Source organism: Schistocerca cancellata, chromosome 1 (assembly GCF_023864275.1).
Source record: "Schistocerca cancellata isolate TAMUIC-IGC-003103 chromosome 1, iqSchCanc2.1, whole genome shotgun sequence".
Taxonomy (NCBI): domain Eukaryota; kingdom Metazoa; phylum Arthropoda; class Insecta; order Orthoptera; family Acrididae; genus Schistocerca; species Schistocerca cancellata.
Genome location: NC_064626.1, coordinates 225119068 through 225191156, shown reverse-complemented (window position 1 = coordinate 225191156; position 72089 = coordinate 225119068).

Here is a 72089-nt window from a genome sequence, read left to right as displayed (position 1 = left end):
TGTCCCGTCTCCCACGTGCCGACAGGCAATACGCAGCTGTGACTCCTGCAGTGTTGGAACCTGCAGACAAAAATGGTTCAAATGGCTCTGAGCACTATGGGGCTCAACATCTTAGGTCATAAGTCCCCTAGAACTTAGAACTACTTAAACCTAACTAACCTAAGGACATCACACACACCCATGCCCGAGGCAGGATTCGAACCTGCGACCGTAGCAGCCTCGCGGTTCCGGACTGCAGCGCCAGAATCGCACGGCCACCGCGGCCGGCAACTTGCAGACACTCTCAATGAAAGATGAAGAATGGGCTCCGTGGGAAGCAGTACGTAGATGATGGGGAGGCTATTGGCGCAGCAATATGTTGGTTCCGACGTCGATAGTAGACTGTTACCATACGAGCATACGGGCCGTCCCAGCAAGATGGGCCGGCCGCGGTGGCCGTGCGGTTCTAGGCGCTGCAGTCCGGAACCGCGGGACTGCTACGGTCATAGGTTCGAATCCTGCCTCGGGCATAGATGTGTGTGATGTCCTTAGGTTAGTTAGGTTTAAGTAGTTCTAAGTTCTAGGGGACTTATGACCTAAGATGTTGAGTCCCATAGTGCTCAGAGCCATTTGAACCAGCAAGGTGGAGAAAATCGTCCGTTAGAATGGAGATAATGCTCAAAAATATCGTTTTGTAGCCAAAATGATGGGGAAGAACATCGTACATTGGTATCCTGAACAAAACGAACCTGCTTTCGGGGGAAAATGTGTTGCATTGCTACTTGAACACCCCGCGTGTTATTACTGCTGTATCTATATCTACATCCACACTCCGCAAATCACAGTGAAGTGCATGGTAGAGGGTATGTCCCATTGCACCAGTTTCTAGGGTGTCTTCCCGTTCCATTCACGTATTGAGCATGGGAAGACTAATTGTCTGAATTCCTCTACGTGTGCTAAATTAAATGTCGTGTGACTGCGGCCTCCCGTCGGGTAGACCGTTGCCGGGTGCAAGTCTTTCGATTTGACGCCACTTCGGCGACTTGCGCGTCGATGGGGATGAAATGATGATGAGTAAGACAACACAACACCCAGTCCCTGAGTGGAGAAAATCTCCGACCCAGCCTGGAATCGAACCCGGGCGCTTATGATTGACATTATGTCGCGCTCACCACTCGTCCACCGGGGGCGGACTCTACGTGTGCTGTAACTAATCTGCCCGCATCTCGTGGTCGTGCGGTAGCGTTCTCGCTTCCCACGCCCGGGTTCCCGGGTTCGATTCCCGGCGGGGTCAGGGATTTTCTCTGCCTCGTGATGGCTGGGTGTTGTGTGCTGTCCTTAGGTTAGTTAGGTTTAAGTAGTTCTAAGTTCTAGGGGACTTATGACCACAGCAGTTGAGTCCCATAGTGCTCAGAGCCATTTGAACCATTTTTTTTGTAACTAATCTAATCTTATCCTCATAATCAATAGCAATAAGTAGTGGGCTGTAGAATAATCCTAGAAACATCACTTAAAGTCCGCTTATGAAGTTTTATAGGCAAGCTTTCTCGGGGTGGTTTATGTCATCTTCAAGAGTCGGCTAATTCAGTTTTTTCAGAATCTCTGTGACACTGTCCCACAGGTCAAACAAACCTGTGACCATTAGTGCTACCCTTCTCTGTAAAAGTTCAATCTCCCCTATTATACTTACTTGGTACATGTTCCACACACTTGAGCAATATTCAAGAATGGACTGCACGAGTGATTTGTAAGCAATCTCGTTTGTAGACTAATTGCATTTTACAAACATTATATTAATAAACCGAACACTATCACTTGATCTACCGACGACTGAGCCTGTATGATCATTCTGTCATATCCCTACAATGTGTCACACCCAGGTATTTGTAGGAGTTAACAAATTCCAACTGTGATGGTTCGTTGGTTGACTTGGGGGTTACGGTCATTCCAACAGTGACTCGTTGATTTTATAGGAATAGGATACTTCGGTTACCCGTTTTGTGAAGAGCACAATTTTACATTTCTGAACATTTAAAACAAATAGCCAGTGTTTGCACCGCTATCAAGATCTTACTGAATATTTATACACTCCTGGAAATTGAAATAAGAACACCGTGAATTCATTGTCCCAGGAAGGGGAAACTTTATTGACACATTCCTGGGGTCAGATATATCACATGATCACACTGACAGAACCACAGGCACATAGACACAGGCAACAGAGCATGCACAATGTCGGCACTAGTACAGTGTATACCCACCTTTCGCAGCAATGCAGGCTGCTATTCTCCCATGGAGACGATCGTAGAGATGCTGGATGTAGTCCTGTGGAACGGCTTGCCATGCCATTTCCACCTGGCGCCTCAGTTGGACCAGCGTTCGTGCTGGACGTGCAGACCGCGTGAGACGACGCTTCATCCAGTCCCAAACATGCTCAATGGGGGACAGATCCGGAGATCTTGGTGGCCAGGGTAGTTGACTTACACCTTCTAGAGCACGTTGGGTGGCACGGGGTACATGCGGACGTGCATTGTCCTGTTGGAACAGCAAGTTCCCTTGCCGGTCTAGGAATGGTAGAACGATGGGTTCGATGACGGTTTGGATGTACCGTGCACTATTCAGTGTCCCCTCGACGATCACCAGTAGTGTACGGCCAGTGTAGGAGATCGCTCCCCACACCATGATGCCGGGTGTTGGCCCTGTGTGCCTCGGTCGTATGCAGTCCTGATTGTGGCGCTCACCTGCACGGCGCCAAACACGCATACGACCATCATTGGCACCAAGGCAGAAGCGACTCTCATCGCTGAAGACGACACGTCTCCATTCGTCCCTCCATTCACGCCTGTCGCGACACCACTGGAGGCGGGCTGCACGATGTTGGGGCGTGAGCGGAAGACGGCCTAACGGTGTGCGGGACCGTAGCCCAGCTTCATGGAGACGGTTGCGAATGGTCCTCGCCGATACCCCAGGAGCAACAGTGTCCCTAATTTGCTGGGAAGTGGCGGTGCGGTCCCCTACGGCACTGCGTAGGATCCTACGGTCTTGGCGTGCATCCGTGCGTCGCTGCGGTCCGGTCCCAGGTCGACGGGCACGTGCACCTTCCGCCGACCACTGGCGACAACATCGATGTACTGTGGAGACCTCACGTCCCACGTGTTGAGCAATTCGGCGGTACGTCCACCCGGCCTCCCGCATGCCCACTATACGCCCTCGCTCGAAGTCCGTCAACTGCACATACGGTTCACGTCCACGCTGTCGCGGCATGCTACCAGTGTTAAAGACTGCGATGGAGCTCCGTATGCCACGGCAAACTGGCTGACACTGACGGCGGCGGTGCACAAATGCTGCGCAGCTAGCGCCATTCGACGGCCAACACCGCGGTTCCTGGTGTGTCCGCTGCGCCGTGCGTGTGATCATTGCTTGTACAGCCCTCTCGCAGTGTCCGGAGCAAGTTTGGTGGGTCTGACACACCGGTGTCAATATGTTCTTTTTTCCATTTCCAGGAGTGTACTATTCATTCAGACAGTATTACTTCATTACAGACTAATGCGTCATCTGCAAAAAGTCTGAGGTTATTATTAATATTGTCCACAAGGTCATTAATATACACCATGAATAGCTAGTTACCCAACACACTTCCCTGTAGTAAGCCCGCAATTACCTTTACATCTGACGACGACTCTCCATGCAAGATAACATGCTGTGTCGCCTTACTGAATAATCCTGAATCCAGTCACAAATTCCAGTTGATGCTCCTTATGATCGTACTTTTGACAGTAATCGTAGATGGGAATTAAGAAATATTGCATCACCTGACCACCTTGATCCAAAGCTTTCTGTATGTCATGTGAGAATAGTGTGAGTTGGGTTTCGCATGATCGATGTTTTGAGAAATCATATTGGTTGCCATGGAGGAGGTCATTCTCTCCGCCATGCCTCATTATGTTTGATCTCAGAATATGCTATAAGATTCTACACCAAATCGATTTCATAGACACTGAATGGTAGCTTTGTGGATCACTCCATTACCTTTCTTGTAAACGGGTGGGACCTGGAATTTCCTCTAATTGCTGGGCAAGGGTTTTTGTTCGAGAGATCTATGACAGATTATGTCTAGAAGAGGCTAACTCAGCCGCAAATGCAGTATAGAAACTGATAGGCATTCCATTGGGCCTTGGAGCTGTGTTCAGTTTGTTTCTTGTCTTGTTTGTCAAGACCACAGACACCAACACATTTCTCTCATCTTTTCAATGGTATGAGGATTGAATTGGATCACTTCTCCTGTGTTTTTCTTTGATATGAACCTCTGAAAACAGAGTTAGGCATTTCAGCTTTTGCTGTACTACTCTCAGTTTGAGTTCCTGTCTCATTCGCGAGTGAATGGAGACAGTCACTGCCGTTACATAGGATAACAGAGATTAGGGCGCGTACAGAAAGAGACATATAGGTATAAAAGTGTTTCCTTTATTTATAAATATTTATCAGTATCGCACCGAACCCAAACACAACATTACAACATTTCAAAAATGGCTCTGAGCACTATGGGACTCAACTGCTGTGGTCATCAGTCCCCTAGAACTTAGAACTACTTAAACCTAACTAACCTAAGGACATCACACACATCCATGCCCGAGGCAGGATTCAAACCTGCGACCGTAACGATCGCGCGGTTCCAGACTGTAGCGCCTAGAACCGCTTGGCCACTCCGGCCGGCCATTACAACATTTAACAACTTAAAAAGAAGTATTACAATTAATGATTATAAATTGAACAACAGAAGGAAAAAAGATAGATGGAAAAGAGAGGTTCAAATGGCTCTGAGCACTATGGGACTCAACTGCTGTGGTCATAAGTCCCCTAGAACTTAGAACTACTTAAACCTATCTAACCTAAGGACAGCACACAACACCCAGCCATCACGAGGCAGATAAAATCCCTGACCCCGCCGGGAATCGAACCCAGGAACGCGGGCGTGGGAAGCGAGAACGCTACCGCACGACCACGAGATGCGGGCAGGAAAACAGAGCTTGACACTGAGAAAAGCAAGGTACTGTACAGGATGTATCATAATTAATAGCGAACTGGATACGGTTGAAAGTATACTCAAACGTTCTAACATACACGGTTCAGTCACATTAATGTGAATTCCGCCCATGTTCGTCGTAAACGTGCGATAACCACTCACAGACCACAGGTGGCAGAACTAAGAATCGAAGATATATAAAGCGAGTCGGGGAGATGCGCAAAACAGGGAGTCGTTGACGTAATGCGGGAACAGACGATTTATCTGACTTTCAATATGGCATGATCATTGGTTTTCGGGGCGAGTGTAGCAGCATTTCCGAAACGACTAAGTTTGTTAACCGATCTCTTGTAGCCGTGGTTAAAGTAGACTTTGCGTGGCAAAAGGGCGCTATCCAAAACCGGCGAAACCGTTCGCTCACAGCCGTGGTTAAAGTATACTGTGCGTGGTAAAAGGGCGCTATCCAAAACTGGCGCCGGGGCAACTTTGGTGCACCACAGGCCATAGCTGACAGAGGTGAATGATGGCTATGTAGATGTGTATGCTCGATTTGACATGCAGCTGCTGATCAAGTGACCGTCCAGATGAACCAAGGGGCTACCGATGGTGCTTCCTCAACAGCCTTTCAGCGAACGTTGCTGTGCAAGCAGAGAGAGATATTTTTGAAATTTCAGTAGCAGCGCCTGAACCAAGGACTATTTCTACCATTTCTTTTACACAAGCGTTAACGACGTTTCTGTTTTGTGTACAGATTTTTGGTTTTTACAATAAGTTAGGTTAAATATTTGTACTTTTTGCGAAACCCCTATCGATGGAGTCGTGAGGTTCACTTGTTTTTGTTTTTGTTTTGTACCAACAATCGACGAAAATAATTCTCATGTTTACTTACTCTTAATTTAAGGGGAACCATAGCAGCGCTACTGAGATTTTCACCACACACAACACACTCGGGGGTTGGGCATGTTTTGTTTCTACACCAGAAAAAAAAACGAAAGATAAATAATTATCACTATATTGCCTTTGAACTACTTGCTGTCCCTTTTGTTCAAGTAGGTTAGTTTCACTACTTGCACTCGAGGATGGACCACTCTGTACAATGAACATATCCTTATTTTAAAAAATAGTTTGATAACCCTGTAACAGAAAATACTGGTGTAGCAGTCACAATATTCGCACTGGTGCGGAGCAGAACTGTGAAAAAACCGAACTGAAATACTCAAACAATGGAAAGTCCAGGATGGAATAACAACAATATTGTTGAACTGAGGACGCGCGCGGTCTGAGGTGCCTTGTCGCGGTCTACGCGGCTCCCCCCATGGGAGGTTCGTGTCCCCCCTCGGACATGTGTGTGTGTGTGTGTGTGTGTGTGTGTGTGTGTCGTCCTTAGTTAGTTTAAGTTAGATTAAGTAGTGTGTAAGCATAGGGACCGATGACCTCAGCAGTTTGGTCCCATAAGACTTTACTACAAATTTCCATTTGAACTGATATTCTATTGTTGCCTGACAATGTGTAGGTCTTTTAATATCCACTGGGCCCGCAGCGTAGAAGATGTCTCTTACAGACATAACGTAATAAAATCCACATTGCTGCAATAGCGGTTTAATGATGTATTTATTCTGATGGATACATTTCGGATAGATTTCTGTCTTCATACCATGTCAGGGGTCGCTGTCACTCTCTATTGTATTACAACGTATTGTAGGCATAGGACTCTTATGCTGTAAGCTGTTTTGTGAATTGCTCCTGTTGTTAACGGTCATTTCTTGTAACGTTTATAATCTGATGTTTTATCGACAGATTTGACAGATTGACAGTTGCGACAGTTGGCCAGACTGCAACCATATATCACCTTTGGCCAACAGTCACACCTATCGATCTGTAAAATCTGACGATAAAATGTCAGCTTATAAAAACTTAAGGAAAGGACCATTAGCAATAGGTGTAAACCACAAAACAGCTTGTAGCGTAAGAGTCCTAAACCTACACCACGTTGTAATACAGTACAGAGTGACAGCGACCACTGATGATAACATGGACATAATTTGAAGACGGAAACAAACCGAACTGGTTCAAATGGTTCAAATGGCTCTGAGCACTATGGGACTCAACTGCTGTGGTCATAAGTCCCATAGAACGTAGAACTACTTAAACCTAACTAACCTAAGGACAGCACACAACACCCAGCCATCACGAGGCAGAGAAAATCCCTGACCCCGCCGGGAATCGAACCCGGGAACCCGGGCGTGGGAAGCGAGAAACCGAACTGGATCCATCACAATTAATACAGCAATAAACTACTAGAGCAGCATTCGGGATTTTATTGTGTACTGTGTCGGTGCTTTGGCGGCGATCGAAAAGAGCAATACAGTTTAAGAAGCTGCTACAAACTGGAACAAATATCAAAAAGAAGTAATGAAAATAATAAGAGTGAGACTTTTTTTTGCAAATTCCCGGAATTTTATGGAAAAAAACTTACACAAAAGATGCGATGTTTCAATAGTATCTAGCGGCACAGCCGGTGCAGTGGTACAGGCGAGAATGTAATTAACTTACGATTAGTAAAATATAACAACAATGGTTCAAATGGCTCTGAGCACTATGCGACTTAACATCTGAGGTCATCAGTCCCCTAGAACTTAGAAATACTTAAACCTAACTAACGTAAGGACATCACACACATCCATGCCCGAGGCAGGATTCGAACCTCCGTCCGTAACGGTGGCGCGGTTCCAGACTGAAGCGCCTAGAACCGCTCCGTCACAGCAGCCGGCTATAACAACAATAATGAGTAAATAAATTATAATTAATTTCTATGAAAATATAACAGTTACCAGCATGTATCAAGTGAATAATAAACAAGTACCTTCTTACTTCAATCCTAACGAAAAAAATTACATTTAATTTCTTTAAAAATATAAAAATTCGCATTATGTCTGCAATCGAAATCCTGTAATTTCTTACAATAATATGTCAATGTTCACTCACATTTCTCACTTTGCGGTGTCACAGCACTGCGTCGCGGCATACCGGGTGTGTAGCACAGCTTTCCATGATGCCGCAAGAATAAATGTCTCATAATTTTTTAATTGAATATGGAAATACGGGATGTTTCATGTGGACATTATGTGAACATGGGTATTCACAACAACGCAGACGTTTATTCGCGAACTAGTTACACTACCGAAAAAAAATTAGTACATCTGGAGCGACGACGTTGTTTTTGATATGATGATGGATTATGTCAAGAGGAGGATAGTAGATCTACTCATAATGGTTCCAACGTCGTCCGCCAACAGATATCGTGGTGGCTTAGGTACAAGAGCGCCATATGTGTCTATCCTTTAATAGGGAATGCTCACAGCCAGAAGTCTGGTACAGAGGTGTGAAGCAAGCAGGCAACCATGCCACAGAGACGCACTCATGCTTCCTACAGCCAAATGAGCGAGTTTAAAAGAGGTCAAATTGTGGCCTTCCGAGTGGCGGGATGGTCCTTTCGAAGAACTGTCACAGAAGTTAGACGTGCTGCGTCAGTTGTGCCAACGATGCTGGTAGCAGTGGTCACGTGAAGATTCTCACACCTGTAGACAGGCTTCTTGAAGTCCAGGCAACACAGTCGCCCGCCGGGATGGTCATATTGTTAAGGCAGCAGTGACAGATGGTGCAGCTACCAGAGCACAGATAAGAGGACTCGAGAGCCCCGACGTGGCAACACGGACTTTGGCTAACCGGCTATTAGCAGTGGGATTACGGGCACACACACCTCTAGCCCGTCTTCCACTCAAGCCATAGGATCGACGTGGATGGAATGGCGCTCCGTGGTCTTCAGCAATGAAAGCAGATTCCTCCTGTAGGCAAGTGATGGTCGACTGTATATACAACATGGACCTGGTGAACGCTGTGTCGTAGGGTGCATTCGTCCAAGACACACTGGCCACGCCTCAGGCCTTATGGTCTGGAGTGCAATGAGCTACAACTTTCTTGCATCTTTGCTGCTTCTCGAGAGGACGCTAACCAGCGCTCGGTACTTACAAAATGTTGTTAGACCCTTTCTTTTGCCATTCTTGCAACAGGAAGCTGATGTGTTGTTCCAACAGGACAATGCTCACTCACATACTACCCGTGAAACTCTACGTGCTCTGCAAGACGCGCAGCAACTTCCCTGCCCAGCACGATATCCAGACTTTTCTCCAGTCGACCACGTGTGAGATATGATGGGACGAGAAGTGACTTGTGCGACTCGCCGACGAATGGGTCTTACAGAACTTGAACAGGTCCCGTAGGAATGGCGTAACGTATCCCAGGACAGTATTCGCCATACGTACGATCGACCAGATGCCGGAGTCAGCGTCTTCATTGGCGCATGTGAAGGGTACACCCCGTGGTAATATGCACGTTTCAACACCGTTCGGTACCCGATACGTTTGAACCGCTTGTCTAGTGATCTGTAAGGGTAATCATTTCATGTGCACCATATACAACGTTGCAACAATAAATCCTGAGTAAACTGGAAACCTCTAAAAGGGTGTACTAATTCTTTTCCGGCGCTGTATTAGTGAGGGTATCTACAAACATAAATACGTCCGCAGAAACAGCTATCCATAATTCAGTTATTCACCTGGGAAAACCGTTACAAACAAAGGAACAGGTATAGAAGCTACACTGTTTTAGTCTGTCCGCTCTGAGAAAAGGGAAAGGGGCGGGAGCCAGGTCGTTATTCCTGCCCGTCCGCAAGCGACCAGCTTCTAGCTTCTCCTGTGTTCCGCTCCTCCCGTCGCTGCCAAATTCCGCGAGAGGCCGGGCCCCTGCTACGCAGGCATCCCGCGCGGCGCACGGCGCATAGCTGGCCGGTTACTCACTTGGCACGGCGGCCCGCCACGCTGATGTATTGCGGCAACAGTTGCTGCCGCTCCGCGCCGCCTATTGTTCGCGGGCCCTTATTGTTGCCGCTAATGACCCGGCTACCTGCGGCGCCCGCCTCTCTTTCTCGCAATTTGTCTGCGTCTTCATTCCGCGGCGCCCGATCTCGCCTCCGCTCCCCTTCCCGTCTTCGTCCCTCTTCCCCGTACCCGCGCGAACCACGTCTCCCCTCGACTATTACGGCACGACGTTGCGAAATCAGCGCCCATTCTTCTCTGCGGCTTCGTACTGCGAACACTCCGTCGCAGTGTGATAACGCTTCGGGAAGTAAACAGTCCGAAAATAAACTCAGTTCGTGTGCTCTTTTTCTTTTCCTATCCTTCGCGTGGTGTCAGTGCCAATATCGTGTGAATCGACGGACTCTGATAGATACAAGGGCCTTCTTACTTACTGTTCACAGTAGTATGTACAGTGTTTACGCGTCAATGCTCACTATAAACCACTGACTATAGTATCACATAAATTCATTGTCATCTGATTCGACGTTGAGGCGCCGTCACGACAATTACTGTCTGCAGACAGCTGCAGCAACGTTTCTGCAGAAAATCGCTTTCGCGGCTCCGTCTCCTAGAGTTACGCTTGTTCTTCGACCTCAGTTTGATTAGAAATCGGCTATTTTTGTAATTTTTTTTTTTTTTTTTTTTTTTTGACGAGTGCTCCAGAGAGAAATACAGGGTGTCAGGGCTAGAGGTATACACAAATAAACCCTTATAATGAAAGAGAACGACTAATTATGTAGTTCCATGAATACACAACCTATAGACGCTCTCTCCGATAGTTGATCCTCACCATTTCACGAACTTCACTGAATCGCATGGCGGATGGGTGCCGGTTACAGGGCACACCTATCTCGGCATGTTGCCGAAATTCCACATATGTCTCCCGACGTCATTCTCCATGAGACGTTTCCTGAGCGTTCGTTCGGAAGGTGGTCCTATTACCTGGCTCTGTTTTCCGATGTGGTTCCTCTGGATTTCAGTACATGGGAGTTTACCAAGGACATTATTTACAGAACAAGGTTTCGAGATCTGGCAGATTTGCGACAGTGAATCTACGCCGAAGTAGAGGCGATAACGCCTTTCATGCTCGCCAACATGTGGCGAGAAGTGGAGTACCGTTTCAATATATGTCGAGCTACAAACGGTGCCCTCATTGAACTGCACCAACATGCACGAAAATGTCTGAGCTCCTGTGTACAGTGTTAGGCAAACAAAGTTATAACCCTTAATAGATGTTGAATTGTAAACAAATGTGTTTGTATACTTCCAGCCTGGACACCCTTTTCTTCAAGACTCGAGGGCTCTGATCGTGGATATTGTGTTCTGGAAAAAAAAGGCGTGATTCTGATGCGCTCTGAGAATTTGATCATTTTCATGTTGGGAGGTTCCTACCCCATTCTGTGGCATCTAATAGTCAGGCCTGCCAGATGAGTGGCTTGCCAAGCGAGTGCTATTATTATTCGTACATCAGAAATATTTTCATCGTTATCATACCCACTGCAACTATGCTTGAAATATGAGCCCTAGTGCCTATCAGTTAAGCTATAATTTATTCTCGTCCTTACTTTTTAACGGAACGGAATGGATAACGCATCTGATTTGTAGCTTGTGCACGTTTCTGATGGACTCACTCCAACCTGGAATAGGCCATATTTCCTTCCTGTGGTGTATATTTTATCCAAAGCTTGGACATCCCAGCAAGAAAATGGAGGTTAAGGTAAAATACCTCAACAAAATGGCTACCCACAACTCTTTAACCAAGACCACTATTTGTCTCATATATGTCCTCTTTTATTACAATAAATTCTTTCATGCTAAGGTTACAAAATTTCTTGCATTACACTTAAACACAATAGTAAAACAAGTTATTCTCCACCCAATGGGCATGATATGACATAAGCATTTTCCTATACTATGGTCTCGTAATGTTTCTGTCTATTGCTTCTGTGCACTTTCTGGATTGGTAAGGAATCTTTTGCTACTTCATTCTCTCCCACACACTCGTAATCTCATTCATTAGCAACGTAACGAATTTACTGACTTCCGTGCTGTATTGGGAAAAATCGTGCTTGACCCACTAAATTCGCTACTGTCTCATGCAAATCACACAGGTTAAATACACATAATAAATCACACTGACAGTATGAAACACACCTCTAAAAACAAAATGTTTCGTTTTCTACTCGTTCTGCTTTCCCACATCAAACAATAGTCATCCCAGATGCACAAGTCACTGACCCACGTTATAATTTTCCTACCACAAACTCTGGAGGGTTTATGCACATCTCCCTGTGCAATGTCGGGTAGATGGCTGATACCTTAATTCACTCTCAGAGTATCTGAATATCAGACTGGTGTTACACGAATGTATCTCATAATGGAAGTTTTGGTATCTTATTTATTTCACACACGGATCCTCGACTGAATGCTAGGACAAGCACTTCTAATTCTTTTTATTGTCTCATCGTCTGGTTGAGACTCACACTGTACTCACCATGTGGAAGTGCTTGTCTCTAATTCAAGTTCTGCACACAGAAATCTTAATTATTTTCAACTTAGATTTACACAAGCATGTATTTCATCTTAATACTACCACACGCTAGTATTTCGTCTTATGATTACAACACGTGGTTTCTTTGTCACTTCCGAAGAATCGTGTGTTCCCCATGAATTTTTACCTGTACAATTTACATCAGCTTCCCGCCAAAAGTTTCTGAAAAGAGAAATTATTAGATCATCTACTCCTAAATATTTTACATGAATACCATTTTCATTTAACTTTGTTTTTCTGGTGCACACACAGAGCACGTCTTTACACCTCAGGAACCAGCGACAGAATGCTGAAACATAGCAGTTCATCCGGTGATCTCGCGCATCCGCAGAAGTGGGGGAGGACCTTGCCACCGTGTTGGTCAGCCACATTCCAGGCCCTCTCGTGCTCTGGTGTACTTCCTCTCTTTGGTTCAGCCAAAAGTGACCGAAGAACTGTCTCAAAGATGATTATATAATCTACCTTCATTATCTGTTGTCAGCAGACGACCAGCCATTCATTCGACTCACAAACATTACCAAACTGGATTCAGAGATCTATTTTCAGGAAGTGCACATCTGAATAATTAAACGTACAAATTGCCCTTCTTTCCTACATTGGTATCCAGCATCGGTGTATTAAATAAAATGGTGTTACTCTACAAAAACGCTGTTCTGACAAGAACAACAAAGTATGTTGTTGTACATCTTTTCTATATCGAGCAATACTGTACCCTTTCAATGTAAAGTTAATTTTAATGTTTACGAGTACACACACACACACACACACACACACACACACACACACACGACTGAAAATTTGCCAAGTCCGGGTTTCGAACCTGGGTCTTACTAGTAAAGAGATATTCCTACGGGATTTGATTATGAGGAGATAGGTTTAGAATGACATCTATTTAAGTAATATATTTGTATGGCGACTTACGGTACTGATATGTGTTATAATGTTTCGTTTTGTAAGCAAGTGACCAAATATTGTAAAGTTCACTCACGCTTCACAGTACAGTTTCACTTCTCAGTCATGCTTGTCGTTAGCAACAGACCGCCAACAACTTCAGGGGTTCCTCGAAAGGATTACAAAAATTCTTATATCCTCAGTCAATGAAGCCTGCGACTATCTTTTTGTTTCATGTGCACCCTCCTTTAACAAACCTCGAGTGATATCGTGTACCATAGCACCATCTCCGAAACCGCTGATTTTGGTACCTGGCGCTACCCTTGCTTCCCCTGTCGTGCACTACAGTGGCTGTGCAATGGTAGCTCTTGTGGTTGTGGAGACAGGAGGCTTCCAATTAGTCGCCATCACATCGTGGTGGTCACTAAGACATCTTCTGTCTCTTTCACATCAATGTGTTTCTCAAGGGAAAAATTCTAGATGGTTCTATAACGTTCTCAAAATTTTACGATTTTTGTCGAAGGTTCGATTTTTGTCGAAGGTTCTCAAAGTTCTCGAATATTCTAGTACACAATGTGAAGAGGGCACACGTCGGATAAATCGCGTTAACTGACGAGCTCGGTAACGTAGTAAAGACAGAGGTGCAACTCATCAAAAAAGTATATCCGCTTGTAGGGAGTAACTATGTGAACAAAAAATTTGGATGTGAGCGAACGCCGGCCGGTGTGACCCTGCGGTTCTACGCGCTTCAGTTTGGAACCGCGTGACCGCTACGGTTGCAGGTTCGAATCCTGCCTCGGGTATGGATGTGTGTGATGTCCTTAGGTTAGTTAGGTTTAAGTAGTTCTAAGTTCTAGGGGACTGAAGACCTCAGAAGTTAAGTTCCATAGTGCTCAGAGCCATTGGAACCATTTGAACCATGTGAGCGAACGAACAATTTAGGAACAAGAAGTGACTTAGTTCAGAAAACAAATCAGGAAATGCAGAATGTGATACAAGTCAACTGATACGTCCCTGCACAATTACATAATTCGTTCGCTGTTCCCGGTGTGTTCTTGCAAAGAAAGCTTCTAAACAACACCACAGAATAACCATGAAAGGAAAAATTAAGTCAGGATTCGTACCACAAATACTACTCATTTCAACTATCTATTTCGCTTCAAAAGGCTCCAATTTCCTGTAATATTAGCGCAGATTATGACTCTCAATAAAACCCAAGGGCAAACATACCATAATTGTGGAATGAATTTAAAAGACGTAGTGTTTCTAAACACACAATGTTGGAGTTTTGGACAACCATAGAACTTACTCGTCATTGCATCTGAAAGCGATTCACCAAATTGAGTTTATAAGAAAATAAACTGAGTAAGTTAAATGCTATACAAATTAGTTGATTAAATTCACAATTTTTCGAGGTTCTTCTTCAGCTAGTATGTGCATATTTCTTCCGAGTATTAGTTATTCAAGCTCGTTTCTCTTTCATGGGAGAATTTTATGTATACACACTGAACAACCAAGGGAACTGGTACACATGCTCATATCGTGTAGGGCCCCGGCGAACACGCAGAAGTGCCGCAACACGACGTAGCATGGACTCAACTACTGTCTGAAGTAGTGCTGGAGGGAACTGATACCATGAATTCCGCAGGGCTTTCCATAAATCCGTAAGAGTACGACGGTATGGAGATCTCTTCCCAGATATGCTCAATAAGTTTCATGCCTGTGGAGTCTTGTGGCCAGCGGAAGTGTTTAAACCCAGAACACTGTTCCTGGAGCCACTCTGTAGCAATTCTGGACGTGTGAGGTGTCGCATTGCGCTGCTGGATTTGGCCAAGTCCATCGGAATGCACAACGGACATAAATGGACGCAGGTGGTAAGACAAGATGCTTACGTAAATGTAAGCTGTCAGAGTCGTATCTAGACATGTTATGGGTCCCATATCACTCCAACTGCACCATTACAGAGCCCCCACCAGCTTGAACTGTCCCCTGCTGATATGCATGGTCCATGGATTCATGAGGTTGTCTCCATACCTGTACACGTTCATCCGCTCGATACAATTTGAAGCGAGACTCGTCCGACCACGCAACATGTTTCCAGTCGTCAACAGTCCAACGTCGGTGTTGACGGGCACAGGCGAGGTGTAAGCTTTGTGTCGTGCAGTCATCAAGGGTACAAGAGTGGGCCTTCGGCTCCGAAAGTCCATATCGATGATGTTCCGTTGAATGGTTCGCACACTGAAACTTGTTCATGGCCAAGCATTGAAATCTGCAGCAATTCACTGAATGGTTGCACTACTGTCACGTTGAACGATTCTCTTCAGTCGTTGTTGATCCCGTTCTTGCAGGATCTTTATCCAGCCGCAGCGATGTCAAAGATTTGATGTTTTACCGGATTCCTGATATTCACGGTACACTCGTGAAATGGTTGCACGGGAAAATCCCTTCGCTACCTCGGAGATGCTCTGTCCCATAGCTTGTGCGCCGACTATAGCACCACTTTCTGACTGACTAAAATCTTGATAACCTGCTATTGTAGCAGCATAACCGTTCTAACAACTGTGCCAGACACTTGTTGTCTTATGTAGGCGTTGCTGACCGCACCGCCGTATTCTGTGACTTAACATATCTAAATATTTGAATACGCATACCTATGCCAGTTTCTTTGGCGCTTCAATATAAATCTTCCTAATTAATTCCTCTTTTATGATACCGTTGTAGATTTTACTGTTACCGTAAATTGACATTGACCAAATCATTGATAACAGTCTATTTGCGCTGCATGTAATGCTTTATTATTTATTTTACGATGAAAATAAACAGTAGTGAAATTGCGGGAAGTCTGGATGCCGGATGGGTCGCAATCAGAACATTAATTCAAATATATCGACAAATTGCGGACATGTACGCAATACTGCATCGCACATGCACTTTGGTCTACATAGGGATCCTTTTCCGACGAACGTTATTTTAATAAATGTCAGGCGACTTCATATATAATTTGCTCAATCGGTGGTGATGTGGGGTTCGGTTTAGTTCTCGTTTTGAAAACAGCGGTTTGACGTTAAATCTGTCTTGAGCGTCACACAGGTAACATGTAAGCTCTCTGCATAGCACACCAGGAAAAGTTTGTCTCCCGCAGATAATGTTTCGAGTTATGGACTCCTCATTTTATCCGTATTAACCTGAATTTTGGAGTATAACAGATAATCATGTGCAGTGCGTCTAAAAATCTCAGTGACATCATAGAATAACGAAACCGGGCGATAAGATAAAATCCCATTGTTCCCTGTGAAAGTTATTTCCACTGGCTACAGTAATCACCCTTTACGTTTTTAATTATTTAATGGCGGCTGTGTTCACAGAACAAACTGTAGGATTGGGCTCCGCTTGTTAATGCAAAATATTGTTGTTCGAATTGTTGCTTGTTTTAACCAGATATATTTCAGCACATTTGTTCCCTCACCAGTGTGTTATTAGTTTATTGCAATTCGAAAATATTAAGTGTTTTTGATAAAAAGGAAGTATATTGTTTATTATTCCAAAAGTAATCACTATAGCTGTTAATATATTTGTACTACTGTGAGACAAGATGGTTAATGCCTTCATTGCCGGCCGCTGTGGTCGAGCGGTTCTAGGCGCTTCAGTTCGGAACCACGCGGCTGCTACGGTCGCAAGTTCGAATCCTACCTCGGGCATGATGTGTGCGATGTCCTTAGCTTAGTTAGGTTTAAGTAGTTCTAAGTATAGGGGACTGATGATCTCAGATGTTACGTCCCATAGTGCTTAGAGCCATTTTTTGAATGCCTTCATTGAAAAATGTTTGCTTTTGCCTGCGGAAACGTGATTGTACCCAGACGTGCTTTGGAAGCAAATCGAGAGCCACGTGCATAATTTCTGAAGGACATTTGGTTCGAACCATACACAGAGCGTCAAATACAGACACTGCACTAATTGTATTTCTTGCCAAAGCAAGGCAAACTGACGAGAAAAACACATCTCTCCCGATGCGCGAATGTCACCAAGAAGGTACTGTGGGTCGTAGACGCTATGACATATGGAGATCCGAATCGGTCCGGGAAGCGTCCACGGATAGCCGAAGGAAGAAATCCGCCTTAGAGTCCCGGTCCGGCACAAATTTTCATGTGTCAATAGTAAACCATAGAACTGATGTAATATTGTATTCGTAATTTGCAAATACAATCATAATTTAATATGGCTGTAGATCGTCAAGGTCCAGTTAACTGACATACGGCCCGGAGAGCGGTGTGTTGACCACATGCCCCTCCATATTCGCATCCAGTGACGCCTGTGGGATGAGGATGACACGGCGGCCGGTCGGTACCGCCGGATCTACCAGGACCTCTTTGGGTGGAGTTTAGATTTTTTCTTTTTTTAGTACATTGTCAGTAGTGTCTGTTCCTTTGGACATGCGTTAATGTCTGAAGCACATTTGGATGGAACTATTAAAGACGCCGTCAAATACAGACACTGTGCCAACTATACATTAAAAAATCTTAAGGAAGCCTTTATCCGGTAGTCGACTCAAAGGCCTGATGACAACGTTGACAGACGCTATAAGAACGGTCGACATCGTTACCAAGTAGTCGATAACGTATAATTAGTAAAACGAAGCCCTGGACGGTGCAACCGGCCTGTTGAAAGGCGTTGTCCTGATTCTTTGGTGACAAAATAGCGAGTGGTGCAGAACACGTATTGTCTCTAGCGGCTTTCTAACGCGTTTCGCCGGCTGCTGTCGCACGCAACTGTAATCTGCGGGGTCCGGTGAATGGAAGAACGCTACCTCAGCCCGCCGCTAATGAGGCATTGTCAGTCAGCAGGTGCGGCCACAATGCCACGAGGCCCAGCAAAGATTAGCCCAGGGCCCGCCGCGGCGGGACAAATGATATCCGCCCACCAGCCGGGGCATAATTAATTCCCGCCGTAATGAGCGCCGCTGTCAAAGCGCGTCTTGAGCTTCCGTTTATTTATTTTGCCTACCTGCCGCGTCAAAGGCAGTCTCCTCCGCGCGCTGCTCGTGCGGGTCGGCAGCGCGCGTCGCCCCGTTCCGGGAATACTACGGCCGCGCCGCGGAGGGGGGAGGAAGCTCTCAAAGAGCTGAATGCGAAGGACGAGCCACAAACAAAACACCGGATCTGATTTCGGCATCGGCGAGGAAAAAAGTAGCGCGCACTTCCTTATTTCGGGGCTTTACCGGCGCCTCCTTTTGCGCCGCTCTATCGGATTACGCCGGTCCTCAGATCTTGTATTCATTCGTGCCCGGGACACCCGACCCCCTGTCTCACCCAAGATGGCAGAACTCCAGAGTCTCAGCGAACACTCCCATTCACTGGCCACACTTCAGTGTGGAGGTTCCCTGCGTCCGCATCACATTCAAAATACGTGACGATTCCGTTCCTAGCGTACACGTCACACTATGGCGTACTTCTCACTGAGGCGATACGATATGCGATACACCACATAGCAATTACGGTCACGCTTATCTGTACAGACTCGTCTGCCCACAGTAGTGGTACGACAAGCAGCAAGACATAGCAGGTGGGAACAGCCTCGCGTGTGTTGCGTCGTTGCTAGCCTCATCCTGGAGAACCTCCAAATCTGTCACGTATTTACTCGTGATTGGAGTGAGATATGGCTCTCCTTCCAGCACTGAAAACAAATTCTACATGTTAGCTACATTTGGTACGCAGCATTGTATGACCTAAGAGGCACCAAATGTAAACTGGCCAGCGACTACATTTCTTAGGGCAAACTGTTCAAAAAAAGTGCTGTGTATTAATAAACCACTTCACCCGTATTTAGTCCTTTATTAATAGATCACTAAAGGATTCGTGGCATTAAAAGCCACATCTTCAGGACAACATCTGTATAACAATAAATACAGAAGGAATAACAACCCTTAGATATACACTGGTGCGGTAAATTAGTTTAACATATAAAAAAATTAAAAAGTATTAAAAACTTTAACATGAGAATATCAGAATGTTAGTATTCACATAACTAAAACATTAGACCGGAAAAGTTTGGAACTTTGTACCTAACATTCGTTGTCTTGTGAGAACATAACACCAGTAATCGTCATGGAATAAAACAGCCAGATTCCAATACAGTGGATGGGTTCTAAACAAATGATACCATAGTGATCGATTGATGAGGAGAATATAAATGAAGAACTATTAAGACCTAGTTCTGGGCTAGATTGAAAGATCAAGAAGTGGTTGCCACGAAATGGAGGGATGCTCTGTCTGGACCAAACCTGTCAAGTAAATAGCTATTGATGGAAAAGCAGAACCTAAAAACCGCACTTAACCGCTTCTCTGATCTACGTGGAATCGCCATTTGGGGACGCGGCCGTGTGAGCAAGCCGCTTGCCTGTCGACGACTAACGCATTCGCAGGCTTGACTGAATCATTGGTGGTCTTTTCCGGAATACACGAATGGTGAATGAAAACAAGGGTTGGGTTGTTTGGAGAAGGAGACCAGAGAGCGAGGTCATCGGTCTCATTGGATTAGGAAAGGAAGTCTGCCGTGCTCTTTCAAAGGAACCATCCCGACATTTGCCTGGAGCGATTTAGGAAAACACGAAAAACCTAAATAGGATGGCTGGACGCAGGATTGAAAACAAAGGATCTTGGGATAAAAAGGACAAATATCTTTTATGAAAAACAATCTGTAGAATAACAATATCATAGTGACAGTTGATATGTTTTTTCCTTAATGGCTCCCCTAAGTTATACTAAAGTCAGAGCGTATAACGACGTAAAAAAGGAAAATCATATGCATATATTACGGCAACTAAACAGATCTGCCGTCAGTGTCCTCTGAATAAACCTTAAGACTTCAAAAAATTTTAACAGCTTCGAAATTCTAAAAATTATTCTTTCGTAAAAATGTTTTTAAAAATTCTTCACTTTGACAGTTAAAAGGATCCAAGACTGTAATGGATTTCAATGCTTATTACGAGTAGACAAAATTTAAGAAAATCCATAAATATTTTAATGCGTGCCTGAAAGGAAGACGTGGAAAACCTAAGATAATATGGAAGATGCGTAGGAGGTGGCGAGTTGACGATGGGAGGGGAAGGGGTGGGGGAGGAAAATGGAAAGGCTCAGGAGGCACTAAGAGGGATGAAGTTTTTAATTTTTTTAAATCTTAAAATAATTTATCATACCAGTGTATATCTCGGCGTTGTTACTCCTTCTGAATTGATTGTTCTACATATTCACCTGAAGATGTGGCTCTTAGTGCCACGAAATCGGTAGTGATCAAATAATAAAGGACTAAATACAGCTCATGCAGTTTATTAAATACCAAGAGGACTACTCATAGCTGTGGTTGCCCAATCTTCAAGGCTGTCTGCAGTATGTGCTGTGATGTACTTATTTTTGAAATACCGTAACAACTATGAGCAACCATTTATACAGGTAGCGAAGTGGCAGGTGCTCAATAGGAGGATACTCAGTTATCATTACGCAGTAATTATGTACACTCAAACAAACACAGACATAGAAACAGACACATCGCAACACCCAAGGTTGCTGCTACGCAAAGCCAACTGGCAAAAACTAAGGCACATGACTGAAGAGCTACATGTCACTCAGTAAAGAATAGATTACGCAGCTCACGTTCTTACAGACGTTTTAAGCGAGCACAAACTACGACAATACCTGCAGCACCCGACGTACCCAAACAAAGGGCACCATTGTCAGCACTATTAACAAGACTGAGAAAAGACACTCTCGATAAACGACGATATTACCAAAAATCAAAGACAGCGCAGGAAAAAAAATAGACTTCAACACTACCGCGACGCTTAAACACGATACAAAGATGAACCATATATGAGCAGGAAAGACCACCGGGACACACATGTTAGGACAAACTTACAGACCAACATCTGGGGGGAACCGCTTAAACTGCAGGCTGAACGTATCAATACCCCCTACAGTATTATCAACACTGAAGAAACTAGATGGGACTGCCACAAGGGGCTGGAGATGCACAGCGAAGTATCTCCTCAACAGACTACTTTCTGACGTAGACCGAACACAGAACAACCAACTTCACACTGCCCTTCACAGACTACTTCACGGCAAACACGAAAACGAATGTATCACCATCCCCTTTCCTCGCGAGGAAGTTGCACTGGCAAAACACAAAATAAAGAATAAAAGGGCTCTGGGCTTTGATGGCATCCACCCCGAAACATCAAATAAGCTGTTCCACTTACTGCACCGTACCGTACCTGACAGACTTACTGAATCATGCTCCACTAGAAAGACGAATACCGAAAATACGGAAGACGGAATACGCCTATAATCGAGAAAGCAGGGGACAAAGACACGACTGACTCTAAGAACACAGACCATTGTAAACTTTGTGTTCTGCCTTACGGCAGGTCTTGTCGTGGGGGAAGCCTCGTCAGAGAGGTCCACCGCATGAGCGTCTAGGGAAGTGATTCCAGTGGCGGTTTCCAGTTGCCTTCCACTGATGATGATGAAATGATAATGAGGACAACACAACACCCAGTCCATGAACGGAGAAAATCTCCGACCCAGCCGGGAATGGAACCTAGGCCCCTTGGCGTGACAGACCACCGCGTTGACCACTCAGCTGTCAGCGCGGACAGTTCATTATACCTCATTAACATTCTGGCAAAGGTACAAGAGAGACTGCTGAGCGACAGACTTCAGTCGCACAATGATAATCTTAACAGGAAAGAAGAAGACATGAAGCTCAATGATATATGGACAGTCGTTCTGCAGAATCGATAGTGCAGTTTTTATCCTGACAGGGGACAAACGATAGTCAAGTTTTATCTCTGACAAAGATTATTATTTGCTGATCACGGGCAAACTCGACCACGCCCACTTTACACAGTATTTATATCGCCCTCCGACGTCCGACTCGTCAGTTGGCAACAGTCCGCGTCGCCAGGAGCACCACCGAAGATGTCCAGCGCAGCTCTGAGCGAAACGTCATGAACCGAAATGTTTTTTTCGACCACAGCCTAGCCCGTAAGAGCAACTCTGACATTCGGTCGTGAAAGGCTTCACTGTACGCTCATTTGGTTATAACGGTATTGTAGTCGCAGCGACAAGCCGCACTTAGACGAAAATAGTGTGACACCGAGGAGTATTTCAGTATACCCATAGTCATTTGCGCTAAAAGTTCGAATTTGTGGAATATTTGGATAGCACTTAGCATTTCTTTGTTTTATTCGGCATTCAAGTGATCCGCTCGCAATTACCTTATCGATGCATTAGAGCTGTTTGTTGTTGGTGTCGACCTTCCATTCCCAGTCTCTACCGCCAGAATTTTCATTTGTGGCTCTATTGCTGCTGTTAGTAAAATAAAGTTTCGTAATTCAACATTGTCTTCTGACGTATTAATGGTAATGCCAAACCGCTCTTGCACTGTGAGCATTCCCTCATTTATTTTGTGTGAAGTGAATACATCAAAATCAAAACACTCTCTAATATGATATGTAAATGTGCCGCTTTTTTTTTTACAACGTTTTGTCCGAGGAAATATTTGTTAATGCTATCTGCCCCCGGTTTCCAAACATATTCAGAAGTAGGAGATGCTTGCTTACATTGCACAACAGGAAAAATGGATATTTAAATATGGATATTTAAGATAAATATTATGAAGGCGTGCTGAAAAGTACGAGCAATACCTGCGAATTTTTTATGGGAAAACCTAAAAGCTATAAAAAAGTTATTGACATTTTACGTCTTTATTCTTCACGTATACATATTTACTTCTCAAAACATAGTCACCCAGGCGACGAACCCATGTCACTCAACGAGAGACCAGTTTCTTGATACCGTCACTGTAGAATGTTTGACTCTGTTGACGGAACCACAATCTCACCTCTGCCTGCAACAATTCATCATTATCAACGTGATGTCCCCGAAGGTGTTCTTTCAGTTTTGAAAACAGATTAAAACCTCCGTGATCAAGTCGGGACCGTGCTGAATAATTGATGACACAGAACCCAAGGCGTCAGAGTGTTGCAGAGGTCGCAGCCCTCGTGTGTAGTCTGGCATTGTCATGTTGAAGAAGAGGGTGCTACATGTGTGGGCGAATTCTTCGAAGTCGAAATTGGACTACAGGACTGTCTCTCTCACGCAGCGACACAGCTCGCTACACACCACAATTTGGAGTCCAGTACACCGCAAGAGGGTTTCAGCTTGCGCCAACAGCTTGCGACCGAGAACAGAATAAGAATTCGGAGGCATTACTTTTCAGCAGGCACCCTACTACTCGAAGTTCCGTAACATTAGTTGGTGAATGCACAGGATAGGGCAAATAAAACTGGTCCAGACGAATGGGCACGATTGGATGTGAATGTACTCGTATGCAACCGGCCACTGTGACCGAGCGGTTCTAGGCCCTTCAGTCCGGAACCGCGCTGCTGCTACGGTCGCAGGTTCGAATCCTGCCTCGGGCATGGATGTGTGTGATGTCCTTAGGTTATTTAGGTTTAAGTAGTTCAAAGTCTAGGGGATTGATGACCTCAAATGTTAAGTCCCATAGTGCTTAGAGCCAATTGAACCAATTGAATGTATGCATATAACCGCACTCCAAGAGGGTGGTGCAACTGCCTATGCAGCCGGCCGCACCTTGGAGCACATTTATACACTCTTCACGCCTGACAGAGGTGTAATTTTGCCTAGCATTGCGTAACAATCTTGCTGAATACAGAATTTAAGGCAAAGCTGTCCGCAGCTCGTGGTCTTGCGGTAGCGTTCTCGCTTCCCGCGCACGCGGTCCCGGTTTCGATTCCCGGCGGTGTCAGGGATTTTCTCTGCCTCGAGATGACTGGGTGTTGTGTGCCTTTCATCATCATTTCATCCTCATTCACCCGCAAGTCGCCGTAGTGGCTTTAAAGAACTCCCGGCCACCAATGACATACGCTTATTATTATTAAGGCAAAGCTCGAATTAAGTGCCGACTCGAAATGAATATAAAAGGATATGTGCAATCAAAATTGAATATGGATTTCGTGCGTAATTGGGGAAGAAAAATAAATCGTAGATTTATTTAAATAACTGATTATTAAGACCCCTAAATACAGCTACAAATAAAAAGTTACAATGGCACAATGATGGATCACGTGATATACAAGTGTACGAAACATTAAAAATTGAACAAAGAAAACCTGTATACACATTACTAAATATTGAACATACTTCAATCAGCGGGGATATAACGGAGCCAATATTCTAACCTCATGGATTAACAAGTGAAATTCCGATATTGTACCTCTAGCGTGGGATCCGATCTACTCTTTAAACAACGGAAGTTAACTGTGAACAGAACTGAAGATACATTTAATGACTTGAAAACGTTGCAAACAAAATACAACGCCCAGCTACAAATGCATTTCGCCACCTCACCGTAATTCTCTTAGTTCGTTGTATGGGAATATCTCGCGCTCATAAGCAAGCAAACTGCGACAGTAGTCGTCCGCATCCACCGAACACAATAAGAGGAAGCGCTCAAACGAGAAGCGGAAGGAGAACAGAAAACCTTGTCCATCGTTCAGCGCGGCTTGCAACCTCGCAACACTCTTCATGTAGCTCCCTCATTGACTGATACACAGTCTCCAAAGTTTCCCTTCGCCTGACAAGCCAAAGACCGTAGTGCATTAATCCTACATTACTAAAGCATTCTAAAATTTTCGTTTCCGGTAGGGTATAAAACAGGGCATTTTGTACTTAATTTGGTATGTAATATACCATTGGAGATCTAAAACTGGTGATTAACTGGTGCATACCCTATAAATTATGACTTACTTTGAATAAAACGCGGAGTAGCACACTTTAGACTGGTTTAGTAGCACTGTAAAATTCCTCCCCCCCCCCCCCTCCTTTAGTGTTCTGGGTTAAGCAATTGATAACTCGATTACACAGTGTTTCTGCAAAAGACTTAAGTCTCAGAATTCGCGAAAGAAAGAACTGCTTGAAAGATTTTTTAAATTTTTTTTTAATTATTGCCTTTCGGAACGTGCGCATCCGCATCTCAGCACTGGGAATACTCTACTACAGTTTGTTTTTACAGTTCAGAGTACACAGTAGTTTAAGTCGTTCCCTGATACGAGGTTACATAGGCTTAACAAAGGACAAACTCCAACATAAAACCCTGATACAAGGTTACATAGACTTAACAAAGAACAAATTCCAACATAAAACAAATTTTACATCCGCAGAATTCTGAAACGAGCGAACAAGATGAAAATGTAACACAAGATACAAAAAAAAAAGGTTCAGATGACTCTAAGAACTATGGGACTTAACATCTGAGGTCATCAGTCCCCTAGAACTTAGAACTATTTAAACCTAACTGTCCTAAGGACATCACACACATCCATGTCCGAGACAGGATTCGAACCTGCGACCGTAGCCATCGCGCGGTTCCGGACTGAAGCGCCTAAAACCGCTCGGCCATCGCTGCCGGCCTAACACAAGATACACAGAGGTATTATATTATAAAAATCCTACTGGTAACAGAATAAGAAAAATACTCGCCGTTGGTACACATTTGGGATATTCTCAATTCGATCTATATTAATGACTATGTATCTAATTTAGTAATAAAATGTTCTTTTGTATGCCCTGTAAGAATTATTTCAAAAGCTACAGATAGAGAATTGAATATTTATGTAAATCTATAAGTAGCATCTACACAGAACATGAGAACAGTATACAAGAACTAGAGTTGGGTATTACAGCCATACGTAAAGACAGACCAGATATTCAGGCATATCGGTCAAGGAGGTACTTGGTGAAATATAGTTTTCGTCTGAGCGTTCGATATCCTGTTGAGTAGTACGTGAGAATATAGCTAGTTAATTGTGCCTTGGACTTCCCTGGTATTCTCATTACCGCGAGCATTAGATTAGCAGTGTAAGAAACTACTAGGGCTGTCCAGAAAGTAAGTTGCGATCGGTCGCGAAATGGAAACCACTATGAAAATCCGATAAAGCTTTGCAAAGATGTGTTGGGCAGTGTCTCTAGTATGACTCTAGATAGAATTATGTCGCTCTTTTCATTCCTGAGCACTTAGTGAGCGCGTAAAGATGTTATAGAAAATAGTGTCTCCCGCAAAGTACGAGGGCCTGGTGAGAATTTTCCCCTGAAGCTATGCTACCAACATTACATAACTGTCGTGCGGTTACTTCTTCAAGACAATTCTCAGCCTCATTCTGCAGGGGCAATGAAGATGTTCCTGCATCGTTTCAATTGGAAATGTTTTGTTACCCACAATACAGCCCGTAATTGTCTCCCACTGTGTTTCACTCTGCTCAAACGAACCGCTGGCTATGAAGACAACATTTTGGCACAGACAACGAGCTTTAGGCCAGCGTAGAGAATTGGCGGAAAGCACTGGTGGCTGCCTTCTATGATGAGGGTATTGGAAAGTTGGTACAACGCTACGACAAATGTCTGAGTCAGAACGGCGACTACGTAGAGAAGTAGCTGAAAGGTGTAGCTAACTGTTACAAATGAAACATTTCTGATTTTTCACTGTGATTTTCATTTCGCGATCAATCGTAATTTACTTTCTGGACAGCCCTCGTATATCAAGATTTTGGTACTGTCGACAGACTTGTACAGTACCCGTATTTAGTAAGTTACAGTAGCGTTGGATGCTAACAATGATTGGAGGCTGCTAGGGAACTGATGAGAGAGAGCCCAAAGATAACTTGCAATTACGTTTACGTGATACATGATCCGACGACATTATAGGAATATATGTTTCGGATGTTCTTGCTCCCCACGAACACACAGAACGGTGGCGCTGAGGTTGAGCCGCCAAACGTGTTTGTTGAAGTTCTAGGGATTAAATTTCAGAGTTGCTGCATGGTCTGTCAGAAAAATAATATCCGATCGGTCGCGAAGTGGAAACCACCGTGAAAATTCGATGAAGTTATGCATAGATGTGTTGGAGAGTGTCTTAGTATGCCCGTCGATCGCGTCACGTCTCTCTTTTCAGTTCTGAGCGATCAGTGAGCACGTAAAGATGCCTAGAAGAACAATGTCTCCCGACAAGTATGAGCGCCTGTGAGAGATTTCGCCTGATTTCACGCAGCCCCCAAAACACAGCTGTCATGCATTTACTTCTTCACGACAATTCTCGAGTGGACACTGTAGAGGCAATGAGGACGCTCCTGCAGCGTTTTCTGTCGAATGTGTTTGATCATCCACCAAATAGCCCGGACTAGGTTCCTTCTGATTTTCATTTCTGCTCACGTGAGCCTCTCGCTACGTTGCAGACGAGCGTAAAGAATTGGCAGAAAGCAAAGGCGACTGCCTTCTATGACGAGGGTATTGGAAAGTTTGTACATAGCTACGACAGGTGTCTCAGTCGAAGCGGCGACTACGCAGAGAAGTAGCTAGAGGTTGTAGTTAACTCTACGTCTACATGGTTACTCTGCAGTTCAAAAAATGGTTCAAATGGCTCTGAGCACTATGGGACTTAACATCTATGGTCATCAGTCCCCTAGAACTTAGAACTACTTAAACCTAACTAACCTAAGGACATCACACAACACCCAGTCATCACGAGGCAGAGAAAATCCCTGACCCCGCCGGGAATCGAACCCGGGAACCCGAGCGCGGGAAGCGAGAACGCTACCACACGACCACGAGCTGCGGACACTCTGCAGTTCAAACGTAAGTGCCTGGCAGAGGGTTCATCGAATCATTTTCATACTACTTCTCTATCATTTCACTCTCGAATGGAGCGTGGGAAAAAGGAACACCTAAATCTTTCGTTTCGAGCTCTGATTTCTCTTATTTTATTATGATGATCATTTCTCCCTACGTAGGTGGGTGTCAACAAAATATTTTCGCATTCGGAAGAGAAAGTTGGTGATTGAAATTTCGTAAATAGATCTCGCCGCATATCAGTGACACTCTCACACCTATTGCACGATAACACGAAACGAGCTGCCCTTCTTTGCACTTTTTCGATGTCGTCCGTCAATCCCACCTGGTAAGGATCCCACACTGCGCAGCAATATTCCTGCAAAGGACGGACAAGTGTAATGTAGGCTGTCTCTTTTGTGGGTTTGTTGCATCTTGTAAGTTTTCTGCCAACAAAGCGCAGTCTTCGTTTCGCCTTCCCCACAATACTATCTATGTGGTCTTTCCAATTTAAGTTGCTCGTAACTGTAATTCCTAGGTATTTAGTCGAATTGACAGCCCTTAGATTTGTGCGATTTATCGTATACCCAAAATTTTGCGGATTTCTTTTAGTACCCATGTGGACGACCTCGCACTTTTCTTTGTTTAGTGCCAATTGCCACTTTTCGCACCATACAGATATTCTCTCTAGATCATTTTGTGATTGGAATTGATCGTCTGATGATTTTACTAGACGGAAAATTACAGTGTTGTCTGCAAACAATCTAAGGGGGCTACTCAGATTGTCATCTAGATCATTTATGCAAATCAGGAACAGCAGAGGGCCTATGACACTACCTTGCGGAGCGCCAGATATCACTTCTGTTCTACTCGATGATTTACCGTCTGCCGCTACGAACTGTGACCTCTCTGAGAGGATATCACGAATCCAGTCACACAACTGAGACGATACTCCATGTGCACTCAATTTGATTAATAGTCGCTTGTGGGAACGGTATCACAAGCCTTCTGGAAATCTAGGAATATGGAATCGATCTGAGATCCCTTGGCGACAGCACTCATTATTTCATGAGAATAAATAGCTAGCTGCTGCAAATAACACATTTTTAACTTTTCAATGTGGTTTCCATTTTGCGGTCGTTCGGACCTTACGTTCCCAATACCCTCGTATAACTGTCGTGAAGCTCGTCGATGTTTGCGTCGTATTACACCATCATACTGTTGCAATGGTAGTATCAATTACGGTGTAGTGACTGTCTTCGATTTTAGATGTCGTGGACCATTCTTCCTGCCAGTCCGATGACAATCGCTTTCTGAGCATCGCTATCATATCCGTGAGAGGGAGTTGATCATATTTAATAGCGCCGTATCGAGAAGCTTGCTTCGGGCGTCTACTTGTTCATTTCCGGAAGTCCCGCAGTGGCCTTTCACCCGATCTATCACGCTGTTGCGATAGTTTCTCTGCACCCGAAACACAACATCGGTAAGTGCTGCAAATATGGGGTTGGTACAAGTATTATGATGGTTTTTAATCAATTTCAGGGTCGACATGCTATTAGAGATTGTGACTATTATGTCTGTTGTGGTCGTCTGTGCGAATAGGACGGCTTCAAAAATTGCAATTGTGGTGTCACCGCCAGACACAACACTTGCTAGGTGGTAGCCTTTAAATCGGCCGCGGTTCGTTAGTATACGTCGCACCCGCGTGTCGCCACTATCAGTGATTGCAGACCGAGCGCCGCCACACGCCAGGTCTAGAGAGACTCCCTAGCACTCGCCCCAGTTGTACAGCCGACTTTGCTAGCGATGGTTCACTGTCTACATACTCTCTCATTTGCCGAGACGACAGTTTAGCATAGCCTTCAGCTACGTCATTTGCTACGACCTAGCAAGGCACCATATTCAGTTACTATATATATAGTGAATCATGTACCGTCAAGAGCAACGTTCGTCATTAATGGATTAAAGTTAAGTATCAAACTAATTACGTCCGCTTTCTGAATTCCTTGTCATGTCCCAGACCTCACGTCAGTATAGTTCTTCCCTCCTCACACCAGCCTGCGTAAGCTAAAACGCGTGCATTTCGGCCTCCAGTTGTAACACGGTGTTGGTTCTTCTGCCAACACAACAGCAATCACCTCAACTGTCATCATAGCGGAATGCGGATCTAGATTGTATAGACATTGCCGTTTGCTTCGGTATACCCGGTAAGCACTACCGGCACAGGTGCTAGACTTCGACCCTGTATACACCATGCACGGATCGTGATAGCGAGCCTCGAATTCCAGTAACGTTGTGCTAGGTGGGTCCTCGTTATGTAACTTGAAAGTCGTCGTTTTAATGAATGACTTTCTACTAGAGTCAGTACGTGCGCTCATAGACGCAGATAGCCGCGAATGATGCTCTTCGCCACGAACAGCAGACCTATCAGCTCCTCTCGCTCGATGCGTTCTGGGATTATAGTCGACAAAAAGCACTTCCGGGAATGTGTCCCCGACAGTAGGAGAGAAAGCTGCTCGGCGAAGAACCGCGGTGTATTTATGTTGGAGCAGGCTGCCGGGTGCCGGGTTCCGGCAGAGGGAGCCAATCCGCGTTACGCCGGGATCGATCCCACCCTGCGAGGCGGGCGCGTAGTCCGCCGAGATAAATACGGCAGGGGTGCGCGACGGCTGCTAAATCGCCGGCGATAAAACTCAGCGCGCCGGCGTCCCCCGGCCTCGCAGGACGTGCCGCTCGGCTCTGCAGGTGGGGAACGCTTCCCGGGCCGCGCGCGAGGCTGCAGCTCCAGCGAAATAACACCGTGCAGCTTCCGCAACGTTCTACGAGCACTCCGGAAAACACGTGCGCTATCCAACTCGAACTTTTTATGTACAGGGTGGTTACAATTAAACTTTCGCTACTTGGGAGGACCTCCATGAAAAACGAGTGCTCGTAGGAAAATGGAGCTTGGTGAAGACATTTGTAACCACGTGTGGAAGATAAATAACGAATAAACCGTTGAAAGAAATACATTGTAATTTCCATGTGAGACGGTAACAATTGTTAACTGTAACCATGTTTGCCGCCCGAAGTGGCTGAGCGGTTCTAGGCGCTACAGTCTGGAACCGCGTGACCGCTACGGTCGCAGGTTCGAATCCTGCCTCGGGCATGGATGTGTGTGATGTCCTAAGGTTTAAGTAGTTCTAAGTTCTAGGGGACTGATGACCTCAGAAGTTAAGTCCCATAGTGCTCAGAGCCATTTGAACCATTTGTAACCATGTTTACGTTCCACTCTACAAACGTTGCTCACTGTGACCACCATTTGCATCCACGACAGCTTGGAAACCCCACTACAGATTCAACATCTACATCTGCACCTACATGATAACTCTGAAAAAAAATGGTTCGAATGGCTCTTAGCACTATGGGACTTAACTGCTGAGGTCATCAGTCCCCTAGAACTTAGAACTACTTAAACCTAACTAACCTAAGGACATCACACACATCCATTCCCGAGGCAGGATTCGAACCTGCGACCGTAGCGGTCGCGCGGTTCCAGACTGTAGCGCCTAGAACCGCTCGGCCACCGCGGCCGGCGATTACTCTGCATTTCACACTTAAATGCCTGTCCGAGGGCTCATCCAACAACCTTCAAGTTGCTTCTCTACCGTTCCACGCTCAAACATGGCACAGAGAAAGCGAACACTTACATTTTTCTGCGCCAACAAAAATTTTCATAGTCTGAGTAGAAAGATGGTGATTGAAATTTCATGAGAAGATCCTACCGCGACGAAAAACACCTTTGTTATTACTATTGACACCCCCTATTCACCTTTGATATCCGTGGTGCTCTCTCCCCTATTTCGCGATAGTACAAAACTAAATGTCCTTTGAACTTTTTCGATATCTTCCGTCGACCCTTTCCGATTCAGATGCAGCATCTCACAGTGATACTGTAGAAGAGGACATACAAACGAAGTGTAGACAGTCAGTCTTCTCAGTGTTCCTCCAATAAATCTTAATCTTTGGTTTCCTTTACCCATATCGTCTATGTGAACTATCCAACTTAAATGATTCGTAATTTTAATCCCTAAGCATTTAGTAGAATTTACAACCTTTAGATTTGTGCGATTTATCGTGTAACTGAAAATTAACGATTTCCTTTTGGTGTAGATGTCTTCACACTTTTCATTATTTGCCACTTTTCGTAACATACAGATAACTCGTCTAAATCGTTTTAAAATCTGTTTCGATCATCTGATAACGTTATAAGTCGGCAATTGACAGCGTCATCTGCAAACAATCAAAGCGTGCTACTCAGATTGTTTCCTAAGTCGTTCATATAGATCAGGAATAGTAGGGGACCTATAAAACTTCCTTGGGGAATACCAGATATTAATTCTGTTTTAGTTGATTACTTTCCGTGAATTACTACGAACTGTAACGTTTCTGACAGGAAATCACCTATCTTGTTGCACAACTGCGACGATAATCCATAGGCACGCAGCTGTCGCGTGTGAGGTACGGTATCAGAAGACTTGAGAAAATCTAAAAATGTGGAATCAATTTGAAATTTCCTGTCAACACCACTCATTACTTTGTTAGCTTGTTGTGTTTCACGAGAGTGGAATTTTCTGAATCTGTGTTGGCTGATTCTGAATAAATGGTGTTTTTCGAGACAACTCAATTTTCGAACACAATATATGTTCCAAACTCCTGTCGCTCTACTACTGCCCGAAACATCCCAAGTGCAATGTTGGCTAGCTTCCTCGCTACACTCATCCTCGACCTCCAACACGTGATAGTGCCCTGAAGATAAACCCTGTCCATCAGATAACCCCACAGTCAGAAATCGTATGGGTTCAAATATGGTGAACTTTGTGGCCACGCAGCTTCGAACGACCAACTAATGATTCGTTGTTCTCCAAATGCGTTACAGAGCAACCGAGTGACCTCACAAGTAACGTGATGTAGTGCTTCATCGCGCATCAAAACAGTTGAGTCCAAAGCACCTCTCTCCTGTAGAGCGGGGATCACATGTTGGCGAAGCAGATGATAGTAACTTTGCCGTTCACGGTGCGCACCCTTTGTCCCTGGGGACGAGTTCCTCCTATGTCGTTCTACCAGCACCGGCGCCTAGCGGCAAATCATGACACTAAACTATTAACAATGCAAATCCTGCAGAGCACAGTCTGAACATCAGTCCTATAAAGCATATATGTAGATATACACTCCTGGAAATTGAAATAAGAACACCGTGAATTCATTGTCCCACGAAGGGGAAACTTTATTGACACATTCCTGGGGTCAGATACATCACATCATCACACTGACAGAACCACAGGCACATAGACACAGGCAACAGAGCATGCACAATGTCGGCACTAGTACAGTGTATATCCACCTTTCGCAGCAATGCAGGCTGCTATTCTCCCATGGAGACGATCGTAGAGATGCTGGATGTAGTCCTGTGGAACGGCTTGCCATGCCATTTCCACCTGGCGCCTCAGTTGGACCAGCGTTCGTGCTGGACGTGCAGACCGCGTGAGACGACGCTTCATCCAGTCCCAAACATGCTCAATGGGGGACAGATCCGGAGATCTTGCTGGCCAGGGTAGTTGACTTACACCTTCTAGAGCACGTTGGGTGGCACGGGATACATGCGGACGTGCATTGTCCTGTTGGAACAGCAAGTTCCCTTGCCGGTCTAGGAATGGTAGAACGATGGGTTCGATGACGGTTTGGATGTACCGTGCACTATTGAGTGTCCCCTCGACGATCACCAGTGGTGTACGGCCAGTGTAGGAGATCGCTCCCCACACCATGATGCCGGGTGTTGGCCCTGTGTGCCTCGGTCGTATGCAGTCCTGATTGTGGCGCTCACCTGCACGGCGCCAAACACGCATACGACCATCATTGGCACCAAGGCAGAAGCGACTCTCATCGCTGAAGACGACACGTCTCCATTCGTCCCTCCATTCACGCCTGTCGCGACGCCACTGGAGGCGGGCTGCACGATGTTGGGGCGTGAGCGGAAGACGGCCTAACGGTGTGCGGGACCGTAGCCCAGCTTCATGGAGACGGTTGCGAATGGTCCTCGCCGATACCCCAGGAGCAACAGTGTCCCTAATTTGCTGGGAAGTGGCGGTGCGGTCCCCTACGGCACTGCGTAGGATCCTACAGTCTTGGCGTGCATCCGTGCGTCGCTGTGGTCCGGTCCCAGGTCGACGGGCACGTGCACCTTCCGCCGACCACTGGCGACAACATCGATGTACTGTGGAGACCTCACGCCCCACGTGTTGAGCAATTCGGCGGTATGTCCACCCGGCCTCCCGCATGCCCTCTATACGCCCTCGCTCAAAGTCCGTCAACTGCACATACGGTTCACGTCCACGCTGTCGCGGCATGCTACCAGTGTTAAAGACTGCGATGGAGCTCCGTATGCCACGGCAAACTGGCTGACACTGACGGCGGCGGTGCACAAATGCTGCGCAGCTAGCGCCATTCGACAGCCAACACCGCGGTTCCTGGTGTGTCCGCTGTGCCGTGCGTGTGATCATTGCTTGTACAGCCCTCTCGCAGTGTCCGGAGCAAGTATGGTGGGTCTGACACACCGGTGTCAATGTGTGCTGTTTTCCATTTCCAGGAGTGTAGATGATGACTCATGTTCATGGCCGACAAATGCTGGAATTTGCAAGCCACTATCCCAACTGGACGTCCACTCACTGGCGACAGGTGGCCTTTTCAGATGTATTACGTTTAATGTTCCGTCTCACAGATCAAAGTTGGTGCAAACAGTCCTCCAACAATTGTCGGAAGTGTCCAGACCGGAGGATGGAACGTTATCGTCCGGGGAGTGTTTTCGTGGCATTCCCCGGGAGATCTCATCATTCCAGAATGCACAGTGGAACAGAACTATGCAGCTATCCTTGGGGACCGTGTCCACCCCTACATGCAGTTCGTGTTCCCTCGGCACGATGGCATCTACGAGCTGAACAATGCAACCTGTCACACAGCTCTCTGTGTACAAGGCGTGTTTTTTTGAAGTAAGGTCCGTTTCGTTGTAGACACTAGTAGTTCGCGCGCATACCGCAACGAGCGCGTGCGTCGTGTACCGGCATGCCTCGGGAACAACTGTGCTCAGTTTCAGCTCTGTAGCTAACCTGTACGGTTCTGTTCTGTGCTTTCAAAATGTTTAAGACTATCAACTCTCCCGCCGCGTCTGAGGTTCGCTCAGTGATACGGTTTTTGTCAGCACGGAACCTGTCTGCTGCAGAAATTCATCGACAGATTTGCGAAGTGTACGGTGATACTGTTATGAGTGAAATCAAAGTGCGTAAGTGGGTATTCAAAGATGGCCGTGACAACGTCCATGATGAGGACCGCTCCGGTCGCCCTTCTTTGATTACAGACGATTTGGTGGCTTCAGTTGAAGCGAGGGTTCGTGAGAACAGGCGCTTCACAATAACAGATCTCTCAAACAAATTTCCTGACGTGTCGAGATCAGTGCTTTACAACATTGCTTCTGAACACCTAAAGTTTAGGACCCGTTGGATCCTGAAACTCCTAACAAAGGACGACAAAAACCAAAAATTTGAGTATGCGATGAAGTTCTTGACTCCTATCACGTAGAAGGTGACGCCTTCTTGAGTCAGATCGTAATGGAGACGAAACATGGGTTTCGCATATCACGCCCGAATCGAAGCAACAGAGCGTGGAATGGAGACACACACACGCCTGTAAAGGTGAAGGCCAAACAGACTCTGCCCCAGCGCAAAATCATGGCGTCGGTGTTTCGGGATAGGCATGGTGTTTTGATGGTCGACTTCATGCAACGACGAACCACTATCAATGCAGAAGCATACTTCCAAACCTTGAGAAAGCTACGCAGAGCGATTCAAAACAAAAGACGCGGCACGCTGACAAAGACAATTGTCCTTTTCCATGACAACACGAGACCTTACACTGAAGGTCAGACCTGCGATTTATTGGACAGTTTTGGCTGGGGAGTTTTAGACCACACACTCTACAGTCCTGGTCTTGCGCCGAGCGATTGCCATCTGTTTCTCCACCTCAAACAACACCTCAGTGGCAACCATTACAATGACGACGACGACGTGAAAACGGCAGTGAACTCATGGTAATCGGAGCAGGCGGCAAGTTTTTATGAAGAGGGTATTTTAAATTTGGTTGAGAGGTATGATACGTGTTTGAACAAACTTGGCAGCTACGTCGAAAAATAGAGTGAAGTATGTTCTTTCTGAAAATAAATCTATTTTTTTGAAATAACCTTTTGTTGTGTTCTTACGTCCAAACTGACGTTACTCAAAAAAAACACGCCTCGTATATGATCGGGCTGTTCGCGCCGAGAATCCTCAACCATGAAACCTAATGCAGATGGCCCCGGCACTGTACTCGGCATGGCTCTACATCCCTGCCGGTAGCTTCCAGAATCTCATTGACACTCTGCACTTCCGCGCTGCAGAAGGTGGCTATTCAGGCCTTCGACAGGCGGTGACATTTTGACTGCACAGTATATGATAAAACGCCACCCGAAGCTCTTCTTCATGTTATAAGGACTGTAATCAGGGCTCGATGGAATGGAAACTTCCAATGATCTTACGAAATTAAAAGGAGACAGTACGTCGCAATAGTACCTCATCTTCCATCACGTCATTCGTACCAAATTCGCAGATACAGTAGCAACTTTATACTGAAAATGGCACGACTTTGATACAGTCCCGGGAGATTGCGGCCAAATCTCTAACGACACATCATGACCACATCTTTTCCACGTGAATGCGGCAGTGAGGAAGATGTTAACCACATTTCCTTCGGTTGCCACATCAGGTACAAGAAACTACGAAACTAATTCACCAACTGATGTCTTCTGGAAATACTATACTAACAAACATTAAAACTCTTTAAGTATCAGAACTCATGAAAATGTATTCATATACGATTTTGTAACAGACGATCGAATAAGAGTAGGTAAAGAGATTCTTTACTATCATAATATAATAAATACGCTATGTTAATCTGCTTAACCACTGACTTAAATTCATTTTTAATAGATGTAACAGATAATTTTTTAAGGCCCGAAACGGCCGGTATGAGTGACGCCCGAAAGCCATTAAGAAATTAAAATACAAAAAAAGCAGTTAACCACCAACATACAAACACAGGCACACAAATCATGAACACACAGAACACAAGCACAGAGAAAACACACACACACACACACACACACTCATAAGCACGCATAAACAAGACACAGTCTCACCAAAAAGCAAATGGTACACCTTCTCTTACAACAACAAACCAGCTCGCAGAACAGGCAACAAAATCAAAAATGAGGGCTAAAAATTACATTGATAACAACACTCAATACAGAGAATACTATGCACAATAGAATACAATACAATACGACATGAAAATTCTCAACTGTAGCAACAGCCTCCCACAAAAACAGAAGAAAATTACCAAATAGAAAAAGCTTCAGTCTAAGGAAACCAAATAATACATGAATCCACAGCTCTCTGCAAAGGACAGTCCTCCGTCGCCAAAGAATTGTCAGACTACACCAAACCATAAAGGAACCCTCCCCCCTCCTCCCCCCCCCCCACGCACACGAACACGCACACACATACACACACAAAAATGGCAGATACACCCCACGAAGAATTAAAATTCCCTCCCAGAACACCGAAAACACATTTAGCTGTTCCACTGCCCGCCAGCAGGTTCTCGTAGTTTGTAAACAGTGACTGTGAAAATTACGTAGCGTAGTTTTCCACAGTGAAGGTAATGGGGAAATCAAAAAGATTATGCGAAACTTTTGGCAAACTCTGACACTATCTTCCACATAGAATTAATTAATATTAAGCTTAACCAGAACAAATCATATGGTTCAAATGGCTCTGAGCACTATGGGACTTAACATCGGAGGTCATCAGAAGATAGTACTACTTAAACCTAACTAACCTAAGGACATCATACACACCCATGCCCGAGGCAGGATTCGAATCTGTGACCGTAGCGGTCGCGCGGTTCTAGACTGAAGCGGCTAGAGCCGCTCGGCCTCGCCGGACGGCTTAACCAGAACATTCCTAGCTGTATCTTTTCAATATTAAGTTCTATGTGGTTACAGATGACGAACTGCGAAAGGAAAACAATTTTAATCAAAAACATAAAAAACCATGAAAGCCAAGTTGTATACACTTGTATATACATACAAAACTTTGATTTTCAAATTTGTAAATACTTCCTTAAAAACTCAAATTGGTATATGTACAAGTAGTAAAGAGCATTTTTCTTATTTAACACACTGATGGCCATTAAAATTACTACACCAAGAAGAAATGCAGATGATAAATGGGTATTCATTGGAAAAATATATTATACTAGAACTGACGTGTCATTACATTTTCACGCAATTTGGGTGCATAGATCCTGAGAAATCAGTACCCAGAACAACCACCTCTGGCCGTAATACCGGTCTTGATACGCCTGGGCATTGAATCAGACAGAGCTTGTATGGCGTGTACAGGTACAGCTGCCCATGCAGCTTCAGCACCATACCACAGTTCATCAAGAGTAGTGACTGGCGTATTGTGACGAGCCAGTTGCTCGGCCACCATTGACCAGACGTTTTCAGTTGGTGAGAGATCTGGAGAATGTGCTGACCAGGGCAGCAGTCGAACATTTTCTGTATCCAGAAAGGCACGTACAGGACCTGCAATATGCGGGCGTGCATTATCCTGCTGAAACATAGGGTTTCGCAGGGATCGAATGAAGGGTAGAGCCACGGGTCGTAACGCATCTGAAATGTAACGCCCACTGTTGAAAGTGCAGTCAATGCTAACAAGAGGTGCTGTAAACAGAACCTGGATTCATCCGTAAGAAAATGACGTTTTGCCATTCGTGCACCTAGGTTCGTCGTTGAGTACACCATCGCAGGCGCTCCTGTATGCGATGCAGCGTCAAGGGCAACCGCAGCCGTGGTATCCGAGCTGATAGTCCATGATGGTGCATACGTCGTCGAACTGTTCGTTCAGATGGTGGTTGTCCTGCAAACGTCCCCATCTGTTGACTGGGGGATCGAGACGTGGCTGCTACGATCCGTTACAGCCATGCGGATAAGATGCGTGTCATCTCGACTGCTAGTGATACGAGGCCGTTGGGATCCAGCTCGGCGTTCCGTATTATCCTCCTGAACCCACCGATTCCATATTCTGCTAACAGCAGCAATGTCGCGTTACGACAAACCGCAATCGCGATAGGCTACAATCCGACCTTTATCAAAGTCGGAAACGTGATGGTACGTATTTCTCCTCCTTACACGAGGCATCACAACAACGTTTCACCAGGCAAAGACGCTCAACTGCTCTTTGTGTATGAGAAATCGGTTGGAAACTTTCCTCATGTCAACACGTTGTAGGTGTCGCCACCGGCACCAACCTTTTGTGAATGCTCTGGAAAGCTAATCATTTGCATATCACAACATCTTCTTCCTGTCGGTTAAATTTCGCGTCTGTAGCACGTCATCTTCGTGATGTAACAATTTTAATTGCCAGTAGTGTAGAAATAAAATGAAAGCCTACTGATATGCTTAAACTTCAGCGAAAAGCGTGTAGGAATAAGAAGAAATGAAATAATCGTGTTTTGCTCAAGGCAGACCCCTTCGAAGACAAAACTGGAAAAAAATAATTACCTAACTTCATCTCTTCGGGGTGATAATTACAGATTTATGAGTACCCATCGTAACGGTAGCAAATGTGAAGCACAGTTACATTGTCACACGACACACTGGCGCGCGCTGGGTTGGTCGACGAAATGGCGCTTGCGTATCCGGCGGCGACGAATTTTCCACCGGGATTTGAGACTTCTCCCCCCTGCAGGCGGGGCGATGAATAGCGCCATCAGCAACACAGGCGAGCAGGCAGCGGCAACGGCAGCGGCAGTGCCGGAATCGCAGGAATTTCATTAATCGCGCTTGTTTCGTCGTCGGCGGCGGCGGCGCCAGCTCCCGCGGGCTCTGTTCGAATAGAAACCACATTTGTAACCCGTAATCGCTTTCCGATACCCGACTGCCGTTGAGAGATATCTTTGGGATTTCGTACCAATTTTCGAATGGCTGCGGGCGTAATGGTATGCGGCGGCTGCTTCGCACCTCCGGGCGCGCCTGCCGTATCAGATGGCGGCGCGTCATTTGGTGGGCGGCCAAGTCCGCTCGCCCGTGCGGGAGCCCGCCGAGCGCGCGTGCGCTCCGCTGCCCCCGTCCAAACGACCAGCTGAACGTCGCAGAACTCCCCACAAGTCCTTGTCTCCTGCTCGGGCAGATAAGCACACCGGACAAAAAAATTAGTCGCACTAATTCCGTGAAACACTGCCCTTTGATAATGGCCACAATTCGGCGAGGGAGAGAGTACGCAAGATTTTTCACGTATGCCACATTCGTCTGAAACCGCGCATTGACGATTGCCAGGTGAAGAAGTATGAAACCGCAATTTCCCTGTAGATGGTGCAGCCCATGTGGGGGACAAAAAGGGCAACAGCGCTCAAGTGGAGTGCCTAGCCCACGGCTTCCCAACCTTTTCAGCTGGTGGACTCCTCCTTCAGTCGAAAATCCATGGCGGACCCCTAGTCAGTCAAGAGCACAGTAGGCCCGCATCTCGTGGTTGTGCGGTAGCGTTCTCGCTTCCCACGCCCGGGTTCCCGGGTTCGATTCCCGGCGGTGTCAGGGATTTTCTCTGCCTCGTGATGGCTGGGTGTTGTGTATGTCCTTAGGTTAGTTAGGTTTAAGTAGTTCTAAGTTCTATGGGACTGATGACCATAGATGTTAAGCCCCATAGTGCTCAGAGCCATTTGAACCATTTGAAGAGCACAGTAATTTTAAATTTCAGAGCGAAACCCATGGGGACTGAAAGCTTCTTAATGCAAGTTCCATGTTCCCAATGAACCCCCGAAGTATAAACAGTGTTTGGTTTGGAGATAAGTGAAAACAACTTGAAGGTCAAAAATCGACTTATGAAATAGGTAGTGCACTGACAAAGCAAGTTTAACATTTAATGATGCCTGGGGCCGCATACGTGCCAGCGAGTGCTGTGATTGGTCGACAAAGCTCGCTCCGCGCATGCGTAAAAGGTTTCAGCGCATCTAACGCCGTGAGCCGGCGCACAAACGACCCCCGTATTGTTGCGAAACAGGCGTTCTGAGAAGCCACATTCTCCGGCACTAAACTGTGTGTGCGTTCTCACTTAGGAACCGCAAAGGCTGCTTGGTAATAAGACATGAAGTAAAAGTACACATTTTTTTCACACGAAAAAATAAATAGTGATGAATTTGGTTTTCACATTTTTATTCAGTAATTTTACTCATTATTTTACACGATTTAGTGAAGGGTGGCCGCGGATCCCCTAGAAAGAGCCGGCGGACCCCTAAGGGGTCCGCGGACCAGACGTTGGGAAGCTCTGCCCTAGCCTTTGCAGATGACATAGCAATAGTAAGTGAGGCGGAAGAAGACGCAAAGACACAACTCGACAACTTAAGTTAGGTAGCCAGAAAGGTGGGACTGTGGATCGCCTATAACAAGACAAAGACATTAAACACCACTGCAGACTGGGAAACACCGGAAGGCACTGTGCAAATGGCGGACAAATTTAAATACCTGGGAGAATTTATAACAGGAAGGAACAGGAGCAAGAAGGGAATAACAGAGAGGATAAAGAAGATGAGGTCAGCCTCCTGCATGACGAGAGAGGTATACAATAAAAAGAATATATCCACAGAGGCAAATATAAGCCACTACAAGGCAACAGTGAGGAATGCAGTATTATATGCTGCTGAGACGATGACACTAGGAAGAAATGGGGCAGAGAAACTAGAGAAAGAAGAGAGGAAAATACTGAGAAAAATACTAGGTTCCAAAAGAGGTGGAGAGAGGTGGATGCGAAGACCTAGGGAAGAATTGTACCGGAACATGAGAACAATATCCGGTGAAATCAGACTCAAAAGGGCAAGGTTTGTGGGCATGTAGTTGGGATGAGTATGGACAGGATGACGAAGAGAGTGTGGGAAACAACAAGGTGCACAAGGGGAAAGACAGGAACCAAGTGGATTGTTGAACTTTGGAAGGACGTGTGGAATTGGGCATCAAGGTCGAAGGAAAGGAAAATTGGAGGAACAAATATACACCGACAAATATGCCGGAGATCAATGACAGAGAAGAATACAGGAAAAGATTAGAATGTCACCAGAGGAGCCGCCAGGAGAAACGGAAACTGGAGATCTCGGAAGAAGACCGGGAGAGGAGAAGAGAAAGAATGAAGAGGTTCTGGGAGAAGAAGAGGAAAATGCAGTCCACGAAGGGGCTAGCCGTGGTCCTACAGAGGCCGAAACGCAATAATAAGAAGAAGAAGATGGTGCAGCCGCCAGTGTAGGGCCCGTGCGACCTACAGAGCCTGTATACAGAGAGAGTGGCCATAGGTGAAGTTGCCCATGATTGGTTGATTCGCTTTGGCAGAAAAATGGCGCCAAACGTCTCACGCGCTTCCTATGTTTGCCGTACTTTTCTACATCTACATCCATACCCCGCAAGCCACCTGATGGTGTGTGGCGGAGGGTACCTTGAGTACCTCTATCGGTTCTCCCTTCTGTTCCAGTCTCGTATTGTTCGTGGAAAGAAGGATTGTCGGTATGCTTCTGTGTGGGCTCTAATCTCTCTGATTTTATCCCCATGGTCTCTTCGCGAGATATACGTAGGAGGGAGCAATATACTGCTTGACTCTTCGGTGAAGTCTTCCACTGGAGTTTATTTATCATGTCCGTAACGCTTTCGCGATTACTAAATGATTCTGTAACGAAGCGCGCTGCTCTCCGTTGGATCTTCTCTATCTCTTCTATCAACCCTGTCTGGTACGGATCCCACACTGCTGAGCAGTATTCAGGCAGTGGGCGAACAAGCGTACTGTAACCTACTTCCTTTGTTTTCGGATTGCATTTCCTTAGGATTCTTCCAATGAATCTCAGTCTGGCATCTGCTTTACCGACTAATGCGTGCTCCCAGATAATTTATGGAATTAAATGCTTCCAGTTGCTGACCTGCTATTTTGTAGCCAAATGATAAGGGATCTATCTTTCTATGTATTCGCAGCACATTACACTTGTCTACATTGAGATTCAATTGCCATTCCCTGCACCATGCGTCAATTCGCTGCAGATCCTCGTGCATTTCAGTACAATTTTCCATTGTTACAACCTCTCGATACACCACAGCATCATCTGCAAAAAGACTCAGTGAACTTCCGATGTCATCCACAAGGTCATTTATGTATATTGTGAATAGCAACGGTCCTATGACACCCCCCTACGGCACACCTGAAATCACTTTTACTTCGGAAGACTTCTCTCCATTGAGAATGACATGCTGCGTTCTGTTATCTAGGAACTCTTCAATCCAATCACACAATTGGTCTGATAGTCCATATGCTCTTACTTTGTTCATTAAACGACTGTGGGGAACTGTATCGAACGCCTTGCGGAAGTCGAGAAACACGGCATCTACCTGTGAACCCGTGTCTATGGCCCTCTGAGTCTCGTGGACGAATAGCGCGAGCTGGGTTTCACACGACCGTCTTTTTCGAAACCCATGCTGATTCCTACAGAGTAGATTTCTAGTCTCCAGAAAAGTCATTATACTCGAACATAAGACGTGTTCCAAAATTCTACAACTGATCGACGTTACAGATATAGGTCTATAGTTCTGCACATCTGTTCGACGTCCCTTCTTGAAAACGGGGATGACCTGTGCCCTTTTGAGTTGAACTGAAGTTCAGAGGATTTTTGGAAACGATTAAAAGGTATTTGAATTATTGAGAGACTTGTTATGCGTTGTGCATGAATGTTCGATTTAGTTGTATATCGTTTTTAGTACGTAATTAGCGTTTGCGATCTTAAATACGAGTTGAAATAATGAAGCGTTTCGTGATGAAGTCGGTAGGCCTACATGTTTGAAGTAAACACGTTAGTAATTGTACAGTATTGTTTTTGACATCTGTAATTCGTTCTGCAGACATTCGTAAACGATACCAGGTTGTGCTGCATTTGGTTGTTCCAATAGAGGCGAAGGTGTATTTCGCATGTTAGCATTTCCACGGAATTAAGAAAGACGAAAGCAGTAGGCAGTCGCAGTCAACAGGGCTGACATAAACGAAACAGGAGCCTTGTGGAAATCAACGAAGTACTCTTATCTATGCGAAGTAAGTCGTTTTCGCTTTTTACTACATATAAAAAACTTGCAATAAACATAGTCAAATTTTAGAACAGACCTGTAAATTGGCTGTGTGAACATTATTATAACACATTATTCTTATAAACAAAGGCACTTAACGAATTATTTCGCCATATTGTCTTGTGCTTTTGATTCGGTGAGTGTGTACTCCACTACTCCACTACTGGCCATTCAAAAGTCCCACCCGCAGTTTGGCAGAAAAATGGCCGCCGTATCGTCCGGTTGGCCACTCTCTCCCTATACAGGCTCTCTAGTGCGACCGCGTCTGCAGCACCATCTGCTTCCTGTAGCGGCTGTCGACGAATGTCAACCACAGGAACCTAAGTTCCATACATCATCTGTTTCTAACCCGAAAACATGTCGAGCTTTGTGCCTACGAACTACGATTTGCAGATAACATTGGTTTTCTGTTATCATTTGAAGAAAATTGCTGCAGAATCGCATCAAATGCTTGTCGATGCTATCGGTGAACATGCTCTTGGGAAAAAACATAGTTTCGAGTGGTTCAAAAAATTCAAAAGTGATGATTTTGACGTGAGAAACGACGAGCGCGGGAAACACCGAAGACAAGGAATTGCGTGCCTTATTGGATAAAGATGATACTCAGACTCAACAGGAAGTCGTCTCTCTTCGATTGAAAGCTATATGAAAGATGCAAAAAGTGGGGAAATGGGTTCCGCATGAACTGAATGAAAGACAGCAAGCAAAATGAAAGACCACTTGTGAAATGCTGCTCGCCAGATACAAAAGAAAGTCGTTTCCCCATCGAATAACGACAGGTGATGAATAAGGGGTATATTTAGAGAATCCTAGGCGTCGTAAATCGTGGGTGAATCCAGGCACAGTAGAGCATGATTGAGTAAGTCTGTCAGATATAGTTCAAATGGGTCAAATGGCTCTAAGCACTATGGGAATTAACATCGTATGCTCCGGCCGGCAAATGAGAGTGTCCGCACGTTCCAACGTTGCAGGATTCACGGCTGGGTACGCGGGAGCCCGGACGGGTTAGCGCGACTTTGTTGCGTTGATAAGCGCTTCGCTCAACAATCCAGCGTGCTTTCGTTAACTGCCAGATCTCAGTAGACATTCTGCAAGTGGCTATGAATATCTGCGATGCTCTGGTTTTCCGCCAAAAGAAACTTAATAACAGCTCTCTGCTTATAACGCACCTCCATTACAGACGGCATGTTGAAGGCTGCATATAGCGCCACCACCTATCGGAACTTCCATGGAACCATAGGGGCTGGTGCGGGAACATTTCATGATGCCCCACAACAAGTTATACTGTGGTTAAAACTAGTTGCGACTTTTGACAGTTCAGTACGCAGCCAGTGGAGGGAAGCGTAGCTGCCAGCGTGTGCTGGGGGCGTCAGCAGGTGACCACAGTTTAATGCCAGGCCTACTCGGCGCGGCGCTTGACTGTGTGAAGAGCAAGTCGGCCGATCAGCGTTCTTTCTCAAACGATTTTAAAGAAACTTTCCGTTAATAAACTCTCGTTCTCGCACATCTTATAGTTTAATTCGCCAGCTTCATGATGAACCGCCTATATTTTCGTTAATGGTCACAGTTATCGTAATATTTCGATAGTAGGTTAACTGCTGCAAGAAATTCTTAGTGAAAAATAGGTATAGCTATGAATTTGCGTTTGGCGCGTATTAGGTTGCGTGTTGCTGCGAATTAAATGTAGATAATACGAGGTATGTGCACAAAGTAAGTTCCGTTTGGTTATATAAAACAAACACGTACAAATACTGAAAAAATATTTATTGCACAAAAATCTACAGCTGTTAAGCTACTTCTACATAGCTTCCGAAATTTTGTAGGCACTTGTCATAGCGTGGCACAAGTTTTTTAATGCCTTCTTCATAGAAGGTTGCCGCCTGTGTATTAAACCATGTGGTAACTTGTTCTTTCAGCTCGTCATCATCGCTGAAATGTTGACCACCAAGGACAGATTTTAGGTGTAAGAAGAGATGAATGTCGCTAGAAGCGAGGTCCGGACTCTACGGAGGATGATCAAACGCGTCCCAATGAAATTCCTGTAAGAGTTGTTAGGTCACATTCGTCTTGTGAGGTCGGGCATTATCATGGAAAAATACAACACCTTTTGAAAGTAATCCTCGGTGCTTGTTCTGTACTGCGCGGAGCAATTTCTTAATGGTCTCGCAGTAACCATGTGCATTGATTGTTTGGCCTCGTGGTAAGAAATCAATCAGCAAAATGCCTTTTCCGTCCCAAAAAACGGTGCACATGACTTTCCGAGGTGTCAATATTTGCTTAGCCTTATTGAGACTTAGGCTTAACCTTCGTTGCGGATGAAGTGTGCCTCCATTCCATTGATTGCCGTTTTGTTCCAGGGGTGTCGTACGTTACCCAAGTTTCATCCCCCGTGACTATCCGAGAAAGAAAACCATCGCCTTCTTCATTGTAGCCTGTCAAAAACTGAAGTGCACTGCCCGAGTGTTGTTTTTTGTGTTGTTCAAAAAAATGGCCTTGAGCACTATGGGACTTAACATCTGTGGTCATCAGTCCCCTAGAACTACTTAAACCTAACTAACCTAAGGATATCACACACATCCATGCCCGAGGCAGGATTCGAGCCTGCGACCGTAGCGGTCACGCGGCTCCAGACTGCAGCGCCTAGAACCGCACGGCCACACCGGCCGGCTGTGTTGTTCAGTAAGAATTTTGGGTACCCAACGTGAGCAAAGTTTTCGAAATTTCAGTTTTTCAGTAACAATTCCACGAATTAGTGATCGTAAGATTTGCGAAACTTCCATAGCAAGGGCACTAAGTGTAAACTTGCGGCTGGGCTTAATCTTATCTTCAATTGTGTGAACCAGTTCATCAGTAACGACAGACGGGCGTCCACTTCGTTCTTCATCTTGCACTTGATCACGTCCTTCATTGAACAGTCTGACCCATCTTCTAACCATTGAATCACTAATAGCATTTTGTCCGTAAGCCTCGCAGATTTTCTGATCAATTTCCTTTGGCTTAACTTTCTTCGCATTTATAAAACTAATCACAGGTCTGATTTCACATGCGGTGGCATTTTCAATTACAGCTGACATTGTAAAGAAGCACTACAAAGCACACATCGACAGCAGCGATCTGAAAATGGCGTACATGTCTTCTCCTTGAGTCAGAGTAACTGCCGTGCATGCTCGGAACTGTTATAGTAGCGCTGCCGCGGATAGAAATAGAACCGGAACTTACTTTGTGGACAATTCTCGTATATTGAATTATTCTTTTAACTGGGAAGAATATATAGCCGCGCGGGGTAGCAGCGCGATCTTAGGCGCCTTGTCACGGTACGCGCGGCTCACCCCGTCGGAGGTTCGAGTCCTCCCTCGGGCATAAGTTAGATTAAGTAAAGTTTAAGCTTAGGGATCGATGACCTCAGCAGTTTGGTCCCATAAGACCCTACCACAAATTTCCAAATTTGGGAAGGGTATCGCTGTCTGTTTACAATCTCGAGAAAATGGAATGTGTGTAAAGCGCTCCGTCATGAATTCGTGTGTCACGGAAAACCAGAATCAAATATTCATAGCTAAATGATTTAAGATATCGAAACACGATTTTGGTAAATGACAGCGCACAAAGACGACAGTGTTTCGCCGTTTGATTAATACGAAAACTTCCGTATCTACCGCCATATACAAGCAGCTACAGACTTTTTCAGTGAAACAATGTCATTATTGACGGCCATCGATAGCTGGTGAAACGAGACCTGCTGTGGATTTTGTAACAATATAAGCGAAGAAGTACAAGTTTTTTTTTATACTGATAATGGACTGTTTCATAAACTGTTGACCTGATTTGTACTAAGTTGTTAGTTTAATATTGCACTATTTCAGAATTCTATCGCAATTTCAGCTGAATTAGAATGTTACTGAGATGAATATTTCCAAACTCTGCCGTGTTTTGACAAAAAAAGGAGATTTTAACATGGCAGCGGGAGATGTTACGTATTGCTTAAAACTCGTCGCAGTCCTTCATGACTCATTGTCTCCGTAACTACATTCTTGGTATGGCTGACAACTAAAGACCATTCCTATCGTGTATCATTTACAGTGGCTTCTTTTGCCGAAGAAAGCCTGACTAAACTACACTACCGGCCATTAAAATTGCTACACCGCGAAGTTGACGTGCTACAGACGCGAAATTTAACCGACAGGAAGAAGATGCTGTAATGTGCAAATGATTAGCTTTTCAGAGCAGTCACACAAGGTTGGCGCCGGTGGCGACACCTACAACGTGCTGACATGAGGAAAGTTTCAAACCGATTTCTCATACACAAAAAGCAGTTGACTGGCGTTGCCTGGTAAAACGTTGTTGTGATACCTCGTGTAAGGAGGAGAAAAGCGTACCATCAGGTTTCCGACTTTCACAAAGGTCGGATTGTAACCTATCGCGATTGCGGTTTATCGTATCGCGACATTGCTGCTCACGTTGGTCGAGATCCAATGACTGTTAGCAGAATATGGAATCGGTGGGTTCAGGAGCGTTATATGTAACGCCTTGCTGGATCCCAACGGCCTCGTATCACTAGAGGTCGAGATGACAGGCATCTTATCCGCATGGCTGTAACGGATCGTGCAGCCATGTCTCGATCCCTGAGTCTACAGATAGGGACGTTTGCAAGACAACCACCATCTGCACGAACAGTTCGACAACGTTTGCAGCCGCAAGGACTATCAGCTCGGAGACCTTGACGCTGCATCAGAGACAGGAGCGCCTGCGGTGGTGTACTCAACGACCAACCTGGGTGCACGAATGGCAAAACGTCATTTCTTCGGATGCATCCAGGTTCTGTTTACAGCATCGTGATGGTTGCATCCGTGTTTGGCGACATCGCGGTGAACCCACATTGGAGTCGTGTATTCGTCATCGCCATACTGGCGTATCACCCGGCGTGATGGTATGGGGTGCCATTGGTTACACGTCTCGGTCACCTCTTGTTCGCATTGACGGCACTTTGAACAGTGGACGTTACATTTCAGATGTGTTACGACTCGTGGCTGTACCCTTCATTCGATCCCTGCGAAACCCTACATTTCAGCAGAATAATGCACGATCACACGTTGCAGGTCCTGTACGGGACTTACTCGATACAGAAAATGTTCGACTGCTGCCCTGGTCAGCACATTCTCCAGATCTCTCACCAACTGAAAACGTCTGGTCAATGGTGGCCGAGCAACTGGCTCGTCACAATACGCCAGTCACTACTCTTGATGAACTGTGGTATCGTGTTGAAGCTGCATGGGCAGCTGTACCTGTACACGCCATCCAAGCTCTGTTTGACTCAATGCCCAGGCGTATGAAGGCCATTATTACGGCCAGAGGTGGTTGTTCTGGGTACTGATTTCTCAGGATCTATGCACCCAAATTGCGTGAAAATGTAATCACATGTCAGTGCTAGTATAATATATTTGTCCAATAAATACCCGTTTATCATCTGCATTTCTTCTTGGTGTAGCAATTTTAATGGCCCGTAGGATATATCCTTTACCGTTAGCCAGTTCGTTGACATGGTAACGTGAAGTTTTGGCTTGTACAGCACTATAAGTTCCATTAACTTCGCCTTATGCACGTACAACTTTATCTAATGGAACATTTCTTTGTACCCAGAGCGAAATATCTGCTTTCGTCCACTGCATTGTTGGAGGTTTATGCATCACAACAGAGTGGAGTCCGTTACTAACGTCGAATTCCGTGGAATGTTTTGCAGCAGAACGTTGCCTTCCCAGCCGGTGAACGTGTTTTTGGACGACACTTTTATTGCAAATCTCGTATTCAGATGTAGTGCACTGTTTTTATTAATACGAAGCCAGCACAAAACAAAACAGGAGCTGGAGGAAATTAGTGTTTAACGTCCCGTCGACGACGAGATCATTAGAGACGGAGCACAAGCACGAATTAGGGAAGGATGGGGAAGGAAATCGGCCGTGCCCTTTCATAGTAACCATCCCGACATTTGTCTCAAGTGATCTAGGGAAATCACGGAAAACCTAAATCAGGATGGCCGGACGCGGGATTGAACCGTCGTCCCCCCGAATGCGAGTCCAGTGTGCTAACCACTGCGCCACCTCGATCGGTAGCACAAAACACTTGTTCACAATACCTGACGACTACAGAACACTTCAAAGCTAGAAAATACTACTTCACCAGAGCTGACGAACGTTCATGCATCTAATGCGTGACACCAATCTGGCGCCGGCCGTTGTGGCCGAGCAGTTCTAGGCGCTTCAGTCTGGAACCGCGCGACAGCTACGGTCGCAGGTTCGAATCCTGCCTCGGGCATGGTTGTGTGTGATGTCCTTAGGTTAGTTAGGTTTAAGTAGTTCTAAGTTCTAGGGGACTGATGACCTCAGATGTTAAGTCCCATAGTGCTCAGAGCCATTTGAACCATTTTTGAACCAATCTGGCAACAGGGGCCCTTTACCAATTGAACAGCTGGCGGTGTGGTAGGAAAAGCCGGCTCGCTATTGGTGTTACCTGGGCAACGGCAACACCTCCCACTCCTGTCAGCCAAACTTCAAAAGTCGAAAATAATTTTAAACGCACTATACGCAGTTTTTCTACCGAAATTGGCCGAGAAAATATGTATGGCACTGCTTATTAAAAGGCCCTTTATGCTGTACTGTATATGCACAACAAGCAATGTTTCGTTATTTATCCTTTTCTGGTGAAACATATCGAACTATATGCGAGTGATACTCTGGCGTACTCTTGAACTTCCGAAATATTCAACTCGGTGGGTAGTCGGGCAACGAGTGAGCGATTTCACCTTCTCGCTTTTTTACTTTTTTTTTCCAATTCACGCTGCAGCCAGATGAGAACGGCAGCGCGAGGAATTTTGGCTCGCGGGTTGGAGGGCGTGTCGGGGGCGGACGTGGGCCGGTGGCCGCAGCCGCTGTCGATAGCCGCGGTCTCCGGACGGCGGCGGCGGACCGCGGCAGAAAGGCGCGCGCGGCCAGGCCGCTCCCTCCCCCCTGGCACTGCCAGTCCGCAATAAATCTGGCGCCGCGCGCATTGGGCATGGCGGCACGGCCCTGCGCTCAGTGATTTGTGCCCGCAGCCGGCTTACGGCGCAGCGAGGTCTGCCTGCCTAGCCGGGGACGGCCGAGCTCCCTGCGGACCGTCCGCGCCGCCAACGGCACAGTATTCCGCACCTCGCTGTCCCCGCTCGTTACTGATTTCTTCCTCGCTTCGACTGCCGAGTTGCAGCGTTCGTGGAAAATCTGCTTCTGTAGGTACATTAAGCCCTTTTACTCGAGCGACTTTCTTCCCACAATCGAATGCTTGTGACAAGTTGGGTCGGTACATGAGTTCGTAGCGATTTGTTATAACTTTAATTGTTTTTGTTGTTGTTCGTCTTCAGACCTGAGACTGGTTTGATGCCGCTCTCCATGCTACTATATCCTGTGCCAGCTTCTTCATCTCCCAGTACTTACTGCAACCTACATCCTCCTGAATCTGCTTAGTGTATTCAGCTCTTGGTCTCCCTCTACGATTTTTACTCTCCACGCTGACCTCCAATGCTAAATTTGTGATCCCTTGATGCCTCAGAACATGTCCTACCAAACGGTCCCTTCTTCTTGTCAAGTTGTGCAACAAACTCATCTTCTCCCCAATTCTATTCAATACCTCCTCATTAGTTATGTGATCTACCCATCTAATCTTCAGCATTCTTCTGTAGCACCACATTTCGAAAGCTTCTATTCTCTTCTTGCCCAAACTATTTATCGTCCATGTTTCACTTCCATACATGGCTACACTCCATACAAATACTTTCAGAAACGACTTCCTGACACTTAAATCTATACTCAATGTTGACAAATTTATCTTCTTCAGAAACGCTTTCCTTGCCATCAGCAGTCTACATTCTATATCCTCTCTACTTTGACCATCATCAGTTGTTTTGCTCCCCAAATAGCAAAACTCCATTACCACTTTAAGTGTCTCGTTTCCTAATATAATTCCCTCAGAATCACCCGACTTAATTCAACTACATTCCATTATCCTCGTTTTGCTTTTGTTGATGTTCACCTTATATCCTCCTTCCAAGACACTGTCCATTCCGCTCAACTGCTCTTCCAAGTCCTTTGCTGTCTCTGACAGAATTACAATGTCATCGGCGAACCTCAAAGTTTTTATTTCTTCTCCATAGATTTTAATACCTACTCCGAATTTTACTTTTGTTTCCTTTACTGCTTGCTTAATATACAGATTGAATAACAACGGGGAGAGGCTACAACCATGTCTCACTCCCTTCCCAACCACTGCTTCCCTTTCATGTCCCTCGACTCTTTTTAACTGCCATCTGGTTTCTGTACAAATTGTAAATAGCCTTTCGCTCCCTTTATTTTCCCCTTCCACCTTTATTATTTGAAAGAGACTATTCCAGTCAACATTGTCAAAACCCTTCTCTAAGTCTACAAATGCTAGACACGTAGGTTTGCTTTCCTTAATCTTTCTTCTAAGATAAGTCGTAAGGTCACTATTGCCTCACGTGTTCCAACGTTCTACGGAATCCTAACTGATCTTCCCCGAGGTCAGCTTCTACCAGTTTTTCCATTCGTCTGTAAAGAATTCGCGTTAGTATTTTGCAGCTGTGAGTTATTCAAAAAATGATTCAAATGGCTCTGAGCACTATGGGACTTAACTTATGAGTTCATCAGTCCCCTAGAACTTAGAACTACTTAAACCTCACTAACCTAAGGACATCACACACATCCATGCCCGAGGCAGGATTCGAACCTGCGACCGTAGCGGCCGCGCAGTTCCAGACTGTAGCGCCTAGAACCGCTCAGCCACAACGGCCGGCTGTGAGTTGTTAAACTGATAGTTTGGTAATTTTCACATCCGTCAACACCTGCTTTCTTTGGGATTGGAATTATTATAACTTTAATTAACGCATCAAAAACACATAACAGAGGCTTTAGCCATCATTAATATATACTGAAGAGCCAAAGAAACTGATACACCTACCTAATACCGTACAGGGCCTCCTTGAGCACGCAGATGTGCTGTAACACTACGTGTCATGGACTTGACTAATGTATTAAGTAGTGCTTGAGGGAACTGACACCATGAAGCCTGCAGGGCTGTCCATTAATCCGTAAGACTAGGAGGGGGAAGAGATCTCTTCTGAACATCACGTTGCAAGGCATCACAGATATGCTCAATAATGTTCATGTCTGAGGAGCTGGTGGCCAGCGAAAGTCATTAAAGTCAGATGAGTGTTGCAGGAGCCACTCTGTAGCAATTCTGGACGTGTGGGGTGTCTCATTGTCCTGCTGTAATTAGCCAAGTCCGTCGGAATGCAGAGTGGACATGAACGGATGCCGGTGGTCAGACAGGATGCTTACGTATTCTACATTCTACATTTATACTCCGCAAGCCACCCAACGGTGTGTGGCGGAGGGCACTTTACGTGCCACTGTCATTATCTCCCTTTCCTGTTCCAGTCGCGTATGGTTCGCGGGAAGAACGACTGTCTGAAAGCCTCTGTGCGCGCTCTGATCTCTCTAATTTTACATTCGTGATCTCCTCGGGAGGTATAAGTAGGGGAAAGCAATATATTCGACACCTCATCCAGAAACGCACCCTCTCGAAACCTGGCGAGCAAGCCACACCGCGATGCAGAGCGCCTCTCCTGCAGAGTCCGCCACTTGAGTTTGTTAAACATCTCCGTAACGCTATCACGGTTACCAAACAACCCTGTGACGAAACGCGCCGCTCTTCCTTGGATCTTCTCCATCTCCTCCGCCAACCCGATCTGGCACGGATCCCACACTGATGAGCAATACTCAAGTACAGGTCGAACGAGTGCTCTGCAAGCCACCTCCTCTGTTGATGGACCACACCTTCCAAGGACTCTCCCAATGAATCCCAACCTGGCACCCGCCTTACCAACAATCAGCTTTACATGATCATTCCACTTCAAATCGTTCCGCACGCACACTCCCAGATACCCCACAGAAGCAACTGCTACCAGCGCCTGTTCCGCTATCACACAATCATACAATAAAGGATCCTTCCCTCCATGCACCCGCAACACACCACATTTGTCCATGTCAAGGGTCAGTTGCCACTCCCTGCACCAAGTGCCTATCCGCTGCAGATCTTCCTGCATTTCGCTACAATTTTCTAATGCTGCAACTTCTCTGTACACCACAGCATCATCCGCGAAAAGCCGCATGGAACCCTCGACACTATCCACCAGGTCATCCATATATACTGTGAAAAGCAACGGTCCCATAACACTCCCCTGTGGCACGCCTGAGGTCACTCCAACGTCTGTAGACGTCTCTCCGTTGATAACAACATGCTGTGTTCTGTTTGCTAAAAACTCTTCAATCCAGCCACACAGCTGGTCTGATATTCCGTAGGCTCTTACTTTGTTTATCAGGCGACAGTGCGGAACTGTATCGAATGCCTTCCGAAAGTCAAGAAAAATAGCATCTACCTGGGAGCCTGTATCTAATATTTTCTGGGTCTCATGAACAAACAAAGCGAGTTGGGTTTCACACGATCGCTGTTTCCGGAATCCATGTTGATTCCTACATAGTAGATTCTGAGTTTCCAAAAACGACATGATACTCGAGCAAAAGACATGTTCTAAAATTCTACAACAGATCGACGTCAGAGATATAGGTCTATAGTTTTGCGCATCTGCTCGACGACCCTTCTTGAAGACTGGGACTACCTGTGCTCTTTTCCAATCATTTGGAACCTTCTGTTCCTCTAGAGACTTGCGGTACACGGCTGTTAGAAGGGGGGCAAGTTCTTTCGCGTACTCTGTGTAGAATCGAATTGGTATCCCGTCAGGTCCAGTGGACTTTCCTCTGTTGAGTGATTCCAGTTGCTTTTCTATTCCTTGGACACTTATTTCGATGTCAGCCATTTTTTCGTTGGTGCGAGGATTTAGAGAAGGAACTGCAGTGCGGTCTTCCTCTGTGAAACAGCTTTGGAAAAAGGTGTTTAGTATTTCAGCTTTACGCTTGTCATCCTCTGTTTCAATGCCATCATCATCCCGGAGCGTCTGGACATGATGTTTCGAGCCACTTACTGATTTAACGTAAGACCAGAACTTCCTAGGATTTTCTGTCAAGTCGGTACGTTTTACTTGACACAGCCGTATCTAGACGAATCATAGGTCTCATATCACTCCATCTGCACACGCCCCACACCATTACAGAGCCACCGCCAGCTTGAACAGTCCCTTGCTGAGATGCAGAATCCATGGATTCATGTGGTGTCTCCATACCAGTACACGTCCATTCTCTTGATACAATTTGAAACGAGTCTCGTCCAATCAGGCAACATGTTTCCAGCCATTAACAGTCCAATGGCGGTCTTGACATGCCCAGGCGAGGCATAAAGCTCTGTGTCGTGCAGTCATCAAGGGTACACGAATGGACCTCCGGCTCCGAAAGCCCATATCGGTATCAGAGTTCGTACGGAAGGAAATCAGAGCTCGTACGGAGAGGTGTAGGTGTTCGTTCTTTCGGCACGCTATACGAGACTGGAATAATAGAGAATTGTGAAGTCGGTTCTGTGAACCAGAGCCAGGCACTTACATATGATTTGCAGAGTGTCCATGTAGATGTAGATGTTCCTTGAATAGTTCGCAGCCTGATACCTGTTGATGGCCCAACACTGAAATCTGCAAGGGTTGTACTTCTGTCACGTTGAACGATTCTCTTCAGTTGTCGTTGGTCGCGTTCTTGCAGGATCTTTTTCCGGACGCACCGATGTCGGAGAACTGATGTTTTACCTGATTTCTGACATTCACAGTACACTCGCGCAATAGTCGTACGGAAAAATTCCCTCTTCATCGCAATCTCGGAGATGCAGCGTCCCATCGCGGCGACTTAAATCTTGATAACCTACATTTGTAGCAGTAGTAACCGATTTAAGAACACTTGTCTTATATATGCGTTGCCGACCGCAACACCGTATTCTGCCTCTTTACATATCTCTGTATTTTAATACGTATCCCAATACCAGTTTCTTTGGCGCGTCAGTGAGTTCTCCTTCACCGTTTACAACTGTCTGCCAAGGCTGGGGTAACTTTCCGATTTCGTGACTGTAAAAATCACGTGGTTTTTAGGCGAAGAATTTGTCGTGCCTTGTTCAGAGCGCCTTTTCATCCGGAAAGGAAGTTCCTTGAAGGCTGTTCGATAGAGAGCGGAAAACATGAAAGTCTCAGGGCACGACATGAGGTGGACAACTGGGATGCAAAATTACTTTCTCACCCAAGTCCTGTACAGCGTATTTTGTCGGTCTAGCAGAATGTAGGCGGCCTTCATCGTGGAGTAGCATCACTTCACGCAGTCTTCCTGGTCGTTGTTCTTGGATTCCGTCTGCAAGACGTCTCAGTTTTTAATGGTAAGTGTCAGCAGTGACGGCTACACCTTGGGGAAGCAATTCGTAGTACACCACACCGTCGCTGTTCCACCAGATGCATATTTATCTTTTGTGGATGCACGCAGGTCTTTGTATGGGGAGTTTCTGCTTTGTTTGGGTTCAACCATTACTTTCTTTTCCTTATGTCAGCATAAAGGCACCACTTCTCGTCACCAGTAACGATACAAGATAGGAATGGTCGGTGTTATTCACGAACCAACTGATGATGAGCAAGCAGAGATGCACGTATGGCTACAGCTGATTTCATTGATTTTGGCTTAGACCACGAAATACCCATACACCTGATTTGGACCTTCGCTATCACATGCAAATGTCGCTCTATGCTGGAATGATCGCTGTTCGTCACATTTGCGGGTTCTCGAATATACTGACGTGGATCACTGTGGTTTAATGGGTTCAAACGATTTTCATCAAACCCCGAAGATCTTCCTGAATGCTGAGAGTCACTAACGTAAAACCGACCCTCGTAACGAGAAACCCATTCTCCTATCGTGCTCTGTGCTGTGTCGTTATCCCTATTCGCGACATAAATGTTTTTGACTGCCTCCGCTGCTGTCAACCCTCTATTGAACTCAAACAGAAGAATCTGTAGGAAATGTTCCGATTTCTCCATTTGGCGCTCCATTTTCTAGCACCCACAGCTCAAGTCACTGTCTCAAAAAGACAATATGTAAACTCAAAAACCAACAGTGAACTACAGACAAAAAATGACAATCGACAGATGAATCCATAGCAACCGGATACCAACATGCAAAACAAAAGAGCTCCGACGTTATGCACCAACTTAATATTGCAGCGCCCTTCTCATATTATTCCTACACTGAGTCCCGCCTACCAACGTATTCATTTACACCTCTGAGCCATAATCGCATCTGTTTGTGACAGTTGTCTGCTGTGCCTTTTGCCACCCCGTGAAAGTGAAGATGAGAGGCACCAGTCTCGTCCCAAAAAATTTAAAAAAATAAAATATGCACAACTACAAAAGTTTTGCACCATCCTAATGTATCGTACAGGTGTGTTCCTACTGTGGCTATTTCTGTACCGATCGGAAGGTCAGCCCTGACTATAGTTATAAAACGACCAAACGCTACCGTCAGTAAGGGGAGAGTGCAGTGGTTTTCCTAGAAGCATTGGCCAGTTAAGACCGTAACTGCATTACCTGTGTTGCATACCTATCGGGCTTCACCTCATTTCGATCGCTTTGTTTGCGTATGCCATCAGTGTCTCACTAGATCCCCCTGGAAACTGGAAGCGGTGAACTGTCTATAAACTGAGTGAGGATATATAAAGGGCTGCATAAGCTACGGAATATTTTTGTTCTACATTCTCTACCCCCTGTCTGTTATTTAAAAATAAACAGTATTTATAGCAAAACCGAAACTGCGAAACTGTCGATGTTTAATTCAGATTTTAATTAGAAAATTGTTTGTTTGTGACGTGAAACAGAGGAATATTGTAGGCAAATAAAAAATACCGATTTATCATATAGCGCCAGAAAACGCAAATTCTTGTAAAAGGCCAAGTTAGAAACCGCAAAACGAAAACATATCTAATATTTCCAGAATGAGATTTTCACTCTGCAGCGGAGTGTACGCTGATATGAAACTTCCTGGCAGATTAAAACTGTGTGCCCGACCGAGACTCGAACTCGGGACCTTTCCCTTTCGCGGGCAAGTGCTCTACCAACTGAGCTACCGAAGCACGACTCACGCCCGGTACTCACAGCTTTACTTCTGCCAGTACCTCGTCTCCTACCTTCCAAACTTTACAGAAGCTCTCCTGCGAACCTTGCAGAACTAGCTCTACTGAAAGAAAGGATATTGCGGAAACATGGCTTAGCCACTGCCGTGTCTCCGCAATATCCTTTCTTTCAGGAGAGCTAGTTCTGCAAGGTTCGCAGGAGAGCTTCTGTAAAGTTTGGAAGGTAGGAGACGAGGTACTGGCAGAAGTACAGCTGTGAGTACCGGGCGTGAGTCGTGCTTCGGTAGCTCAGTTGGTAGAGCGCTTGCCCGCGAAAGGGAAAGGTCCCGAGTTCGAGTCTCGGTCGGGCACACAGTTTTAATCTGCCAGGAAGTTTCATATCTAATATTGCTTCAATACTTCCTCTAGCTTATGTAAAACTTGCTTCTGTCATTCATAAACAGCTTTCACACTTATCAATAATAACAGGAAACTCTTGTCGTTGATGATAACGAAGGATCTTCTACTGAATATAAAATAACAACATTAATTATACAGATTTTTTTACCTTTTTCTGCATGTATACTGAGTTTGCATCAAAAGTAATTGCTTTGGTTACATAAAAGCGCAGTAGTTAAGTGATCAACTAATTTTTATTAGTTATAAAAAGAAATTGTATTTTGTAAAGATGTAAAATACGTAGTGGACAAACAAACAAAAATCAAAGAGAAGTTGTCAGCTCGCAGTTTCCCTCTCACACATTTAATTATGTTTCTTTCCCAACCAATGCTACCAATACTACCGGTAATCCTATGTCATTTACGTAGTGTACCAAAACTACCGAGGTGTAGTTTTGGTAAAGCGCAACTCTAGCCCTGATGTTGTACATTAACACACACGCAGTTACAATGAGCTCTACATATGGGTAGAACGTCACACTCGAATAGATTGCAGCTTTCCAGATGAAAGTAAAGCACCAGGAGGGACGCATTAGAGGCGTCTGTGGAACAGCAGAGTGAACATCCGTCATGCTACGGAAGACACTCCCGACCAGTTATCGGTTCCGCCTCATCACGTTACGCGGAGAAGGCTTATCAATCAGGTTCGACGTGCCCACTAGAGTCAAAGTGATGCGGTGCGTACATGGATCGATTCCAGTGGACAGGTAGTACTGAGGACAAGCCGTGCCCTTGATGATAGATATCTACGACTTCCGAGTCCAAGAAACTGTTGACTGAGTGCTCAAGATGTGAATTCGGCGCTCGAAGAGGCTACAGGACGCCGTGTATTCCATCAAACTATTAGGAGACGACTATATAAGTCGAATATCTATCCATTCCCGACGACCGTAGCGAACACCATGTCGTACAACCCAACAGCATGGACTCTGTTACAGATGGGGAGGCAACCATGTAGATAACAATCCAAATTTGGCGTCGTGTGTTGTTTATCGACGAATCTCGGATCAGTTTGTACCCTGATAATCGCGGGCAATGTGCTGGGAGACAACCCGTTAATACTAGGCCCTTCCAACACGTGGCAACACGGTGGGGTGGAGTATGTTCTGGTTTCGTGAACACGTTCCTTCAGCATGCTAGGAAGACCAGAATGGAGTGACCTGCCTCTCATCCTGATATAAACCCAGTCTAACGTGTGCGGTATCGAATGAAACGAGCTGTTTTCGGACGACGGCGACGACGACCAAATGCGCTGTGCGTCGTACACAGAATCGCTGTTGAAGATTGGAACAGTATGGACCAGAGCTGTCTTGATGATCTCAACGGTGGTGCGCCACGATGCACTGAAGCCTGCATCCGACCTAGAGTATGTTATAACACATATTGACGTTGCTCAGGAGTGCTACGAAACCCACCGTCACATCAGATGGAGAACACATCCTTTTGTTCTACACAAATGTTTGTTTTATGATTTGGTCAACTGGACACATTACAAATGAAAATATACGCAAGTGTCATAGCCAGTTTTTTATTTTATGTGCACTGAACTTCGAAATAAAGGGGTGACACAAAGCTTTTGTTGATGTGTATATAATAAAAGATCAAGAAACCAGCAAGGTCAATAGATTTTAGCAATGATGGCAGGAAAATTTATAACAGATGTTCTTCACAAAGCTCGTATGGTAAATTCTTCACACTGCTGAGAACTGGAGAACTGGAAGAATAGGAAACGTGTCGTACAAGTCAACATATACTTTCTCAAGAAATGCGTACTAGCGATTCGCCCTGGTTTCACAAGTTAGCACTGTAGCTACCGCGAACGACTTCTGTGGTGTAGCGATGGCAAATTATGCACACAAACATTATTTGTGAATCAGTAGTTCCAGAGACTAGCCTTCACACACAGACAGAAAAAAATGGTTCAAATGGCTCTGAGCACTATGGGACTTAACTTCTGAGATTATCAGTCCCCTAGAACTTAGAACTACTTAAACCTAACTAACCTAAGGACATCACACACATCCATGCCCGAGGCAGGATTCGAACCTGCGACCGTAGCAGCAGCGCGGTTCCGGACTGAAGCGTCTAGAAGCGCTCGGCCACCCCGACCGATTCAGACAGAAAAACGCGCAGGGGAACTTTACAATATATTATATACATATAGTACAATATACAATATAAATATAGGTTAATATTATTTATTCTCATCAAGCTTCGGTGTTCTCTGGAACTGCAGCGGCTGCTTACCACTTTTTCTGCCCTATACAGCCTCCTCTGTATCTGACCAGTTCGTACCTCCTATGATTGGCATGACATGTCACTCCAAACAACGTTCAGATACCTCTGGGACCATAAGGAATTAATATTTCCATGGTTCATACAGATCTTCTCCGCCAAATGTCACGATATTTCTTTTGGAAAGGACACACTAGTTCCTTAGTGTACTACCCATTCAGAGCTTGTGCTACAACTCCAATGAGCTCATTGTTGACATGATGTAAACTCTAATCTTCCCCCCTACCTTTTTACTTCTGAAGTACTACACGACATTTTTCATTCAGAGTTATAAAAGTCCAAAACAAACAGCACATCGAAAAAGAAAAATCGATTCAATAAAGACTGTGGTGTGGCTTCAACATGAAAAAAATGCGAATGTATAGGTAAGTCAGTTCATTAGTTCACGGGTCGAAGTGCTCTTAGAAAGCACCGTTGTTTAGAGCACCACGCAATTTATCACAGCGGTGTTCAGTACCATTTTCGGACTAAAGAAAGCTTTACTTATAAAACATACATATAGAATATTGGAGCATTCATTATCTTGTAAAGTCGCTACACAACGTCCGGCCACAGTGTTCCAGGACTGATTCTATGCCTGGCGTTTTAGCGACGTCAGCGCATTGACTACCGTGGCAGCTTGAACGAACCAACCAACGCGCTTTCGACAGTCAGTTATAACGTGACATTGGTAAGTAGCGGATGTGCGGCCGTAGTGTCTCAACGTTGTTATGTCACAAATAGCGGTGGAGCAACATCTCTAAATCAAGTGTTCAACACATTCTGCACAATGTTTTGAATATGAGCAGTGTGTGAGCAAAGTTTGTCCCGCACACCTTGTCTTCCCAAAACAAAAGAATGTTGATACATGCCGCGAGTTAATTTAAATGCCAAATACGGCCAATTTGTTTCTGGAAAGAAACGTCATGGGTGTCGAGACCTTGTGTTACCAATACGAGCCGGCACAGAACGACAAAGTACATGAAGAGTAAACGATCTGATGCTATAACCTACATTCAAGCCAGTATCACGTCCGAGTTGAACACTATCCCTAAGGGGGAGTTTTCTCACAGTTTCACGTGGTTGTACTCAAAATGGGGGAAGGTGGGGGGTGGGGGGGAGGCGAGAGACTATGTAGAACACTTGAAGCATTAAAACCACAATCATTACTTTCCTCTTTGTTTTTTATTAACCCAGTATCTGAACTTTTTGGGCTGTACAGGGCATACTGGGTGTACCATTCGGGCTAGCCTCCGCACCAGATCATTGTCTGTCTATCGGGAGGGTGTCTTCATTCTGCCCTGCGTAATTTAAAAAGGAAATATCTCTAGCTGTGCGTTACTCTACACCAGTATAGCAACTACAATGTTTGCGACAATTTTCTACCTCCGCCGGCTGCTGAGCGCCTTTCGGTTCGTTGAAAATAAAAGTCTCGAAGTCTTAATGGCTAAGTAAAGACGCGTGGATGCAGGAGTAGTTTGTAGCGAGAAGAACGCCCACCTTTGTGAGCGGTGAATGCTGAACCTGTGTTTCACCTGCACGGATTGGGACCGCGGTGCCACCGTCGTTATATATTAGGTATCACGGGCGGAGTAAACAACGCTCTAAATAACACGCGGCACAGTGGCGGAGGCGGCGGCGGCGGCGTGCAAACGGCGTGTAACAAAAGAGACGCGCTCCAGAATCGCTGGCGCGCCGCCAGGTGGCAGCAGTGGTCGCGCAGCACCTGCCCACCCCGTCAGCGCGAGACACACACCAAGGCCCCATAACCTTCCGCTACGCCTGTCCTCCACTTTCCAGCCTCCTTCCCTCTCATCCCAAGGACGAAACAACAGTCTCACGGATTTAGCTACCTATCTGAATAGAAAGATCTGCCGTGTGTGACAGGGCTGATGCTGCTCAACACTGTTGCATAAGAATTAACACTGTCTGGCTTATGTTGCAAACGCAGGGCCAGTCTTAAGGGGCTCCGGAACGCCCTATACTTGTAATGTTAAAATAACGCTTATAAATTACATCTTTCCTCACAAAGTATTTAAGGTAGGAAGTTGAACTTTTTACAGATTATTTATTGGAATATGGGCTACAACTTAACACAGGGATTTTACAAAATTTTAGTTCAGTTATTAAAGATGATTTTTTTTCAATTGTAATGAAAATTCACAACATTTTTTTGCAATTTTTTATTTATATATTAAAAAATATACAGTTTTTTGGAAAAGGCTGTGTTAAATTATGCAGAAGGTACTGTGTAACATTTACTGAAAGTTTGAAACAAATATGTTTGGAAGATCCTTAGAAAACATGTAATTAGTATGAGAAAATAAAAGTTTTGGGAATCGAGCGACAAAGATTGGATTAACTTTTTAATGCATTCCAGGTCCATAGGATGGATTATCTTCATCCTCTGCAAACTCCTCCTCCAGCTTCCTCTTGTTCCTCCTCCTGTTTACTCTTGGTTGTATTTCTAGACTCTTTACAGCGCTGTCTGCAGCCCGAAGGCGTTCCTTGTCTAAAGCAAGCATCGCTCGTCTTTATTGTTTACAGTAATAACACATACCTTTGGCTTTCCAACATTTCTCCTTTTCTTAAAAGCCTTCAGAGGATTTCTAATAACTTTACTTTTACTCATTATTATACTTCAACAAAACAGAGACTCATGAAACAGAATTAATTACGAATATTTTCGAGATAACGACAGAGTAAATAAACATGAAACAATCGACAATCACACCAGCGATATATATTGAACCATCACAGATTAGCCACAACACATACTTTATCTCACATCACTAAAATGTACCTGATGAACACGGACGTTAATAATAACACCATTTGACAGCAGTTTAACAGCGCCACAGTGGGTCACGCCCACGTAGAACACATTTCAAAAAAAATTTAAAAATAGTTGTAGTCTTCGGAATTGAATAAATTATATATCTATTAAAAGGTAATAGTCTGCAGATTCAGAAAACGCAAAAAAGTAAAAATTGAACTTTTCATGATTTTGAGCCTTTCCGGAGCCCCGTAAGGTCGCGCGAGGCTCGTAGTTTACTCATATACACAGCTCTAGAAATCTAAAGGACGAGATTGATAAAGTGTTTTTGCGGCCTTCAATCCGAAGACTGGTCTGATGCAGCTCTCCATGCCACTCTGTCCTGTGCAAGCCTCTTCATCTCCAAATAACTACTGCAGCTTACATCATCCTGAATGGCGGCCGATGTGGCCGAGCGGTTCTAGGCGCTTCAGTCTGGAACCGCACGACCGCTACTGTTGCAGGTTCGAATCCTGCCTCGGGCTTGGATGTGTGTGATGTCCTTAGGTTAGTTAGGTAAAAGTAGTTCTAATTTATAGGGGGCTGATGACCCCAGATGTTAAGTTCCCATAGTGCTCAGAGCTATCCTTCTGAATCTGCCCCCTCGTGGTAGTCGCGCGGTCTTAGGCGCCTTGCCACGGTTCAGAGGTTCGAGTTCTTCTTCGAGCATGGGTGTGTATATTGAACTTACAAGGGGAGGCCGGCAATTGTGAAATTCAGATTCGATTCATACTGCGCATAATAAAAGCTCATGGCTGGAGATGTAATGTGGCAAAGCACCAAGATGCACTTCTCAGCCGTTGTCGAGAAAATCGACAGTTAAAAGAAACCGTTGGAGTGAAATACTCTCTAAGAGTAAAAGTTTTCTGCAGCGTCGTGGTGCAGCGGTAAGCGCTGGGGTTCGTAATCAGAAGGTCGCCGGATCGAATCCTGAACCATTCAACCATTTTTTTTAGTATTTGTTTTTTGTAATTCAAACAATTGCAACAATTATGCATATAATAAGTTGTTGAAAGTCGTTTGTCGTGGAAAAACTGGCGACTTCGCACATCATTATGTTTCCCCCAAACAAAGTTGTATTTCACAAAGGTTATTAATTGCCTTCAGATGTTAACCACGTATAGTTAACGGAAGACGTAGAAACGATATTCCGAAACGAATACGTATAGCGTAAGTCAAACGTTCGAATTAGAATAGAGACCCCACGAACACAAACTTGCTGTGGCAGGTATGAAATATAAACTCCGTTACTCGCTCGTTACACTTGAAGGACAGATGTTGAATGGGCCGAAACGAGCCGCCGCATAACAGCGTAGTTGCGTGCCAACTTCGAAAGAAGGTAGATGCGGTCCCTAGCGCAACTTGTAACATCGTCGAAAATCAGTGCGGATGGGAGAGCTTTGGTACACCCTGATATATATATATATATATATATATATATATATATATATATATATATATATATATATATATATATATATTACAAAAAAATAATAATAAAAATAAATTGCATGGCGCGAGATACGATCCGGCGACCTTCGGATTACGAACTCCAGCGCTTACCGCTGCGCCACGACGCTGTAGAAAATCATTAAGCGTAGAGAGTATTTCACCGCAAACGTTTCTTTTAACTGTCGATTTTCTCGACAACGGCTGAGAAGTGCATCTTGGTGCTTTGCCACATGACACCTCTGGCCATGAGCTTTTATTATGCAGAGTATGAATCGAATCTGAATTTCACAATTGGCGGCCTCCCCTTGTTAGCGTAAGTTAGATTAAGTAGTGTGTAAGCCTAGGGCCCCATGACCTTAGTAGTTTGGTCCCATAGGAACTTACCACAAGTTCCCAAAATTTCCTCCTGAATCTGATTACTGTATTCAGATCTTGGTCTCCCCTACGATTTTTATATCCTCCCCCCCCCCTCTTTACCCTTCCCTCCAAAACTACATTGGTGATTCCTTGATGTCTTATAACGTGTCCTATCAACCGATCGCTTCTTCTGGTGAAGTTGTACCACAAATTTTTCCTCTCCTCAGTTTCATTCAGTACCTCTTCCTTAGTTACGTGGTCTAACCATCCACTCTTCAACTTTCTTCTCTAGCATATCATTTCAAAATTCATTCTTGTCTGAAACGGGTGGCTATACTCCGTGCAAACACTTTCAGAAAAGACTTTCTGACACTTAAATCTACATTCGATGTTGACAAATCTCTCTGCCTTATCAATACCAGCCTACATTTTATATCCTCTCTACTTTGGCCATCATCAGTTACTTTGCTGCCCAAATAGCAAAACTCATTTTCTGCTTTAAGTGCCTCGTTTCCTAATCCAATTCCCTTAGCATCACCCGATTTAATTCAGCTACATTTCATTCTCCTTGTTTTGAGTTTGTTGATGTTTATCTTATATCCCCTTTCAAGACACTGCCCACTCCATTCAACTGCTCTTCTAAGTCCTTTACTGTCTCTGACAGGTCAACGAAAAACCTCAGAGTTTTTATTTCTTCTCCTTGTACTATGACTCCTACTCCAAATTTTCTTGGTTTATTACTTGCTCAGTGTACAAATTGAATAACATCGGGGAAAGGCTACATCTCTGTCTCACTCCCTTCTCAGTCACTGCTTCCCTTTCATGACCCTGGACTCTTATGACCGCCATCTGGTGTCTTTCGCTTCCCACGCCCGGGTTCCCGGGTTCGATTCCCGGCGGGGTCAGGGATTTTCTCTGCCTCGTGATGGCTGGGTGTTGTGTGATGTCCTTAGGTTAGTTAGGTTTAAGTAGTTCTAAGTTCTAGGGGACTGATGACCATAGATGTTAAGTCCCATAGTCCTCAGAGCCATTTGACCCATTTGTTTTGAGTTTGTTGATGTTTATCTTATATCCCCTTTCAAGACACTGTCCACTCCATTCAACTGCTCTTCTAAGTCCTTTGCTGTCTCTGACAGGTCAACGAAAAACCTCAGAGTTTTTATTTCTTGTCCCTGTACTATGACTCCTACTCCAAATTTTCTTGGTTTATTACTTGCTCAGTGTACAAATTGAATAACATCGGGGAAAGGCTACATCTCTGTCTCACTCCCTTCTCAGTCACTGCTTCCCTTTCATGACCCTGGACTCTTATGACCGCCATCTGGTGTCTTTCGCTTCCCACGCCCGGGTTCCCGGGTTCGATTCCCGGCGGGGTCAGGGATTTTCTCTGCCTCGTGATGGCTGGGTGTTGTGTGATGTCCTTAGGTTAGTTAGGTTTAAGTAGTTCTAAGTTCTAGGGGACTGATGACCATAGATGTTAAGTCCCATAGTCCTCAGAGCCATTTGACCCATTTGTTTTGAGTTTGTTGATGTTTATCTTATATCCCCTTTCAAGACACTGTCCACTCCATTCAACTGCTCTTCTAAGTCCTTTGCTGTCTCTGACAGGTCAACGAAAAACCTCAGAGTTTTTATTTCTTGTCCCTGTACTATGACTCCTACTCCAAATTTTCTTGGTTTATTACTTGCTCAGTGTACAAATTGAATAACATCGGGGAAAGGCTACATCTCTGTCTCACTCCCTTCTCAGTCACTGCTTCCCTTTCATGACCCTGGACTCTTATGACCGCCATCTGGTGTCTTTCGCTTCCCACGCCCGGGTTCCCGGGTTCGATTCCCGGCGGGGTCAGGGATTTTCTCTGCCTCGTGATGGCTGGGTGTTGTGTGATGTCCTTAGGTTAGTTAGGTTTAAGTAGTTCTAAGTTCTAGGGGACTGATGACCATAGATGTTAAGTCCCATAGTCCTCAGAGCCATATGACCCATTTGTTTTGAGTTTGTTGATGTTTATCTTATATCCCCTTTCAAGACACTGTCCACTCCATTCAACTGCTCTTCTAAGTCCTTTGTTGCCTCTGACAGGTCAACGAAAAACCTCAGAGTTTTTATTTCTTGTCCCTGTACTATGACTCCTACTCCAAATTTTCTTGGTTTATTACTTGCTCAGTGTACAAATTGAATAACATCGGGGAAAGGCTACATCTCTGTCTCACTCCCTTCTCAGTCACTGCTTCCCTTTCATGACCCTGGACTCTTATGACCGCCATCTGGTGTCTTTCGCTTCCCACGCCCGGGTTCCCGGGTTCGATTCCCGGCGGGGTCAGGGATTTTCTCTGCCTCGTGATGGCTGGGTGTTGTGTGATGTCCTTAAGTTAGTTAGGTTTAAGTAGTTCTAAGTTCTAGGGGACTGATGACCATAGATGTTAAGTCCCATAGTCCTCAGAGCCATTTGACCCATTTGTTTTGAGTTTGTTGATGTTTATCTTATATCCCCTTTCAAGACACTGTCCACTCCATTCAACTGCTCTTCTAAGTCCTTTGCTGTCTCTGACAGGTCAACGAAAAACCTCAGAGTTTTTATTTCTTGTCCCTGTACTATGACTCCTACTCCAAATTTTCTTGGTTTATTACTTGCTCAGTGTACAAATTGAATAACATCGGGGAAAGGCTACATCTCTGTCTCACTCCCTTCTCAGTCACTGCTTCCCTTTCATGACCCTGGACTCTTATGACCGCCATCTGGTGTCTTTCGCTTCCCACGCCCGGGTTCCCGGGTTCGATTCCCGGCGGGGTCAGGGATTTTCTCTGCCTCGTGATGGCTGGGTGTTGTGTGATGTCCTTAGGTTAGTTAGGTTTAAGTAGTTCTAAGTTCTAGGGGACTGATGACCATAGATGTTAAGTCCCATAGTCCTCAGAGCCATTTGACCCATTTGTTTTGAGTTTGTTGATGTTTATCTTATATCCCCTTTCAAGACACTGTCCACTCCATTCAACTGCTCTTCTAAGTCCTTTGCTGTCTCTGACAGGTCAACGAAAAACCTCAGAGTTTTTATTTCTTGTCCCTGTACTATGACTCCTACTCCAAATTTTCTTGGTTTATTACTTGCTCAGTGTACAAATTGAATAACATCGGGGAAAGGCTACATCTCTGTCTCACTCCCTTCTCAGTCACTGCTTCCCTTTCATGACCCTGGACTCTTATGACCGCCATCTGGTGTCTTTCGCTTCCCACGCCCGGGTTCCCGGGTTCGATTCCCGGCGGGGTCAGGGATTTTCTCTGCCTCGTGATGGCTGGGTGTTGTGTGATGTCCTTAGGTTAGTTAGGTTTAAGTAGTTCTAAGTTCTAGGGGACTGATGACCATAGATGTTAAGTCCCATAGTCCTCAGAGCCATTTGACCCATTTGTTTTGAGTTTGTTGATGTTTATCTTATATCCCCTTTCAAGACACTGTCCACTCCATTCAACTGCTCTTCTAAGTCCTTTGCTGTCTCTGACAGGTCAACGAAAAACCTCAGAGTTTTTATTTCTTGTCCCTGTACTATGACTCCTACTCCAAATTTTCTTGGTTTATTACTTGCTCAGTGTACAAATTGAATAACATCGGGGAAAGGCTACATCTCTGTCTCACTCCCTTCTCAGTCACTGCTTCCCTTTCATGACCCTGGACTCTTATGACCGCCATCTGGTGTCTTTCGCTTCCCACGCCCGGGTTCCCGGGTTCGATTCCCGGCGGGGTCAGGGATTTTCTCTGCCTCGTGATGGCTGGGTGTTGTGTGATGTCCTTAGGTTAGTTAGGTTTAAGTAGTTCTAAGTTCTAGGGGACTGATGACCATAGATGTTAAGTCCCATAGTCCTCAGAGCCATTTGACCCATTTGTTTTGAGTTTGTTGATGTTTATCTTATATCCCCTTTCAAGACACTGTCCACTCCATTCAACTGCTCTTCTAAGTCCTTTGCTGTCTCTGACAGGTCAACGAAAAACCTCAGAGTTTTTATTTCTTGTCCCTGTACTATGACTCCTACTCCAAATTTTCTTGGTTTATTACTTGCTCAGTGTACAAATTGAATAACATCGGGGAAAGGCTACATCTCTGTCTCACTCCCTTCTCAGTCACTGCTTCCCTTTCATGACCCTGGACTCTTATGACCGCCATCTGGTGTCTGTGCAAGTTGTAGTCTTCCGTTCCCTGTACTTTACCCTGCGACCTCCAGATTTTCAAAGAGTGTATTCCACTCGACATTGCCAAAAACTTCCTCTAAGTGCACTAATGCTATAAACATAGGTTTGCCTTTCCTTGACCTGTCCTCTAAGAGAACTCGCAGGGTCAGTATTGCCTCGCGTGTTCCTATATTTCTCCTGAATCAGAACTGATCTTCACTTCTAACAGTTTTTGCATTCTTCTGTAAAGAATTCGTGCTAGTATTCTGCAACCAAGTCTTATTAAACTGATAGTTCGGTAATATTCACATTTGTCAGCATCTGCTTTCTTCGGAATTGTAATTATTATATTCTTCTTGAAGTCTGTCTCAAACATTTGGCTCACACGATGGAAGAGTTTTGTTAAGACTTACTCTCCCAAGCAAACCGTAGTTCTGACGGAATGTCGTTTGCTCACGCAGCCTTGTTTCGACTTAGGCCTTTCAGTGCTCTTTTAAATGCTCCTCGAAGTATCGTATCTCCCATCTCATGTTAATCTACGTCCTCTTCCATTTGTATAATGTTGCCTTCAAGTTTATCTCCCTTGGATAGGTCCCCTGTCTACTGCTTCCACGCCGGCCAGTGTGGCCGATCGGTTCTGGGCGCTGCAGTCTGGAGCCGCGCGACCGCTACGGTCGCGGGTTCGAGTCCTGCCTCGGACATGGATGTGTGAGATGTCCTTAGGTTAGTTAGGTTTAAGTAGTTCTAAGTTCCAGGGGACTGATGACCTCAGCAGTTAAGTCCCATAGTGCTCAGAGCCATTTGAACCATTACTCCTTCCACCTTTCAGCTTTCCCTTCTTTGCAAACATAACGGAAATCAATGAAAGTGAGGAAACATGTTGGTAGAAATCTCCCAGTCGTGCACAAAAAACTGTATGTCATATGGCGTGAGGTCAGTGTCACTACAGCGTCAAATGGGGCTGGCCCCACAACACGAAGCAGTTGAAGGAACGGGAAAAGACAGTGTGTGCCAATCAGCGAACAGTTAAGGTGCACTTGCTATTGGTCTTCATTACAATATGTCCCGGAGACAATGACTTCGCACGAAGAACAATCGTCGGAAAACCAGAAGTACCAACTCTGACGAGGGTAGCCCAGGAGTATTGTTTCACGTGCATGCGGAGCGTTTCGAACTACAGGAATTGCTCCCCGAAGGAGAAGAGGTGGTCAGGCATAGTCAACTACAGCTAAAGATGGCCGTTATGCAATAGGTAAGAAGGGATCCACTACAGACAACGGGAGCAATTGCAACCACAAGGACTGCTCGGCGCGCAATCCCATGCTCCCAATGGCAAGGCGATTAGGGAAGGATGGCGAAGGAAGTCGGCCGTGCCCTGTCAAAGGAAACATCCCGGCAGTTGCCTGAAGTGATTTAGGGAAATCACGGAAAACCTAAATCAGGCTGGCCGGACGCTGGATAGAACCGAGTCGGATTCCAGTGTGCTAACCCCTGCGCCATCTCGCTCGGTCTTTTGTAATGTCCAGGAGCCCGTTATAAATAGCGGTGACTTCAGTGTAATTGTTGTCTTGGAATTGCTGTTGGTTTCATTGCGTATTTCTTTGACGCATATTCTGTGCTGTGTTGTACTGTAGCAGTTCTATCTGTGTATGGTTAAGTTTCATCGAGCAAAGTTACTTGATATCATGTGTAATTTGCTTTCGATCTCAAGTTTTTCGCACCGGTGTATTTACTGTTCATGAATACTGCAATGATATCGAATGCATGTTAATAATTAGCTCTTTGGCAATCGACATATTAAAGAATAATGTTTAACGTAAAAATATAAACAGGTACACAGGTGATGTCAGTGGTTCACATGAGGTCTGTAGTACAAACGAACTTAATGGAGCAGTGCACGTTCTGAGCACTGTTTTGTTTTGTTGGATCTGTGATCTCACGTACAGTAGCTGGTAAAGGCAACGTACCATTAAGCCATTAGGGGTCATTCATTGCACCACTATCCATTTGTCCTAAGAGGGACGGCGATAAAAACGTTGTATCCCCTAACCTACGAGGGGACATGAAAAAGTAACTAATGATTATACAGTTGTCTTGGTAATCAAAAAAATGTTTCCCTTATTTTTACGAGGGCTATCCACAAAGT